At 45.9% G+C, this 66,680-nt stretch overlaps 3 protein-coding genes, 1 non-coding gene and 1 pseudogene across 4 annotated transcripts; 4 read left to right on the forward strand and 1 right to left on the reverse strand.

Annotated features, from left to right (window-relative positions):
* The first annotated feature begins 100 nt into the window (after positions 1 to 100).
* Positions 101 to 418, forward strand: LOC149276622 (Nuclear RNase P). Its single transcript, XR_016279340.1, has one exon.
* Positions 419 to 1,595: 1,177 nt separating this feature from the next.
* Positions 1,596 to 1,893, forward strand: LOC149276623 (Nuclear RNase P; annotated as a pseudogene).
* Positions 1,894 to 25,022: 23,129 nt separating this feature from the next.
* On the forward strand, positions 25,023 to 32,073 carry LOC149276624 (ubiquitin-associated protein 1-like). The gene is made up of 6 exons (XM_089503404.1): positions 25,023 to 25,056; positions 25,852 to 25,976; positions 26,377 to 27,216; positions 30,467 to 30,667; positions 31,325 to 31,426; positions 31,933 to 32,073. The coding sequence occupies exons 1-6, from the start codon at positions 25,023 to 25,025 to the stop codon at positions 32,071 to 32,073; spliced, it is 1,443 nt and encodes a 480-aa protein (XP_089359530.1).
* A 4,011-nt stretch (positions 32,074 to 36,084) lies between these two features.
* Positions 36,085 to 47,097, reverse strand: LOC149276625 (kinesin-like protein KIF24). The gene is made up of 12 exons (XM_089503406.1): positions 46,529 to 47,097; positions 46,109 to 46,298; positions 43,972 to 44,069; positions 43,355 to 43,570; positions 42,644 to 42,731; positions 42,118 to 42,239; positions 41,840 to 41,945; positions 41,165 to 41,236; positions 40,292 to 40,401; positions 37,413 to 39,692; positions 36,641 to 36,734; positions 36,085 to 36,237 (listed from the first exon to the last, which is right to left on the reverse strand). The coding sequence occupies exons 1-12, from the start codon at positions 47,095 to 47,097 to the stop codon at positions 36,085 to 36,087; spliced, it is 4,098 nt and encodes a 1,365-aa protein (XP_089359532.1).
* A 6,193-nt stretch (positions 47,098 to 53,290) lies between these two features.
* LOC149276626 (bis(5'-nucleosyl)-tetraphosphatase [asymmetrical]-like) lies at positions 53,291 to 56,064 on the forward strand. Its single transcript, XM_089503407.1, has 2 exons — positions 53,291 to 53,423; positions 55,748 to 56,064. The coding sequence occupies exons 1-2, from the start codon at positions 53,291 to 53,293 to the stop codon at positions 56,062 to 56,064; spliced, it is 450 nt and encodes a 149-aa protein (XP_089359533.1).
* The last annotated feature ends 10,616 nt before the right edge of the window (positions 56,065 to 66,680 follow it).

Below are 66,680 nucleotides of genomic sequence, written 5' to 3' on the forward strand. Positions count from 1 at the left end.
TTCGCGAGTGAATTTGAATGTTTATTGGCAGCTTGACCACGGTATGTAAAATACACTTTTGGATGCCTTTGGTAGGGGAGCAGTTGTGTCACCCTATGTTAGAATTCAAGAACATTACTGGGGTTTATATATATATATCCTAGCTGAGTGCTATTGGTTACTCATTGAAATTGACCTTGGGGAAAATCTGAGACAAGAGCTCTTGGCTGCCCTCACAGGGCATTGCTTGATCCAAGCAAGTGACTTCCCATCAACCATCTGGCTGCTCTTAAAGTGCACAAGACATAGTCACCAAATCTGGTGAAGTTGACCATGGATGCTTGGGCTGCAGATTTGAAAGTGGCTCATGGCTAGCAATTTCAAGCCCAATGATTAAGAGGAAGCAGAGTTTCCCAACCCAATTCGGACTACTCTTTCTCCAATAGTTTTATGAGTCATTCCTATTCATTGAAACCAAAAACTGTTTAACTTGTATTAAAACCTATAGTTAAATTTAGAATTATAACACTAAATGAATCTAAACTAGACTTGGGCAGCAGGGGGCTCTTCGTCTTCATGAAAAAAAAAATCTTTATATTCCGCCAATATTCACCCGTTCCTGTCTTCTCTTCGGGCGAATATTCGTGGACATTCTTCGTGTTCGTTTTTTCTTCTTTTTTTCCGGTTAATGGGTTAATACGGGGTTAACGTGTTCTGCAGCAGCTCTGGCGCCAGTAGTTTAAATGTGCGTATGAGCAACTCTATTGGTCGCCAGCAGGGGGCCTCCTGCCGACGACCAATGAGCACACTACCATATATAGCTAATATAGTCTCGGGCAGAATATTATGCTAGTCAACGTAAAACCAACAGAGGGCAGCATTCTGTCCAAAGATCTATTAGCCATAGGTGGTAGTGTGTTCATTTTCATTTATTAATTATTTAAATAAAATATATTCCCATGATCCGCTGGTCTCCCCGCTGCAACAGTTAAATGTCCGCACTCGCGGACATTAATTCTGTCGAGCTTGCAAACTCTTTTTTTCTATTGATTTGGGGGTTTTTTTGTATTAAACTGTTAGACGAAAGGATCATGGGAATATATTTTATTTGAATAAATGCAAATGAGCACACTGCCACATATGGCTAATATATGTTCGGACAGAATGCTGCCCTCTATTGGTTATACATTGAGTAGCATTGTTCCATATGCTTGAAATCCAAAGTTATTATGCTACTTAATGTATCTAACCAACAGAGGGCAGCATTCTGTCCGAACATATATTAGCCATATATGCTAGTGTGCTCATTTGCATTTATTCATATAAAATATATTCCCATGATCCTTTCATCTAACAGTTTAATTAAAAAAAAAACCCCAAATAAATAGAATAAAAGAGTTTGCAAGTTCGACAGAGTTAATGTTCGCGAGTGAATTTGAATGTTTATTGGCAGCTTGACCAAGGTACGTAAAATACACTTTTGGATGCCTTTGGTAGGGGAGCAGTTGTGTCACCCTATGTTAGAATTCAAGAACATTACTGGGGTTTATAAAGATGGTAGGAAGTCTATAACAAACATGGAGAAAAGCTTAAGGTAGGAAGTCTATAATAAGCATGGAGAAGCACTGAGGTTTCTAGCTGTGTGTATTGGTTGCTCATTGAAATTGACCTTGGGGAAAGTCTGAGACAAGAGCTCTTGGCTGCTCTCACAGGGCATTGCTTGATCCAAGCAAGTGAGTTCCCATCAACCATCTGGCTGCTCTTGGAATGCACAAGGCATAGTCACCAAATCTGATGAAGTTGAATATGGATGCTTGGGCTGCAGATTTGAAAGTGCCTCATGGCTAGCAATTTCAAGTCAAATGATTAAGAGGAAGCAGGTAAGAGTTTCCCAATTCAGAGTACTCTTTCTCCAATACTTTTATGAGTCATTCCTATTCATTGAAACCAAAAACTGTTTAACTTGTATTAAAACCTATAGTTGAATTTAGAACACTAAATTAATCTAAACTATTTCTTAGAACCTTTGATTTTTATATTGCATTCTTAATACTTTATTTTTAAAAGGGAAAAAACTATTCTAAACAATAGTCTAAATTCAATATATTCACAGACACTAACCCTCTTTAAAATATGCAATTATGCAAATTTATTTTTGTAAATTTGTTTTTATTAAGTTTTCAAAAAGAGAAACAGAAATATAAGGGAGTCCAGAAGTAGGACAAGAAGGTACAAATAACAAAAAAGTACCCGGCGCAGCAGGTCACGAACCATCAAAATTACAAAGTACAGAAGCACAGGGTAAGCTCCCCGCAAGGAGAGCCAACAGCACCCAAAACAGGACCTCCCAAGAAGGAGAAAGACAAGAGGAGAGACGAGAAAAGAAAAAAGAGAAGGAAAAGGGAAAATGAAAGCCGAGAAGAGAAAGGAAGACAGAGGATCATGAAAAGGAGCATCAGAAGAAAAGAGGGAAAGGCTTGACAAGACTGGGAGTGGAAGAGGAACCAAAGGCAACAAACAAGAACAGGCCAAACAGAAGTGACAAGGGACCAAAAACAATGACCCACACACAAATGACAAAAAAAAAAAAAAAAAGGGGGAGAAAGGGGGAGACACGAAAAAGAGCCTCACACAAAAGGGTAGGCACGAAAAAGAGCCTCACGCTTGGAGCAAGGTGTCACGGAGCTGGCTAGTCCGACCGACTACCTCCGCTGTCTTGTGCTCCCTTAGCCTGGGACACCACACTTTCCCCGGTTCCCCAGTCACTAGCCGAGACTCAGTGTAGGGTAAAACCAAACGAAGACTGATTTATTTTAGACACACAGAGCTGGATATATCCAGCAAAACACACATTAACATAAAACAAGATATTGGGACACAAACCGCCCCTTAATCTGCCTCTCAGAGACAACAGGGGCAGTAACGGGATTAACAATACAATAGGGGGGGAGACTGATTTATATAACATTAAACATCAAAGAATGGTGGTCACTCCCTGGTGGCAGATCCTGGCTGTCTGCTGGAGATAATCCCCTCAGCCAATGATGAGAGGATACTGCTGGGGGTAGCCACAGAAGTCTTTACAAACCCAGGGCCCATAGTCAATAGGGAGGAGGCTGGCAGTCAGGCTTCTCCAGTGGCCCCAGTGATGGAGGCTTCCGTCACAATTCTCCCCCCTTCGAATTGGACTGACATAGGATGAGACCCCAAACGGGTTGACTCCGTAGTCAGTCAGTTTATTTGGCCCATTAATTCCCTCCCAAAATTGATGCTCCTGCTGCTGCTGGGGAGATGGGCCGGCTGCGCCATCTCCCGGGTACCGCTGGGGAGGGATGCCTCCTGCATCCCCTCCCTGGTGCTCCTGTTGCCGTTGAGGAGGGAGTTCCGGTTGATCCGGTCCTGGAGTTAGGTTCTGCTGCTGGGGGGGCGGGTCGGCCGCTGTATCTCCCTGAACTCCTGCAGCTTTGGTAGGTGCTGGGCAGAGGCCAGCGATGCTCTGCCTGGTTGCCAGCACTTCAGCTGGGGTTAGGGAATCTTGTGGGTCGGCCTGCTGGGGAGGGAGGGCCGGTTCCTCTGCTCCCGGACATGTGAGCTGCCGCTGGGAAGATGGACCTGCTGTCACATCTCTCGGTTCCTCCCACTGCCGCTGGGGAGGAAAAACAAGTTCCTCCGCTCCCGGACATGTGAGCTGCCGCTGGGGAGAAGGGCTGGCTGCCACATCTCCCTGGATCCCTGTAGTCATTGCAGATGTGGGGCAGAAGCCAGCAGCGCTCTGCCCTGTTGCCAGCTCTTCAGATGGGACTAAGAGATCTGGGCAGACTGCCCAGCATTCTGAGGCCCCCGGTGTGGAGACTGCAGTGTTATCCACCCCTCTTGGGTTAACATCCTCAGATGTAAAATCAGTTAGATCCACAATCTCTGGATCTGGTTGTGGAGCACAGTCGCACAGCTCCAGTATCGGATCTGGATTAGCTGCCCAGTATCCCTCTGACTCAGGGGTGGAGACCGCAGTCCCATCCACCCCGCCTGGGTCAACACCCTCAGCTGACCACTCAATCACATCCACAAAATCCATACAATCCCTGGACACTGGGGCATTCTGTTGAACGCGGTCAAACAGTTTTTTATACGCCTTCTCCAGTTCCCACTCCTGCGTAATTAAAAAGTCTAAATCACTTTTAAGTCCTAGTGCATCTGGGAGGTCCCACTCCCTGAAATCCCGGATGTCCTCAATCCGCCACTCCGCTGTGCTGCCGAAGTCCGGATCCTCCTGAAGACTATCCCATAATAATCCCAGGCCACCGAAGTCATAGCCCTCTGGAGAACATTATTTCGCAGTTCCCCAATATGCTTGCTCTGTATAACACTGCAGAGCCCTATAGTGATCTTCCAGCTCTACCTCCTGTTGGACCAGCTTGTCCAATTCGGATACCCATTGCTTCTGGGGTTGCTGTCCCAGGAAAGACATCCGTAGTTCCCGCTGGTCTCTAATCTTTTGTTCGGAGCTTGGAAGACACCGACCCCGGCGTATAACAGCCCTCTGCCATACTGACCGTCGAACCACTTGCCTCAGGTTCTGGTATTGTTCTGTAGGCAAAGCAGTGGTGTAGCAGGAGAGGATGACCCGCAGCAGTCCCTGGAATTCGGATACCACATCCATGTCCTTGTCAAGGCGACCGAAGTCTGCCGTCCTGTCGGTCAATCCCGGTAGAAAGTAAGTGTCCCTCAGACTAAGAAGAAATCCCACCGCTGCCACCAATGTCACGGAGCTGGCTAGTCCGACCGACTACCTCCGCTGTCTTGTGCTCCCTTAGCCTGGGACACCACACTTTCCCCGGTTCCCCAGTCACTAGCCGAGACTCAGTGTAGGGTAAAACCAAACGAAGACTGATTTATTTTAGACACACAGAGCTGGATATATCCAGCAAAACACACATTAACATAAAACAAGATATTGGGACACAAACCGCCCCTTAATCTGCCTCTCAGAGACAACAGGGGCAGTAACGGGATTAACAATACAATAGGGGGGGAGACTGATTTATATAACATTAAACATCAAAGAATGGTGGTCACTCCCTGGTGGCAGATCCTGGCTGTCTGCTGGAGATAATCCCCTCAGCCAATGATGAGAGGATACTGCTGGGGGTAGCCACAGAAGTCTTTACAAACCCAGGGCCCATAGTCAATAGGGAGGAGGCTGGCAGTCAGGCTTCTCCAGTGGCCCCAGTGATGGAGGCTTCCGTCACACAAGGAACTTGAGGAAGCCTCCCCCAGAAAGGACAGCCAGTGAAACCAAGTCTGGGAATAACTCACGTAGCGATCCTCCGAATGCGTCGCCAATTCCTCAAGCGAACGGATTTTCTCAACCTGAGCAATCCATTCACCAACAGAGGGTGGTGTGACAGATTTCCAATGGAGAGGGATAAGCGACTTCGCCGCCGTAAGTAAATGGCGAACCAGAGATTTTTTATAGCTAGAGATAGGTTGAGAAGTATGGTGGAGCAAATATGGGCCAGGTGTGACGGAAGCCTCCATCACTGGGGCCACTGGAGAAGCCTGACTGCCAGCCTCCTCCCTATTGACTATGGGCCCTGGGTTTGCAAAGACTTCTGTGGCTACCCCCAGCAGTATCATCTCATCACTGGCTGAGGGGATTATCTCCGGCAGACAGCCTGGATCTGCCACCAGGGAGTGACCACCATTCTTTGATGTTTAATGTTGTATAAATCAGTCTCCCCCCTATTGTATTGTTAATCCCGTTACTGCCCCTGTTGTCTCTGAGAGGCAGATTAAGGGGGCGGTTTGTGTCCCAATATCTTGTTTTATGTTAATGTGTGTTTTGCTGGATATATCCAGCTCTGTGTGTCTAAAATAAATCAGTCTTCGTTTGGTTTTACCCGACACTGAGTCTCGGCTAGTGACTGGGGAACCGGGGAAAGTGTCCCAGGCTAAGGGAGCACAAGACAGCGGAGATAGTCGGTCGGACTAGCCAGCTCCGTGACATTGGTGGCAGTGGTGGGATTTCTTCTTAGTCTGAGGGACACTTACTTTCTACCAGGATTGACCGACAGGACGGCAGACTTCGGTCGCCTTGACAAGGACATGGATGTGGTATCAGAATTCCAGGGGCTGCTGCGGGTCATCCTCTCCCGCTACACCACTGCTTTGCCTACAGAACAATACCAGAACCTGAGGCAAGTGGTTCGACGGTCAGTATGGCAGAGGGCTGTTATACGCCCGGGTCAGTGTCTTCCAAGCTCCGAACAAAAGATTAGAGACCAGCGGGAACTACGGATGTCTTTCCTGGGACAGCAACCCCAGGAGCAATGGGTATCCGAATTGGACAAGATGGTCCAACAGGAGGTGGAGCTGGAAGATCACTATAGGGCTCTGCAGTGGTATACAGAGCAAGCATATTGGGGAACTGCGAAAGATTGTTCTCCAGAGGGCTATGACTTTGGTGGCCTGGGATTATTATGGGATAGTCTTCAGGAGGATCCGGACTTCGGCAGTACAGCAGAGTGGCGGATTGAGGACATCCGGGATTTCGGGGAGTGGGACCTCCCAGATGCGCTAGGACTTAAAGGTGATTTAGACTTTTTAATTACGCAGGAGTGGGAACTGGAAAAGGCGTATAAAAAACTGTTTGACCGCGTTCAACAGAATGCCCCAGTGTCCGGGGATTGTGCGGATTTTGTGGATGTTATTGAGTGGTCACCTGAGGATGTTGACTCAGGCGGGGTGGATGGGACTGCGGTCTCCACCCCTGAGTCAGAGGGATACTGGGCAGCTAATCCAGATCCGATACTGGAGCTGTGCGACTGTGCTCCACAACCAGATCCAGAGATTGTGGATCTAACTGATTTTACATCTGAGGATGTTAACCCAAGAGGGGTGGATAACACTGCGGTCTCCACACCGGGGGCCTCAGAATGCTGGGCAGTCTGCCCAGATCTCTTAGTCCCAGCTGAAGAACTGGCAACAGGGCAGAGCGCTGCTGGCTACTGCCCCACACCTGCAATGACTACAGGGATCCAGGGAGATGTGGCCGGCAACAGAGGGTGGTGTGACAGATTTCCAATGGAGAGGGATAAGCGACTTCGCCGCCGTAAGTAAATGGCGAACCAGAGATTTTTTATAGCTAGAGATAGGTTGAGAAGTATGGTGGAGCAAATATGGGCCAGGTAAGAATGGAGGTGGGTTATCTGTAAGGCGCGTGATGATCCTGTGGAGCTGTGACCAAAACGGGACGATAATGGGACAATCCCACCAGAGATGAAGCAGCGTACCAGGGGCCGTCCCGCACCTCCAGCACACATCCGACACATCCGGGAAAGCCTTATGAAGGAGAACTGGAGTCATATACCATTGAGTAAGCAATTTATATGAGGTTTCTTGAGCTTTGGTAGCACGCGAGCTTTTGTGCGTGAGAACAAAAATCTTGTCCCACTCTGCTTGAGTCCAAGAGGTGTTCAACTCTCGCTCCCAGAACCCCTGGAATCGCAATGGTGCATTCCCTTGTTTCCGGATCAGCAACAGGTACAAAATGGAGATGCCGTGGGCAGGAAGGGCAGCGCGGCTACACAGGTGTTCAAAGTCAGTAAGATCTCTCACGAGAGCATGTTTCCGACGAAAGCGGCAAGTAGTGGAAGCGATCTACAGCCGACAGGGTGCGGTCCCCGAGAATGGATTCCAGAGACTTGAGCTGGGTTCCAGATAAAAAGTGAGATAAAGGAGTAGAGTCAGCAGAGGAAGACCCCAGGAAGGAGCCCCCCCTGTCCGGGAGGGAAATCCGGGTTGCATTGAATGGGTGTCTTAGGAGACGGATAGGTAGTAAGATCTCGGGACCGGTGAAGGGAATGGATAGTCCAAAGCGTAGCAGCAATCAGAGGGTGAGCCCGAGCAACCGTTCTGGCATATTATAGTGGCAGCCAGGGAAGACGGCACACCTGTTGGCCTACTAAACAGGTCTCAATGTCCACCCATAATTTATGCGGGGGTCGGTGTGACCACTCGAGGACTCGCAGCAAGTGACAGGCATGGTAGTACGTGTGTGGACAAGGCAGACCAGTGCCTCCAGCCGACTTGGGGAGAATCAAAGTCGAGAACTTCGTCCTAGGGCGTCTGTTGGACCAGATAAACTGTAAAAACATAGATTTCAGTGAGGCGAAGAAGGCCAGTGGGAGCCGAATCGGAATGGTCTGAAAGAGGTAAAGTATCCTAGGCAGCACATTCATCTTCAACGCATTGATTCTACCAAACCAAGATAGGTATTGTGGCGACCAGCGACGGAGATCCGCCCGTAAAGTGGACAGAAGCGGGAGAAAGTTGGCAGAGTACAGGAGGGACAGATCCCTGGTGAGCCAAATTCCTAAATACTTGAGTCTATCGACACACCACTTGAAAGGAAAACTGGATTCCAGCTGTAAGGCCTGCGACCGTGGTAAAGTCAAGTTCATAATCTCCGATTTGGAGGCGTTGATTTTAAAATTCGAAAGCTCGCCATAAATTTGAAATTCTCGAAGGATATTCGGGAGAGACACAGTCGGGTTAGAAATAATAAACAAAAGGTCAAGCACTTTATGATGAGTGTTGCCAATTTCCAAACCCATAATATCCGGATGATGTCGGATAGCCTCCAAGACAGCTCAAGCGCTAGTATGAAAAGCAGGGGAGACAGCGGACAACCCTGTCTGGGGCCGTTAGAGATGGGGAAGGACTCCGTCAGGACACCGTTGATCCTAAGCCTGGCAGAAGGACGAGTGTACAGGGACTGCACCCAGCGACGCATATTAGGGCCGAAGTTCAGCTGCTCTAGAACTGCAAACAGGAAGTTCCAGTCCAATCTGTCAAACGCCTTTTCAGCGTCGGTTGACAAGACGACAGCCTTCTTCCCCATAGTAGACGCAGCGTGAATGAGACTGAGAGCGCGGAATGTGCTGTCCCTGGACTCCCTCCCCATCACAAAACCGGTCTGGTCCGGGTGAACCAACTGGGGGACAAGGGTTTTCAATCTGGTAGCCAGAATTTTGGAGAACAGCTTGAGGTCCGTATTAAGCAAGGAGATAGGCCGGAAACTGCTGCACAGTTCCGGATCTTTTCCTTCTTTGGGAATCAGGGAAATGGTGGCCATCAAAGAGTCAGCATGAAAATCGTGACGATCAACCAAGGCATTTAACAAGGACACCAGGTGGGGGCCGAGGATGTCGAAGAATTTCTTGTAATAGAGTAATGGAAAGCCATCAGGACCTGGACACCTGCCAGCTTTAGACGACTTGAGCGCCATTTCTAGCTCGAGTAGAGAAATAGGGGCCTCCAAACTTTCCGCAACCTGAGGAGTAAGTTTCCTGGATAAGTGCTTAGCAAGATACTCCGAGATTAACGCCAACCTCCGGGATTGGGGACCACAGCTACCCTCCGAAGAGAGATTATACAGCTGAGAGTAATACGTAACAAATGCATCCATCATGGTATGAGGCAGTCTATGGAGGACGCCCGTCTGAGATCAAACGTGAGGGATGTAACACAATTTACGCCGCTGGCGGAGAGCCCTAGCTAGATATTTTCCAGGCTTGTCCCCGTGTTCGTAATATAACGCCTTCAACTTGAGAAAGGACTGACGGGCCTGAGAAACGAGGATAGATGACAACTCCCTCCTATACTCGAGCAATTGCTGAAGATCTGCAGCAGAGGCAAGGTCTTTGTGACGGCGCTCCAGCTCCGCGATTTTGGTGTACAGCGCGCTTATCTTCGCTGAGTTGGCTTTTTTTCCGCTGAGTTCCGAGAGCAATAAAACGGCCGCGGATCATGCATTTGTGGGCTTCCCACACCGTCAGTGGCGAAATGACCGGGGACAAATTGTCATTGAAATAGTCACGACACCACAGAGGCATCTGCCAGCAGAGATTCGTTGAGACGCCATGAAGCAATGGACGGGCGGGTCAAATTCGACGAGAGGGATAGGACGAGAGGAGCATGATCCGACCACGTGAGAGAGCCATATCGGGCAGCAACCAGGCGGGTGAGGTGATAGTGAGATATGAACAAATAGTCTATGCAAGCATATACTCCCGTAGGCGAAGAGTAAAAGCTAAAGTCCTTGTCACATGGGTGTAACGCCCTCCAACAATCGACCAACTGAAAGTCCCGGAGAAGCAATTTGATCTTGTGAAGAACATGCGAGGAGGTTCTGGAACGGCCCACCGACGTGTCCAATCTGGGATCAAGCGCCACATTAAAATCGCCCCCAAGGATTAAGGTACCCTCCTGGAAGGGGCGCAACAAACGTAACATTCTCGAAAGGGCCCTGTGCTGTTGTCGATTGGGTAAGTAAACATTGGCAAACGTGTAAAGAGCACCTGCTATAGTACCCTTAACAAAAATGTATCTATCTTCTGGGTCAGATAAGTGCGCCGTCTCCTCGAACGGAGTATGCTTATCAAATAGGATAGCGGTACCCTTGGACTTCCCGGCAGGGTTGTTACTAAAGTAGCCGCGAGGGTAAGCAGCATTGAGTAAGTTAGGGTGCGCAGCAGCAAGAAAGTGAGTTTCCTGCAGAAAGGCCACAGAGGCCTTGTGAAACTTTAAATCACGTATGAGACATGACCGCTTTTCAGGGACATTCAGCCCTTTCACATTATAGGACAAAACAATGAGGTGTTTAGGAGAAAGGGAATGAGGAATGACAGGGGACAACATAGTACGAAGGAGGAACTAAAAAAAGGGAGGGGGAAGAGAAAAGAAAAAAAAAAAGAAAAAATAAATAAATAAAAATAAAAACAAAACACAAGCACACACACACCACACAAAGAACACAGAAAAACAAGTGGCACCACCACCTTTGGGACGAGTATTAGGCGGGAGACCAAGAACCTCAACAAAAGAGGAACCCGAAAGGCCGCCAATAACCAAAAACGTCCACGGCAGGGGGTAAGTAGCAGCCGCCAAGAGAGAAAACAACCAAGTAGGAGATATCAGAAGCAAGAGAAGAGACGGTATGTAGAAGAAGAAAAAGGAAAAAACATCAGAGAGGAGACCGTCCCCCCCCGATCATGAAACACAGGCAAATAGAAACAGAAACCCATGAAGCCATGAAATACAAATGGCAATGACGGGCGTTAGAGAACAGGAAACCAAGAACCTAGAAGAACATCAGACCCCGAAACCCACTGCGGCACCCAGAGCGGACAAAGGAGAGGCCTGCGTCACCTCACGTTACAAACACATCTTTATGCATAATGCAACCAGAAATGTATATAGCACTCGTCTAATAATAATAATAAATAAAAGAATAAATAAAAAAAAAAAAAATTAAATAAAATTAAATAAATAAAAGTCCTAGCGAACAAATGTAGTGTCACCATAATGTGAATTTGCACTGGCAAAAAAAGTATTCAAATGTGACACTCCGCGACCGTATGCATTAACCCAAATGATGGCTGGAGCGCCCCTGTAAGGAGCAAGAATGTTTCTATGTTTACGACTGTAAAATCTAAAAAAAAAAAAAACCCCAAAAAACCAAAAAAAAATAAACCAACGTGTGCCTAATTGTAGAACTTTGGGGTTTAGGGTTTTAGAACTGTCTTGGAAAAAAGACCACAGACCACAGACTGTTGAGCTGAACCATATCTTGTGCTGATGAAGACATCCTCGTTAAAACTAGAAGGAAAAAAATAAATAAAATAAAAATAAAAAAAAATAGTGTGCTCTGACTTTGTGTGTATGCCTTACTGACGACCAACGTGCAGATATCTAGATTAATTTATCTGCTGTCTGTAAACCCAGATACCATAGAGGGGTTATAGTGATGACAGTGTGGAGAGATGACCCGGTACCCAAAAGGTTAGATAACTAGATCTGTGATAAGTGTGAATTTTGCAGACATACGGTAGCTGCTGGATATAAGGGTTTCAACATCAGACATTTCCCCATGGTATGTATCAGGCCAGCACTGGCCATCTGGCACATGCCGACAGCACCCTGTACTCACCCGGGCTACAGTGTGTGGCTACTGAATGAATTAAGTGAGCATAAAAACATTTAAAAAAAAACAATTAAAAAAAAGTGGCCGTGCATATCAAGCCGACAGCAAAAGCTACAGTCTGGTAGCCGCTGGCCTTAAAGTCCTTGGGAACAAATGTACTGTGAGCGGTGGATTCAAGATCCCCTGAAGCACAGCAACCGGCTTAGGCAACGAGGCACAGGAACACAAAACAGGCCCGCAGATATCTGAGCATGGGGTGAAAAAGGAGTCATAGGTGCAGGAACTGTTCCTCACTTTCATGAACCCCGCCAGGATTCTCTCCGCCACCAGGCTTCATCCGTCCAGGGACGACCCGAGCAGTGTGGGGGCGCCCCGATGGGACCCGACCCTGGCTCCCTCGACGTGAGGGCCCATTCGCGGGAACGTGCTCGAGGTAAGGATCCGTCAGGCTCCAATCAGGGACAGCAATCTCGGGAAGATTCAGCGCCTCCAGGAAGGCCGGCAGCTCATGGTAGAACCGCAAGATCTCGAGGGAACCACCAACTTGTACCCGGAGACAAAAGGGAAACCCCCAACTATAGCGCAAACCACGGCGTTGCAGTTCAGCTGTGAGAGGGCGCAGACATCTACGGGTATGCAGGGTGATATCAGATAGGTCTTGGTAAAAGGATACCTCCTGACCTTCAAAGGACCAGGAACCAGCTTCCCTAGCTCTCCGCATAATATGCTCCTTGAGCCGAAAGCTCACCACACGGCATAGGAGATCCCTCGGGGGAGCAGGAGCAGGAGCAGGACGTCTAGGCAGCAGGACCCTGTGGGCGCGATCCATCTCGACAAGGGCGTCCTCTGGTCGGCCGAGCAGCGAGTTAAAGATGCGGGTGAGTAAAGCAAAGACATCTTCCGAGTCGGCAGCGGTGGACTCCGGAACTCCCCGAACCCTCACATTATGCCACCGTCCACGGTTGTCGACATCCTCCAAACGACGACGGAGCTCCGCCAGAGATCTCGTGTGTTGAGCGGTAAGTGAAGACACGTGCGAAAGCGTCTGGGCCTGCTGAGTGAAGTTACGCTCTTGCGCTGAGACACGTTTCTCTAGGTCCGACAGGTCGGATCGCAGCGTAGCAATTTCATCCCGCACGGTCTGCTTCAGCTCCGTAAGTGCTGAAATCCGCTTTCCACGGAGCAGAGGAAAACAGGCGAAGGACCGCGTCCTGGTCCCGTCGGTCGGCCCCGGCAGATGAGAGTCCACACAGGCCACATCACCGGCGCCCTCAGAGCTCGAGGGTGAGGAAGCACCAGAGGCCTCAGGCCCCAGCGAGGCCAACTCCCGAGGGGTCTGGAAGTATTCCCTCAGCGACGAGGAAACCCGTTTCCCAGAGGTAGTCGGGGTCTTGGGGTCGCGTTCACCGCGTTTGTTCTTGCCCATGATGGATCGGGTATTCTGCAAGCACAAAATATAACGGGAGGGAGACAGAGGTCTCACTTCAAGCTGCCATCTTCCAGAGCGGCCGGCCACGCCCCCAATTATGCAAATTTAAGCCATCTAACCTTACCATTCCATTTTTTAACCTTTTAAAATGGAATGAAAACAAAACAAGTATACGCATTTGTATGTTTATTGGTAGCTTGATCAAGGTATATAAAATACACTTTTGGTTGTCTTTGGTAGGGGAGCAGTTGTGTCACCCTATGTTAGAATTCAAGAACATTACTGGGTTTATATAGATGGTAGGAAGGCTACAACAGCATGGTGAAAAGCTTAGTGGTTAGTTTATTGATCTTTGGTAGGGTCACCCTATGTTATTATTCAAGAAAACACCTTGGATTTATATAGATGATATGCCACTGTGGCATGGAGGAACATTTAATGCTTAGGTTGCCAGCTGAGTTAATTGGTTACTCATTGAATTTTGTCTTGGGGACCATGTACTAAGATGTAATTGCACGAATACAAACTTACTTACTCGTACTAACACACACTTCGTCTCTCACCACTTACACATACATCCTAGTAGACATACATACTCTCACTCAATCATACCGTGCTGCGCCTCACTGGCAGCTTTTTCTCTCATTGAATTCCTGCATTTCATTTCCTGTCAAAAATTGGTGACCCTGGCACCCTTTTAAATATAGAAGCAAAAAATATGAATGTATAAACATCTGGACCTGTTTTTCACAAACTATAGTCAATATTTGAATCTAATTGTGGGTATTGTATGACGACACTTACCTCTTCTGAAGCTTGCTCCCGGATATAATGAGTTGCTTTCCATATCTTGTAGACTTAAAACATTAAAAGGAATATTTGATACCCTAGCCACTTTTTATAGAGGAAAGACACAAGAAACACTGCACGGTTAAATGTATAACATTTGCAATCTCTGTAGATTTATGGATAACTCTAATATAGTTAGTTCCACTTTAAATGAAAAAAAAAACAGTTTTAAAGAGTATGCTAACTGTACAACAGAGTGTGTTATATATGTTATCAGGTAAATTTTAGTTTATTTTACACAGGTTGGACAAACCGACAGGTTAAATGCAGGATACATGAACATATTATATTTGATAGGATGATGCCAGCAAATATTTCCAAAACTGTAACTCTGGTAACGTAAAACATCTTATCCATCAGGGTCCGGTGGGGGGGTATATGATGGATATTTGCTCTCAGCACAAAAAAGACGGAGACGGAGTATGATTTCACTTGTTTTTTCTAACATAGCTGCAAACTACATTATAGATACTTCTTATTATAGCTTTCTATACTTGCTTTCCCAGAGATTATTAACGATTGGGTTTCCTTCTTACATAGGGGGGTGGTAGAAGCATTATTAAACACTCATCTACAGACACCAGAGAAGCCAGATGGCTTGTTTTTCCCTCAGAAATCTCATGGTGCTGCGGCATCCACAAGGGATTCTGGGAAGGCACATGCAAATAAGGTTAACAATTATCACCATACATGGGAACTCTCTGGGTTTGACCCGGAGATTGCCGGTTGAGCGCTGCTCCTCCGGTTCTCCGGGTCAAGACCCGAATCATCCGGTCACGAGAGCAGGGTCTTGACACGCCCTGCTGCCCACCCATTTATTTCCTTGAAATGGGGGTGTTTTCCTCTGCTGTCAGCAGGACCACCCGCCAACATCAGTGTGCAGTCCTGGCAGTGCCCCATAAGGGAAGGCTGCGGGTACCCGGAGCCAAGAAGTTTGCCTCTATATCTACTTTATACATGGATCCCTTGAAAGTAATTGCCTGCTGTACAGGACAGCCTTTAGACAAAACTCAGGTATGAGGTGCAGTACCCAGATCACCATTCATAGACAGCTGTTTCATCCTTAATAGAACTCATCAGCATGAGGTTGTGATACCGGCTTAATACTTGAGGCTTGGGGTAATCAAGAAATACCAATTACATAAGTTATGGTGGGTAAAGGTGATGGAAACCCTTCCACTAAAATTAAGGGGGTAGTAGAACTATTATTAATCACTCATCTACAGCCACAACCACAAGGGATTCTGGGTAGGCGTATGCAAATAAGGTTAACAATTATCACCTTTTGCCTCCATATCCACTTTATACATGGATCCCTTGAAAGTAATTGCCCGCTGTACAGGAAATGGAAAGGTTTTCCATCACCTTACCCACCATAACTTATGTAATGGTATGTATGTATATATATATATAATACTTCTATTCTCTATTTTAGTGTAATATATTTGTAACCATTTATAATGTTTGTGATTTATGTAGCATTTATGTATTTTGATGCACGTTTCTAGTTTATGAAGCGTTAAATACCATTTGCTGTTGCTTTTTTAGTCTATGAAGAGTTAAATATGCTACGTATTCTTTTAACCTGGTTATAAACCACCGTGAATTATAATTGTTTTTGGTAGCATATTACAACTTTCTACATGTTTGTTCCCAGAGTCTATTAACTATTGGGTCTCCTTCTTATATAGGGTGTATATATATATAATTTTTTTTGTATTTTTTTTTAAACCATTGATTCTCTTCTATTCTCTATTTTAATGTGATTAATTTAGTTAACCCTATGCTGCTGTTTTTCTAGTCTGTGAAGAGTTAAATACCCTACTTACTCATATACCGATCAGATATAACAATATGACCACCTGCCTAAAATCGCGAAACTCGTTAAGCTTCTATCAACTCAATGTTTTTCTTTCCCACGATGTTCTTGTGAGCATTACGTTTTCTAGTAGTAGCCAAATTATCCTGTTTTATATCCTCCCAGTTAGCTGGCTTGCTAAACCATTCCTGTTTCAGTCCACTATACCACCATGAGAAGTAGTTTGCCATTAATCAGGGGTTATAATCTCTCATACTGGGAACGATGCGTTATTAAAATAGTTAAAAACGTCAATAAAGTTTGGTATCATTTTTGGTCGTGGGGGAGAGGGGAAAAGATAGACAATCCAGGACTGAATAGCAAGCCTTACAAAACTCATTGCGAAAACTAGAGCCCAGAATGTTTCAGTTCACGTAGTTTTGTGGTAGTGATGTACTTAAGTTGGCCTTTCGACTAGGCCTGACCCAGGGAAGGGCAACAGCCACCCCTTGGACCTACATCTACATACCTCCCATCTTCTACCCAACCACCCCCACCAAATCTGGACGGCGGGGAGCGGAGCTTGGGAGGTAATGTGTCACTCAAACTGCCAGAGCTATTGAAACCCACTGAGACAGCAAAGTGGCAAAGTCGGGACTGTCCAACGCACTTGTGAGGTATGCATCCGTGGCATTGGAGTGCTAGCATATGACATTAGCCCGATTGTCCCCGAAGGACTAGAGAGAAGAGACCTGGGAGGGCCCCTGCTGGCTGATCACACAGACTGCGGTCAGCAATGCACGCCTATTATTATTATTGTTTTGTATAGCGCCATCATATTTAGTGATGGGAAGTTCGGATCATTAAAGTGAATCGGATCATTTCGATTCGTTCACTGAAATGATCCGATTCATGATCCGGATCTTCGGATCACTCAGTGTGTCTGCACGGAGTTACTGTTTTCCAGTAACTCCGTGCAGGCACACTAACGATTGGCCCCGCCCCTTTCATTATGAATCCTCCCCCCTGCCTCCAGTGATGTCAATGAAGGCAGAGAGTCGTTCAAAGATTCGGATCTTACAGGGATCCGAATCTTACAGTGATCCGGATCACTGTAAGATCCGGATCATTGTAAGATCCGGATCATTGTAAGATCCGGATCATTGTAAGATCCGGATCTTTGAACGACTCTCTGCCTTCATTGGCATTGTAATCATTCAGAGAATGTCACCATACTGTTATAAATAATACATTCATAATCACTGCCCCCAGGATTTACATTCCCCTTTACCTGCAACTGCACCTTAAGCTAACTTTATTAAATTAATTAAATTAACCCTCACCATTAAATTAACCCTAAACACCCCATCAACCATGACTGCCCTAAAATTAACCCTTAACACCCCATCAACCATGACTGCCCCTAAAATTAACCCTTAACACCCTATTAACCATAACTGCCCCCAAATTAACCCTAAACACCCCATTAAGCATAACTGCCCCTAAATTAACCCTAAACACCCCGTTAAGCATAACTGCCCCCAAATTAACCCTAAACACCCCATTAAGCATAACTGCCCCTAAATTAACTCTAAACACCCCATTAAGCATAAATGCCCCTAAATTAACACTAAAAACCCCATTAAGCATAACTGCCCCCAAATTAACCCTAAACACCTCATTAAGCATAACTGCCCCTAAATTAACACTAAAGACCCCATTAAGCATAACTGCCCCTAAATTATCCTTAAACACCCCATTAAGCATAACTGCCCCTAAATTAACACTAAAGACCCCATTAAGCATAACTGCCCCTAAATTATCCTTAAACACCCCATTAAGCATAACTGCCCCCAAATTAACACTAAAGACCCCATCAACCATACCAATTTATTAGGTAATTTATCTGGAGTACATGCAATTAATTTAGGGGCAGTTATGGTTAATGGAGTATTTAGGGTTAATTTCAGGGGCCGTTGTGGTTAATGGGGTCTTTAGGGTTAATTTCAGGGGCCGTTATGGTTAATGGGATCTTTACGGTTAATTTCAGGGGCAGTTATGGTTGATGGGGTATAAGGGTTAATTTTATGCTGATGATTGAGGGTTAATTTAATTAATTTAATAAAGTTAACTGTAGGTGCAGTTATAGGTAAAGGGGGGCAAACTCAGGGGAATCTAAATCCTGGGGGCAGTGTGAACATTATTAATGTATTTATTTATAAAAGTATGGTATCAGTGATTTTCTCTGAATGATTCGAATCTCTGTAAGATTCGGATCCTTGTAAGATCCGGATCCCTGTAAGATTCGAATCATTCGACTCTTCGGTTCATTCGACTCTTCGGTTCATTCGACTCTTCGGTTCATTCGACTCTTCGGTTCATTCGACTCTTCGGTTCATTCGACTCTTCGGTTCATTCGACTCTTTGAACGAATCTCTGACTCTATGAGTCATCGTTCCTGTGAGAATTAATGAGCTGTAACCTGACCCCAGAGTGCTCTGCAGATGACTCACAGCTCTAGGATCAGGTTACAGCTGCATGATGATTCACAGACTGAACCGCTACAAACGAATCGTTCAGTCTAGTGAACCGACTCATCCGGATCACTAAAAAGAACCGGATCAAATGAACGATTCGTTCATGATCCGGACATCACTAATCATATTCCACAGCGCTGTACAACAGGCAAACAGGACATAACATGTAGTATATCACATAACAAGTCGACTTACAGAAACAAGCAGCAACGAGGGCCCTGCGCACAGGAGCTTACAATCTAGAGGCTACGCGGCCCCGTATTTAACTCAAATAGAAACGTGTTTTCTTTCCATGTTATTTCTCTTTTAAGGTAATCTTATCAATATATTAACCCACGGAATAAAATAAATATAAAATATAAGAAACTTTATCTATTTAAAATGAGAATGTACCTCGGCACTCAGAGAGGTAACTCAGTAAGGCTGAGGGTCGGGTGCAGCACCTCAGGTAACTAAGGTGACCCAGGATGATAAGGCTGTACAATTATTGCTTTACGGACTGTGGTTCTGGTTCGAAAATGACTCTAATTCCAGAACCTTCCATCAGACACAGCGGTCTCCGAGAATGCTAGATACAGAATGTCAGCTGTCTACGAGAGGTAAAAGGTCTCCAATGACAACTGTTTTGCGCAGATGTTGCCATTTTGCTGGTGACATTAGCCGCTTTTGTCTCCAACAAAATGGCTCCTACATGACGACTTTATTTCTGGTTGTGCCTCACGTTTAGGACGCTGCGTCTAAAGTCCCGTGACCTGGGTGCGTGGTGACGTCAATGGCTCACGACCAGAGGAGGAGGAAGTAGGAAGTGTCCAAAGATGGCTTCGCGCACTGAGGCAGGGGCCCGAGAGCTTTTCCAGTAGGAGCGGGCGGATTTACCGTGGCAGTAGGGGGCAAACGGACACAGGGTAAGTGAGGGGCGGGTAATTCGCCGGGTCTCGGTTGGTGTTTGCCCTCATGAGGTATTACTACTGGCATGTTCTACTCCTGGGCCAGGTCGGTGGCCAACGAGAATTATTCAGCGTGTTGGGGCTAAGTGCGCTCACTCAGCTGGCAAGGGTTAATAGTTTCAGCTTTAGGGGTAACTAGAGGGTTCCTGTCACTCAGATGAGGAAGCCTGAGCAGCGTCACTCAGCTAGTGGGGGGTAAGTACTGTCACTCAGCTTTAGGAGTTACTAGAGTGTTTATGGAGTGCCAGTCAGCTGGTGGGGTGAGGTAAGAACTGACTCTCAGCTTTGGGAGTTACTAGAAGGTTTGTGGAGTGCCACTCACCTGGGGCTTGGGCCTAAGTACTTTCCCTCAGCTTTGGGAGATACCAGAGGGTTTATGGAGTGCCACTCAGCTAGTGGGGTGGGCTAAGCTTTAGGGGTTTCTTTATGCGGTGTTGATCGGCATGTAGTGCCACTCAGCTGGTAGGAGGAACGTAAGGGGTTAAAGGATCGTCACACCGATGGTAGGGTTGGCAGTGAGTATTAGTCATAGCGTGGAGGAATCGAGGTTGAGTAACACTCAGCTGGTGAGCAGGGTGGGGATATCCTTTAGCTAGTATGTAGTGGTGGCAGAGTGGGGGTCACTCAGCTAGTGGGCAGGGGGGTTGGTGATGGGCTGGCGTTCCTCTGGTGGGCACATTGGGGTCAGGGTAACTCCATGTACACAGTTGTTCTTTACCTTTGGGCAGGTTTCATTGACTCCGTATCTGGGGTGGCAGGGCCGGCCCAAGGCAAAATGCCGCCTGGGGCGAATTTTAAAATGCCGCCCCCCCCCTTATCTACACTTCCTCTCCCTCCGTCCCTGCCGCCCCCCCCATTATCTACCCCCCCCTGTACTTACCCCCCCCCCCTGTACTTACCCCCCCCCCCCCTGTACTTACCCCCCCCCCCCCTGTACTTACCCCCCCCCCCCCTGTACTTACCTTTCAGCAGTCCTGCGGCGAGTCTCCCTGTTCGGTCTCGGTGCCGGCTTGTAATGCTGAGCGCCGGAAATCTTCCGGCACTCAGCATTACAAGCCGGCACCGAGACCGAACAGGGAGACTCGCCGCAGAGGAGAGGGGCGCCGAGCGGGTACAGACAGCCTGGTAAGCGAAAACCACTCGCCGCCCCTTCAAAAGTGCCGCCTGGAGCGGTTGCCCCACTTGGCTCCATTGTCGGGCCGGCCCTGTGGGGTGGGCTGATAAGGGGTGGCAAGAGGGTAGTTGCTGCCCTTACCTGGAGGGTTTTTTTTGGCCGTAACCATAAACATTTCTGTGTCTGTAACCAAGGTATTTACACCCTGATTGGATCACTATTGGTGTACATAGTGCACGGTTATTGGGCTGGGCTTGACCCCTCATCAAAATGCTGCCAACCTACCCTTGCTCTGTATCTTATGACTTTTAGGAGGGGGCTGCTTGATGAGACCACATGGGTCTCTTGGATAACCTTTATCTTTTACAGTATTGTCTTACCGTAACCTAACAGCGAGTGACCTCCGTCCGGCTAAGTCACCTGACGTTAGGCATTGCCCCGGGATTTGGAATTCTTCTGCCCATACGATGTGATTAGAGAGCAAGGGGTTAGAGGTCAAACACCGACATTCTATTTGCGGTTCATGCTGACCGTTCGGAAAGGCTGGGTCTTATTAACTTGATGATGGGATTTAGTGTAACTTCTCCGATTGATAGTTGTTAGTTTAATGTTCCGCTCGTGGTGACGGCGCGGTGACCACTTCCAGTCTTTCGTTTATCTGCCCCTTTTTTTCCCCAATTACGTCACCCTCCGTGTTCTTGTAACGCCGAGGTCCCAGACCACCAAGGTTTGTATCCCGTTGTGCAGCGCTGCGGAATATGACGGCCCTATATAAAGTAAGAATTGTTTCCATGTCGCCTCCCAAGCAATCCTTAACTCTATCATGCCTGGATTTTTTTGTGTGTGTTCATAGAGGCGGCACAATTGCCAATTTTTATTCCCTGCGCTGCCGATCTGTATCATTGGAAATGTGTCCGGCTGATATTATGTATAATAAATATAATATATATAATATAACTGTATAACAAATATAATATATAATATAAATATCATATGTAATATAACGGGATAACAAATATATAATATATATATAAAATATATCATGTATAATATAGTAAATATATATAATATAAACACACTGCGGGGCTTCCGGAGGCGGAGGACAGGCACGTGACAGAAGGAACAACGCGTTCCTTTAAACAAACGTCTTAAAAGCCCTTAGCGTGTTTACACAATATGGACACGTTTAATAATCATGTCCTCACCGGCAGCCGTTTCTTTCTAAGCCAAGTCCGGCGGGTTCGTACGTTTTATTTCTGTTTTTTTTTTTTTTTTTTTTCTGGCTGGGAACTAAAAAGCAAAGTTTTAAAGTGATCTTTTCTCTCAAATTAAATGAATTTCCTCCTTTTCGGCTGTATCTGTAGATTCATCAGGATTCCTATAAAAACATAGAACTTGAGCCTCATCCGATCCACCGCCCCTTTCTCACCCGCTGTAACGACTCAAACCTTAATCAGTCGTTGGTCTCGTCTTAGATTCAGGAGCCGTATGTCTATCCCGCGCATGTTTAATACCCTCACTGTATTACCCTCTACCACTTCTGCTGGGAGGCTGTTCCACTTATCTACCACCCTCTCCATAATGTAAAACTTCCTTCCATTCCATCTAAACCTCTTGCCCTTTAGTTTTATATCATGACCTCTTGTTCTAACAAGATATTGGGTCCCTAATTGTGTCTCCAACACTCTAGATGGGGTCTGACCAGAGATCTGTAAAGCGGCCGAACCCCCTCCCCCTTCCCGCCACTAATACGCTTGCTTTTTCTGATGCTTTATTACATTGTCTGCTTACCTTTCAGTCATCGGAAGTAAGGACTCATAAGTCTCTCTCTGACAGCGCAGCCTCGGCTCCTTTCACATTTCTTTTTTCTAGAGCTAGAAGTTTAAAGTCCCCGGTTTAATGTTTTGCTCTAACTGTGTATTTTGCTGTTTTGGGGGTTTTTTTGCTAGCTTTTTGTGGTCATTACATATTTAGAATCTCCATATGAATTATTAACGTTATAGCAGGAGGCCTGTCGGCTTAACTCGAGGGCCACAAATCAGAAGATTATTCCGGATTCACTCATTCGTTGTCATCAAGTCGCTTCCCAAGCAGGCGAATCGTCATCCTTCGAGTATTCAGAACATTATTTATCTGGATTTTCGTCTTCCTATATTTGCCCTATGAGCCAGACCACAATACCACGCTGGATTTTCAGCGCACTGTTGTGGTGAAAGCGATGAAGTGGATCGCGGGGTCAATGCATGTTTTTTTCTTAATAGTCCTTTTTTTACTTTTAGAATGACTGCTACGTTTGTCGTTTTTCCGAATTCTTTCTTTCGAGGTAATAATAATAATAGAAATACGACTTTCATCTTCCTATGGGACTTTATGGCGGATTAAAGGAAATCTGCACGAGGGGCTCTGGCTCTTTGCTTTTTTTGTCGGATGTCGAGGGAGGAAAATATAACCCTGAATAACAAACATTAACTAGAACTGGCCATGCGCAAGAGAGGGAGGCAGATAAACGGAGAACTGCCCTGCCCTGGTGCAATTACCGAGAAATGTTTCCCCCCGAAGCGGTGTTTGGATCCGGAGGAATGCAGGGTTTGCGCTTTAATACAGTAAGGGGATTTAAACTTGCATGTGATCGGGATATATGGAACAGCCTCCCAGCAGAAGTGGTAGAGGGTAATACAGCGAGGGGATTAAACACGCATGGGATAGACATACGGCTCCTGAATCTAAGACGAGACCAACGACTGATTAAGGTTTGAGTCGTTACAGCAGGAGAAACGGGCGACTAGACGGGGGCCGGATGGGGCCGATCTGCCGGGTACAGACACAGGGACTGGTGTGTTGGGACGCTGGCAGTTCTCCCTCTGAGATATTCGACGTAGACTCGCCTTCACTGAGCTCCTTTCCTCCCAGTGTTTGCAAAGCAATAATTGAATTATTACGCATCACTCCGCATCATAACCCATATTTAATAATGATGAATAACCCCGTCCTTTACATCAGACACGCGTTTTATTTGATGTAATATAAGTGATTTAATGATTCTTCCCGGACTTGGGGACTCTTGTGCAATGATCCATTTTATCAGTCTGTACATTGCATTACTTTTATTTATAGCGCCAGCAGATTCTGTAGCGCTGTTACTAATAGACAGTAAAATAATTTAAAATCACACACAATAACAAACTGGAACGAATGTGATCTTTGGGAATATAAAACATTAGGCTGTATAAAAGAGCATTTTTGGTGCAAACTGGAGAAAGTGGGGCAGTCACCATAGCAACCAGTGGGATGCCGATTCACGCGCACTTAACCCCTAATGTCACCTTATGCAGTATTTCGTTTGATCGGTTTTGCTTCATTTTGTGTTCTCTCCCTTTCCTGTGTTGGGGTCTTTATACCCCCCACCCGACCTTCATATAACTTCATATTTAAACTCAACACTTAAAGGCTTTTTATTTTCCGACACGTAACTTATTCCCGACCCGGAGAAACGGCAGAGCAGCCGATGGTAACGTTGCTCCCGTTCGGCTCTCTTAAAGAAGATCATAGTGGCCGACATCGCGCCCGAGCGACTGAACCGGGGGTTTCATGTTTAAAAAGCAATTCTGTTGCAACGTGATGGTGGTGATGCAGTTGCTATAGCAACCGGTTCCTGCTTATTGCCTCGCTTCGATTGGATTTTATTTTGCTTTTTATAGATCGCTTTTTATTTTTTGTATTTTTTTTGTAATTGTTGAGACGATCTCGCCTGGAAATCTCTGTCCGATTCATACAATATTCGCTTATAAATCGAAAAAAAGCCGTGAAACGATGGCAGGATTGCTCCATGTTTACCGAAATGCCCCCTATGCTGAACACATAGGCTCAGTTGCTTTTATTTAAGGTAAATAAGGTAATATTTAAGGTGAAATATTAACTTTTTTCCCCTTTTTTTTTTTTTGTTTGTTTGAAGCAAGTCTTCTACTAAAGCTTTGACCCGTGAATGGTCGGTAATGGTTTTCAGTAGTTTATTTGGGGGGGTACAATGTTTAGTAGCACTAAATCTCTTGCTATTAATAATGTCGGGGGGGCCTCTCTGTTTCCGCATAGGGTAGCCATACTGGCCATTTTTTCCTTCCGGGACACGTCTAATTTTTACTTGATGCCGCATATAAAGGGTATCTGTTCATATGTTTGTTGTATTTGTAGTTGGTTCCCCACATACCGCAGGGGCAGAAATATCAGGGGGGGGTGGCAGTGGAAAAATTCACTGATATGGCAACCTTAGCCACGACTACCTACATTTTTCCTGCCGTAAGAGGTATCCGTATCCCCCCTGCTTATAACATTGTATCAGAACTTTTGATAATATTTCCGTCTCTTCTGTTTTATTTCAGACTCTAAATGGCTTCTAGGAAGTCTGCGTCGGATTTACAGGGTGAGTTTTCTTGTTATCTTCCGATTACGTTGTGCGTTCCGTGGTTTCCCGTTGATCTGCTCTCATGCTTTGTTTAGTACGAGTGATGAGGGGTTTTGTTCTTTATTCTTTTTAGCAAATAGCTCGTTGGGTGGAGGGGGACTCGGGGGGGGGGGCAAAGACCGTCTCTGGCCTCTGGGGGCTGTTTTAAAGGGACTCATAGAAGTCAAAAAACCCTGGTGTGCAAAAAACTAAAATAAAAAAAATAATCGCTAGACGGGAATCCAGTCATCTTTCTCATACCAGATGCCAAAAGCAAGTCATTTACCGTGCATGCACTGTTGGTTATACACAGCGAACACTCTTATGAGTTTTGAGGCTGTCATGCACAGCGTACACGGCCCCCGCTGGAGATACTTTGAATGAATAACTAAACTAAATATTTAAATCCACCCCAGCTAGCGTCTCGCCCGTTGCTGCCATCATGCCGGGACTGTATAGACCAAGGGGTGTCCAACCTGTGGCCCTCCAGCAGCTACATCTCCCGTAATGTAGGGCCGCGGGTTGGACACCCTTGGTATAGAGGCCGCTGTTTATGTATCTTAGTGACATACGGACCAGGAGAGTTTATCTTGGCTGGTTCCCAACGCCACGAATCAAGCCTTCAGCCGTACATTACGTGGCTGCACTTTAAGGAGCGAAATACTTCAGCTACACAATGTATAGAGAAAAGAAAAAATCTAATCCTAAAGAAATTCCCATTCAACGCGATCGTTTCACGTTTTCCTCTTATGACTGACTTGATGTTCTTTGCAGGGCCTTCCAGTTACCTAGAGGACGTCCCGTTCAAGATTGGCGACAAGTTCAGAGTGCCGGATAAGGTTGGGTTACCCGTTGGGTTCTGTGTGCCTGACATCGCCCAGCTCATAGGAGAAGCTCACGTAGGTGCTCCGCTATAAACATTGTCGCCATGTCATGTATATCGCCGTAGAATGTGCAATATATTTTTACTGGGAGAAATTCTAAGAATTATTTCCCAGTAGAACAGACTAAACCCAGTACGGCGGGTGCCTTTATAACGCTCCTTTGCCTCTGCGACGAATACATGAGCTTTATGTTACTTTATATTATTACTTTGGTGCAAGAAGCAAGTAATCCGGAGCCTTCCAACACTACACTGACATTTACTGGCTGCGGGGGGCGAATATGTCTCGTAAACCACGCGGTAAATGTACGGGGGACCCTCCGTTTATGGCAATAGAATGTAATAATACCCTAGCATCTTAACAAAGCGATAGCGAAACGTCGGGCACTGATCCCCCTGCTTGTTTCTTTTTGCAGTATGATTTTTCATTGGAGAAGAAAGCTATCCAGTGGGCTGAGGAAATCAGGAAGATCAAAGCTATCCAGAAGGCAGCCGAGCTGAAAGCCGAAGCCGCGCGCGCCCAAGCCGATGCCAGCCCAGCGGACAGCCGCACCAGCGATGAAAACCTTGGCGTTCCGCCTCCCATCAACCCTATTCTGGCCAGCTTGCAGCACAACAATATTCTGACTCCCACCCCAGCCAACAGCAGTGCCACAAACATGAAGGTGATGAGTCCGCCTCATGTCAACGCCGACTTCAACCCTGCGGACTTCGAGTGTGAACAGGATCCATTTAACAACGTAGAGCTAAAAACCCTTAATGACAGAGAAGAGTTAAAAAGCATTCTTGACATCCATGTTCATCCTGCAGCGAACCCGGACCCCTCTGCGATTGGAAACGTGCAGAGCTCTGCTTCGTCGGGCAACGGAGAGGACCTCTCCACCTCCACGAAAGAAGAAGCCTTGGACTTCAAGCTTCTGCGCAAACCCAACGGCTTCATCACTTTGCCACAGTTAGAAAACTGTGAACTAGTACCCCCGTCTTCCAAAGTGTCCCTTGCACCCATCACCTCGGTGAGCAATATCAAATCGCTCTCCTTTCCTAAATTGGACTCTGATGATGGAGATCAGAAAATGTCCCTGTTTGCTAGCACTTTTCTTAGTACATCTTGTCTACCCAATGGCACTTTCATGGATTCTTTAAGATCCTCCTCTAAGCCGAGCCCCAGTGAGCTGAACGGACACCACGCTAACGGCACCGGCACCGGCCACCGTGTCCTGCGGTCACCTCAAACGGAAGTCATCGGAACCTGTAAGGTAAGGAACCGGCAGGATTAACAAAGCGACTCTCACCTTTTATTTTTACTACTGGTATCGGATTAACACGTAAAAAAAAACATCTTTAAACCTTTTTTTGCAGAATATATTGTTTTCAGGCAACTACATACTGTTTTTTTGTATGAGTTGGGGGGTTATATTACTGTATACAGTGCTGGGGGTTATATTACTGTATGCAGCGTTGGGGGTTATATTACTGTATACAGCGCTGGGGGGTTATATTACTGTATACAGTGCTGGGGGTTATATTACTGTATACAGCGCTGGGGGTTATATTACTGTATGCAGCGCTGGGGGGTTATATTACTGTATACAGCGCGGGGGGCTTATATTACTGTATACAGCGCGGGGGGCTATATTATTGTATACAGCGCGGGGGGCTTATATTACTGTATACAGCGCGGGGGGCTTATATTACTGTATACAGCGCGGGGGGCTTATATTACTGTATACAGCGCGGGGGGCTTATATTACTGTATACAGCGCGGGGGGTTATATTACTGTATGCAGCGCTGGGGGATATAATACTGTATGCAGCGCTGGGGGGTTATATTACTGTATGCAGCGCTGGGGGGTTATATTACTGTATACAGCGCTGGGGGGTTATATTACTGTATGCAGCGCTGGGGGGTTATATTACTGTATGCAGCGCTGGGGGTTATATTACTGTATACAGCCCTGGGGGGGTATATATATTACTGTATACAACGCTGGGGGGTTATATTACTGTATGCAGCGCTGGGGGTTATATTACTGTATGCAGCGCTGGGGGGTTATATTACTGTATACAGCGCTGGGGGGGTATATTACTGTATACAGCACTGGGGGTTATATTACTGTATACAGCGCTGGGGGGTTATATTACTGTATACAGCGCTGGGGGGTTATATTACTGTATACAGCGCTGGGGGTTATATTACTGTATACAGCGCTGGGGGGTTATATTACTGTATACAGCGCTGGGGGTTATATTACTGTATGCAGCGCTGGGGGGTTATATTACTGTATGCAGCGCTGGGGGGTTATATTACTGTATGCAGCGCTGGGGGGTTATATTACTGTATGCAGCGCTGGGGGGTTATATTACTGTATACAGCGCTGGGGGTTATATTACTGTATACAGCGCTGGGGGTTATATTACTGTATACAGCGCTGGGGGTTATATTACTGTATACAGCGCTGTGGGTTATATTACTGTATACAGCGCTGTGGGTTATATTACTGTATACAGCGCTGTGGGGGGTTATATTACTGTATACAGCGCTGGGGGGTTATATTACTGTATACAGCGCTGGGGGGTTATATTACTGTATACAGCGCTGGGGGGTTATATTACTGTATACAGCGCTGGGGGGTTATATTACTGTATACAGCGCTGGGGGGTTATATTACTGTATACAGCGCTGGGGGGTTATATTACTGTATACAGCGCTGGGGGGTTATATTACTGTATGCAGCGCTGGGGGGTTATATTACTGTATGCAGCGCTGGGGGTTATATTACTGTATACAGCGCTGGGGGTTATATTACTGTATACAGCGCTGGGGGTTATATTACTGTATACAGCGCTGGGGGTTATATTACTGTATACAGCGCTGGGGGTTATATTATTGTATACAGCGCTGGGGGGTTATATTATTGTATACAGCGCTGGGGGGTTATATTACTGTATACAGCGCTGGGGGTTATATTACTGTATACAGCGCTGTGGGTTATATTACTGTATACAGCGCTGTGGGGGGTTATATTACTGTATACAGCGCTGGGGGGGTTATATTACTGTATACAGCGCTGGGGGGGTTATATTACTGTATACAGCGCTGGGGGGTTATATTACTGTATACAGCGCTGGGGGGTTATATTACTGTATACAGCGCTGGGGGGTTATATTACTGTATACAGCGCTGGGGGGGTTATATTACTGTATACAGTGCGGGGGGTTATATTACTGTATACAGCGCTGGGGGGTTATATTACTGTATACAGCGCTGGGGGGTTATATTACTGTATACAGCGCTGGGGGTTATATTACTGTATACAGCGCTGGGGGTTATATTACTGTATACAGCGCTGGGGGGTTATATTACTGTATACAGCGCTGGGGGGTTATATTACTGTATACAGCGCTGGGGGGGTTATATTACTGTATACAGCGCTGGGGGTTATATTACTGTATACAGCGCTGGGGGGTTATATTACTGTATACAGCGCGGGGGGTTATATTACTGTATACAGCGCTGGGGGTTATATTATTGTATACAGCGCTGGGGGGTTATATTACTGTATACAGTGCGGGGGGTTATATTACTGTATACAGCGCTGGGGGGTTATATTACTGTATACAGCGCTGGGACATCCCTTTTAAATATTGCAAACCACTATATACCTAGTTAAATATTTGTTCTCTGCATCTGGGAAATGTATTTGGCTTTTTTTTTTTTTTTTTTTTTATTAAGCATATTTTGTTGCACTTTTTGTGTCACTTTGTTGTCGTGACTTTGTGACTTGCCTAAATGTATAGTAGGTATTGTATAACGGTCGGATGCAGAAGTCTTTCTGTTTAGTGAGAGCTTCTAGTCTGATCACTAAATCCCAACCATTACAGATCACAGGATTGGGCTCAACATTCCATTTTCTGCAGTAAAAAAAGTTAAACAAAAACCCCCCCGCTTGGCGGATGCATTTTATTTCCATCACAAATACATGGAATTACGTACGTTTTTGTATTTTTTTGTGTTGCGAGTCGGGAGAATGCGCCCCAGCAGCCACCTTAACTACCTGTTCTTAGCAGCTGGATGATTATTCCTCCCCGTTATGTTAAGTGTGTTTCCCACCCCGGAGACCAGGACTTATTTGCTATTTTAACCAAGAGAGGGGGGGCTATAATATTGCTTGGTATTTCTTTTGAAAGTTAGGCACGTCTGACGCCGATGTATAGTCAGTTTTTTTTTTTTATATTGTTTACAATTTTATATATATATATATTTTTAAATATCTTAACTTTTTATTTGGGGCAGAAAATATGTATATTTTGTATTTGCAGTGGGAGGGGTAAGAGGTGATCTTCTTTTTATCTTTTATTTTTGAAGTTTCTCTGCCTGGGTAACCCTTTGGGGTCTTTAGACACCCCTTATGACATAATAGTGAGCTCATTGGGTTCCATTTTTTTTTTTTTATTTGGGTTTTCTTCTGATCTCACCACATTGCCAAACTTATTTTTCTTTGACAGACTGCCGATCAACCCGTTCCAGTGCCCAAAGTGCCCAACAAAGTCGCCTTTGTTAAGCAGCTGAGCGTGCCCGGCTACGAGGAGCTTCTGCAAGCGCTCTCCAGCAGCGAGAGGGAGTGCGCTGAAACCATAGTCAGCATGGGATACTCGTACCAGCACGTCATGAGAGCCATGCAGAAACAGGGGCAGAACGTGGAGCAGGTGAGGCTGCGCATGTCCGAGCCCGCGTGCATCTGTGTGCGCGTCGCTCTTCCTCGTTTTTAAGCGGAATATAAGGGAGATTCTACGCTTTTTTTCTCTTTTTATACAAAGTACACATTGTAGAAAAATTATATATATATATCTTTTATTCTTAAAAATGATGTAATTTTCATACTTCAAACGGTTTATTGTTTATGGAATCAGCTACATTTAATATGCATTCATTGCAGGCTTCTCTGATTCTAAACAATGACTGTTAAGCACAATTTACATCCGGATTTCCAAGGAAAAGTTAATATTTTTTATTATGAATAAATGTATTTCAGTCTGTGAGTCAGTCACTGCTCTGGTCCGGTTGGGCTGCAGTAAGTCGCCGGGAGCTTGTGGGTCCCAGACAGATGTCTGGTTGTGTATATTGGCTGACATTGGTGACTCCGTCTGCACCTTAAACGTGCACGTCCGGGGTATTTAACTCCCAGGGGTGCGGCGCATGCTGCAGCTAAATCCTAAACTGTAGCTCATTAGGCTGGGGGGGGCGGGGGGCATCTGCGTTTCCCATCGACCCACCTCATCTGTTATTTTAGGGGCCAGAAAGTGGTTTATAATCCTCTCTTTCTGACGCCTCGTGTGTGGTAACGCGGTTTTTCTCTTTTCGAGGTGCTCGAGTACCTGTTCGTTCATTCCCAGCTCTGCGAGAAAGGCTTCGACCCTCTCCTGGTGGAAGAAGCTCTGGAAATGAACCAGTGCTCAGAGGAGAAGGTGAGACCCGCCGCCAGTAAACCTCTTTCCGGGGGGGCTCTGACGGAGAAACGCTGGACTCTATGTACCCCAAAGCCATTCTGGGCCCAAGTAATAAAATGTAGAACTTTGCATTGGTTTCCGCGGTGATAGCTCCACATTCATTATCGTGTCCAGTGTTGCTCTTTATGCCCTAAATCTCTGAACCACATTAATAATTATTTACATTATAATTATTATAAATTATTTTATTTATAAAGCACCAACAATCACCGCAGCTCTTCTTATAGTCCCTACATTCAACGGGAATTTACGGATTCCGATACCGACAAACCGATATGTATTGGCTAACGAGGGCTGCCGATAGGCTGGAGAGAAGCTAATCCCTACATTGTACAGCGCTATGCCGTTTGATGGCGCTATATAAAACAATAAATCATAATACGTGGTTAATGTAATTATTCTTCGTGAGTGCCGCGGTGCCTGCATCCGATTAACGCTTTGTTTCCCCATTTTTATTCTTGCAGACGGTTGAATTTCTCCAGCTGATGAGTAAATTCAAAGAAATGGGATTTGAGCAAAAAGACATTAAAGAAGTTTTGTTACTACATAATAATGACCAGGACAAAGCCCTGGAAGATCTAATGGCTCGCGCCGGGGCCAGCTGAATCCTCCTTCCGCCTCATTCAAGATTTGGAGATAAAGAACGCTTTATTTTTTATTTTGGGTTGGAAAATCGCATATCAAGCTTTACCTTCCGGAGCAACGAAGTCTTCAAGAGCAAACCTTCCGGTTATCCTCTACTCCTTCGCACACATCGCTGGCTGTGAAAATATACAAAAAGTGTCCTTTCCCCCCCCCCCATTTAACAGATTATATGAAAGGATGGGAATTTATTTTCCTTGGACGTGGAAAGGAGTCGAGTGATGCTGCTCCCCCCCCCGGCTCTTATTTTGGGGTACAGACTGTTGTACTTCAGATAAGATGATTATAGTGCAATGAATTTATTATTTTTTTCCTTTTTATCTTAGATATTTAGTGCTACACTGGTCATTAAGTTACTCTCAAAGCATAGAGTATAGAACTAACCGGTTCTCTCGATTCCGTCTTACGCATCATCACGCTCTCGGACGCGGCTGGGATCAGCACTGGATTCATAGTTGAACGTTTAAAATATTTCTAAGTTATTTGTTGAACAAAAAAGCTTTATATGTGCGTCGAAATCTGCCTCCCCCTTAAAACGTATTCACTTTACACGCCGAGCTGTTATTTCGGTGAATTGGATTTCTTCAAGCACTTTGAGTTGACCTTTACTGGGTTATTTCTCACTATTCTATGTTCCTTTTTTGAAATTTCTAGCTAGTATTACAAATACGTTTTGATAGTCAAAGTGTATTACGCTGTACATTGTCACAGGACGCAAGAAAACCTGTAAATCGGAGTCTGGATGAATCTAATATTTTGATTCTGCCTAAAGAAGGTACTAATAAAACTTTAAAAAGGTACGTAAGTGGTCGGTTTATTTTACACACAGGTGAGCTGTGTAGAGTTATGACATCGGTCGGGTTATGACATCGTATTCCAGCTCAGCAGTCTTGCAGCCGATGGGACAAGGAGCATGTGGAGGTCTGTACTGGTGAACACGCCAACCTCGGCTCTTTCACGTGTCACTCAGACCGTTAAATCCCCTTTAACCACTGACCACCGGAAACACGGTGCCGCTGAATATGAAAACGCCTTGTGCTCGTTTTCTTGTTGCCCTGCTGGGTATTTAGCATATTTTATGATGCAATTACATCAGGCCTGGTGTTTCAATTTTAGTAATTTGGACGTGTGAAGCAGGTTTTATATAATATATATATATATATATATATATATATATAATTATAAATCCTATATAATCAAACCTTTATAAATTGCCACTATTCCCGTATTAAACTTTGAGGCCTTTGGTGAGTGTGAGATAATACGTTTCCAGTAAATATACCGTAATTATTGCACCAGTTGCAGGGGTGAAAATCATTGTTTCTTTTATTAAATATGCATAAAATTTATTTTGAACAGTAAACTTTTTCCAAAGTAGAAAACAATAAATAATGATTTCAAACACGGCCCAAACGAGTTGCAGAACAAACCTTTTCCCTCCTTCAATACTGCTTATTTCTAGGACTTCGGTAATTAAAACTATAATGGAATCTTAAAATGATCGTTGTGCCAAGGATGCTTCGAGTTAAAGTCCTTGTTTATTTGGATATATTTTTCTGTGAATATTTGGGGACTTTATGCTCCGTCTGTCACAACTGCCTCTTATATTTGGGTTTTAGTGTCACGGGGCCCGAATAAACCCGTTACACACTTGCTGATGGGTGATGCGGGCAGATGGTATCTGGTGGCGAGGAGCACAAACGCTTATGAGACAAGCGGTACTCGGATCCAAGCCGCGGAGCACAAACACGATGCAAACGGTACTCGGATCCAAGCCGCGGAGCACAAACGCTAACGATGCAAACGGTACTCGGATCCAAGCCGCGGAGCACAAACACGATGCAAACGGTACTCGGATCCAAGCCGCGAAGCACAAACACGATGCAAACGGTACTCGGATCCAAGCCGCGGAGCACAAACGCTAACGATGCAAACGGTACTCGGATCCAAGCCGCAGAGCACAAACACGATGCAAACGGTACTCGGATCCAAGCCGCGAAGCACAAACACGATGCAAACGGTACTCGGATCCAAGCCGCGAAGCACAAACACGATGCAAACGGTACTCGGATCCAAGCCGCGAAGCACAAACACGATGCAAACGGTACTCGGATCCAAGCCGCGAAGCACAAACACGATGCAAACGGTACTCGGATCCAAGCCGCGAAGCACAAACACTAACGATGCAAACGGTACTCAGATCCAAGCTGCGAAGCACAAACACGATGCAAACGGTACTCAGAGCCAAGCCGCGGAGCACAAACACGATGCAAACGGTACTCGGATCCAAGCCGCGGAGCACAAACGCGATGCAAACGGTACTCAGATCCAAGCCGCGGAGCACAAACACGATGCAAACGGTACTCGGATCCAAGCCGTGGAGCACAAACACTAACGATGCAAACGGTACTCGGATCCAAGCCGCGGAGCACAAACACTAACGATGCAAACGGTACTCAGAGCCAAGCCGCGGAGCACAAACACGATGCAAACGGTACTCGGATCCAAGCCGCGGAGCACAAACGCGATGCAAACGGTACTCAGATCCAAGCCGCGGAGCACAAACACAATGTAAACGGTACTCGGGGAGATTCCACTTCCTGGTCCACTCAGATCCGAGGCACTGAGCACAAACCCTTTTACAAGTGATACTCACAACCAAGACTAGAAGCTCAAACCCTTACAAGGCAAATAGTACTCGGCCCCTCGCCGCTGACCACAAACACCTGCATGACTCCATTACCGTGTTTTCAAAGCTTGTTTTTTCTGTTAATATCAGCGACTTCTCCAAAGGTAGATGCGCATGTTTGGATTATAAAGCCTGCAGCAAGGCGACACTTTATCAGCTTTTAGGGTGTCCAACCCTTCTCTGCACGGATACATTACTTATAAACGTATACCAGGATTCAGATTTTATACAAAGTAACAAACATTCCTCTTTCCTTTGTTAATACATCATTAATCGAGTGTTTAGCGGTTCCTCATGGCAGAGCATCGAGCTTCGGGTCGTTGGCTCTTCTAGTACCCAAGGAGTAACTGGATAACCTTTTCCACGGGGTGTTAAGGATAATAACCCGATGGACTCGTACAGGCAGAGCTCCAGCACGTCGTTGGGTGCTTCATCCTTTAAAGCTGTCGCTAGAATGAAGACGGATAAACTACCTCTTGCTTTAGGAAACAAATCTTTGCCTGGAATAAAATATCTGTATTTTACGCTGAACGGACTCAGGGTTCTGTCTTTATTTCCAAAAAAAAAAAAGAGAATCCCATTCTCAATAACACCAAGTCAGAGCGTAAAGGGTGGCTTCCTAACCAAGTGTCCAAGTGAAGAATTCATCGCAGCCTTCGTCACCGTATTAAACAATATATGATGTCATCATATTAAACAATATTTAATGTGTAATAAATAAAAAAATTAGGTTCCAAAATTCCTGGTGAGGTCCACGAGAAATACGGATCTGAGACGGGTGAGCACCAAAGTAAGGAAGTCTGATCCCTGAATTGTATCATCATTCCTCCGTGTATATAAATTATTCATTTAGTTAGTCTTTAAAAAGGTGCCAACCCCACCCCCCCCGCTACCGAATAAAAAAAACGTTAAAAATTGCATATAACATAAGAGACGACATCCCTATTGTCAGCGGATTTCTTGTTAAATGTCCGGATTGTCAGCGAACGCTCTCTTGTACCTGTAGTCATTTGACACGCAAAGCCTGACAATTGGTTAAGAGGCTTGGTTTCCACAGCAGTAGAAAAAAAAAACTTTATATTTGTATAAAATTTTTAAAGACGAAACAATTTGCTGTCTTCCTTGCTTAACGTCAGGGTGAGGCGTGTAAGATGACCTCTCACCGTTTCACCAAGATGTCCCTAACGATGTAAAGGTGCGCTTTGTTTCGATATAGTCGTTTGTTCTGCCGTCGCGAATTCATGAGCCGAACCTTGATTTCCGAGGCTGTTATTTGAAATATCGCCTACAGCGGCTGTTGGGGCGTTCCCGCCCGGTCGGTGCTAGCTCCGCTCCGGGGACAGGCCATGAAGAGCTGCAGTTGCGCACGCATGCCATGGATACACTTCCATTTCAGCACCAGGAGCTCGTCGAGTTTGGCGACATATTCCTTAAAGTCCTGTAAGGGAAGACGATCAGAACCCGAGCTGGTAATTCACGTAGAGCCTCAGAAACTGCTATGTCAGGGGCGTCCAACCTGCGGCCCTCCAGCTGCTGCAGGACTACATCTCCCATCCTCCTCAGCCAGCCCCTTAGCTGAATGGGAGATGTAGTCCTGCAGCAGCTGGAGGGCCGCAGGTTAAACACCCCTGTGCTATGTATTTAAAACAATATATACAGAATTCCAACACGTAGCCTTATACGTTATTTTAAACCCCCCCCCCCCCATGTGCTTTTACCGTAGTTTTTTGCAATCAGCCCAATATACCTGCCGGTTCCTACGGTTACTTTTGCCCCTGCGGTTTTCCGCCCCACTTCCCACAGCCTTAGGAGGAAAGCCCGTGTGCGTTGTGTTCACTTACTGAATTTGTGACTTGGCTCAAGAGCAGCTCCTCTCTGGAACACAAGGCCGCCACGTCATCCAGCTGTTCCCGATGCGCCCGGACCACGAGTTCCCTAAAACACATTGAAGACGCTGATATCGCCCGTAAAACGAGCCCCGCGGCCTTCATGGCCGTTCGCATTACTACTTTCCTAGAAAATCCTGTACCGTGCGGTTGTTGTTTGATCAGCAGAATCTCTTGGCTCTTACAAAAGCTGCCAGAGCCAAACAGCTTCCACGAAAGGAGGTAAGTAACTTACCGGGGAGGAATAAACATGCAAATCCCGAGAACAAGAAGTGAAGGTGGGTTTCTATTACATCTATATTGCTTTCTGTAAACACCGTAACACACGCTTAGTAACTGTGACAGATTCGCTCTCACGTCTACTGCTTGCGACAACCCAGTTTAGACTATTATTATTATTAGATATTCTTTCTAAAATCAGAGCGAAGGAAAACATCGCATTGCGGGTTCTATGCAATGATATTGTTGGCGTCACGTGTAAGATTTTTGTTCGGACGCCAGAACAAACTGCGCGAGTCTTTAAGATATTAATACGATCCAGAAACTATTAATACAAGTAACTTTAGAACATTATTAAGGTGCTGATTATATATTAAACTCGCTCAGCTCTGTTCTAATCAAAAACGTAGTAAAAAAAAAACTAAAACTGAGTGTTTCAGGCCTCCGGTGACCAAATGAAACCCCTTGGGGACCACCCAGACCAGACTGGCATTTTATCGATACATACTGGGCTTTATCCAGGGGTCTCGCGGGTGGGTTCGGCGCATCTGCAGGCTGCGCATGGCTATTCTCGGCTGGTGTGTTTCTAGGGCTCCTGGTGATGGACGCACAGTATGGGTTCCGTTCTTCTCGCGCCCCTCGCCGCGTACATTTCATGAATGTGGATTTGAGGTCCTCCAGGTCACTTTCTCTAAAGTCCAGGTTAAAGGGGACTTTTGCAGATTTCCTCTCTAAATCTCCGGAGTGGCAATCGGACGGAGGAAGACCCCCTGGCCCAGTGGGGCTGCTGGATTCGGGATTTGAGTTTGTGACGGATCTAAGGGTGTTTTCTGGAGAAACATCAGACGCCCGTTTCCTGTCTCCAGAATCCTCCTGACATCTGCTTTTGCATTTCTCGTTGCGTTCCGGAGTATTTTCAGGAGCCTTCATTTTGACTTGGCTCTCCTCGGTATCGGCGTCATAGTGCAGAACGCCCGGGGGTTCGCCGTGTCTAGCACAGTCCAGAGAAGAGTCTCCGCTGAGGGTGTCACTCGATCGAGATACTGGCGAGAGTCTGAGATTTGCCTCCAGAGTCGATATTTTGTCTCGGAATTCCTGTCCTAGACTTGACTGTGAAGAGCCACCACTGCGACTCTCCGAGGCACCGCACACCTGGCGGGACTTGTCCAGATCTACCGATTCATCTTGCTGAAGCACCTGCTGGACAAAATCAAATATGTTCTTTCCAACAGATTTGTCATCGGCGCTGCTATTGGCAGGATCCAGATCAGCCCCCCCAGTCCATGCTTTGTCGGAACCCAAATTCTTAGAAACATCCCCAGATCTCTCAGAAGACCCCATAGTCCCGAAACCCCGCATGAGTTCCACCGACCAATTACCCTGCAGAAGAGACGCTGTCAGCGGGGGCATCGGTCCCGAGCTGGACTCGAGTAACGCGCTTTGATGGTCATAATGCTCATCGTTTCTTTCAGACGCGTCTTCTACATTTTCCCCTGTTTCTTCTGTACCCTTAATAGAAATAGATTGATCGCTTTCCTGATGTAAGGAGGACAGATCGCTAGGAAGAACACTCCTGCTTTGTATGAGGTTGTGTGCCCATGGCTGATTGGTTGGTTTCTTTAACCGACCTGTTAGGTCCTCCTGAGACAAATAAGGCTTTTCGGGTATATTACTGATCGTTGATGAATTACGGACACTGAAGGAATCTTCCCCGGAGCTCCAAAAGCACGGCTGCTCGTTGTCAACGCGTTCAGCCTGATGTTTTAAACTTGCAGAGCTGTTTCCACAGGTCCAGCCACAGACCCGGGTGAACTCTTGGGACAAATTAAAGGTTGAGTCTCCTGGTTCGTCTTTTGGTTTTGTCGTCTCCGCTCCTGGAGGCCTTTGGTGTAGAAAAAATGAAAGCCTCTCGCGTGCGGTCTCCTCTTTCCTGCCTTTCTTACGAGTGGAGCTGTATGAAAAGGAGTCTTCGCTGAAGTCGCTGTCATCGAGGTCTTCGAGGAGCGCTCCTTCACTCTGCTGGTGGGGGTTGGGGCTTCTGCTGGCATCCAGACGAACCTGCCGCGATTTATATCGATCCAAGACTTTTTCCAGGGGTTGATACCGCAGGTTCTGCTGGTGAATCGGCGGATGTTGAAACTGTTGGTGGAAAGATCTCAGATGCTGCTCTCTGTCGGTTTGCTGTGGATATTTGGTACCCCAACACCCCGAATCTGTTTCTGGGTCTTTGTAAAGCGCACTTTCATCCTCATAGGAAGGTATTTGAGAGTTCTGGCCTCTGAAGGACACCCCAGTGCTCGGGACGGCTGGCTTCTGCACTGGGTGTACTGCCTGGATTCTCTGCTGGCTCCGAGAAGGATTACCGGTCACCTCTGACCCTTTTAACTCACTCCTTATCTCTGTTTTACTCTCAATAGAATTTTTATTGTTCGTTTGGTTTTCGCTTTTCTTTTTCCCAGCGTTTCCCGGCCTGACAGCACCTTTAACCGGAGTAACGTGATTCAGCCAAGCTTGGCTGGGGTTTTCTTTCCAACCGTTGGCCTTGTTCTGGGTCTTTGGGGTGGACGAGAGCGGGACATTGGTGGGATGGAAGACAGAGGGACATTGCTTGGCCTTTACTTTGTTTGAGGTTGACGTGGTCTGCGATCCCAGCTTCACTTTCTTCGGGGAGACCTTTTCTCCAAGCATTGAAGATGAATTCTGCACGCGCTTCGGGGACGGGCACGCGGCTCTGGTGCGGCTGCCACAAGACGCAGCACATTTTAGCCCCTTTCTCAACTCTTTAACCCTACAAATAAGAACATTGCGTGAGGTGAGCAGAAAAAAAAACATACTTCCGAACCAAGGTAAAAAAAACAAAAACAAATCAAGGTTGTGGGTAATTATGTAAAACGTGGTGGATGAGACAAGGTTATCTATCCATGGATTTTGGGGCATGTACTAAGGGGGCAGCAAGCTTGGGGCACCGGAGTGTTATTATTACAGGTGATAATAATCTTATGGAAAACGATTGAACCCGAGGATCTACCGTTCATTCTTCATTTCAGAAATCAAATTAAATGTGATCACAAAAGTAATTCAGCCTTTAACCTATTATGGTTTTCACGAGCAGTCTGTTTTAGAATGTCTGAATCACTCCAGGAACTAATAAACTCAACAATCCAATGAATGCAACCCTGTCATCCAATAAAGAGTGACGTTCTGAGTTAAAACTTTCATCGTTCTCGCTCAGAGCATTTTAAATGTAACTGCTGATGGCGTCACCGATCCCGTTCCTGGCAGAAAACATTATTTGGTAACGGGGTGACGTGGCTGCTGCCTGCAACATTATTTTGGTAGAACCGGATACTTTAATTGCCGATGTTTTACTCTTACTTCCTCACTCACCTGTCTGCGTAGCGCAAGGTGTTGAGTGTGTGCTCAGTAGCCACGTGGCTCGGAGATACATTAGCAATCATGCATGTTTTGGAGTTCCCAATAAACGAGTCCTTTAATACCTATAGAGAAAGAAATCCGGCATCAGACACGTGGGGCAGGTTCCACAAGGTGACTCCTAATGTAATAAAGATGCTATACTCAATTTCACCGGGGGGACTAGCAATTCGGCCAACATGACTCGGATGTGACCTGAACATTGCTGGCGCAACAATGATGTGACCCCCTGATTGTTAGCAAAAATCCCAAGTGCCTCTGCTCTAACCCAATCCTCTAATGACATTTAACTAAAGCTAACGTTCCTCTATCTTATTGAAGCAAGAACTTCACTCTTTGCAACCAACGGAGAAAAAATGGCCATACTTTTCAAGCTCCGTGGCTTTTCTCTCTCTTAGCCAACACTGCAGTAGCATGACATCATAAACCACACTTTACAGTCCTGTGGAATATGATGGCGCGATATAAATCAATAAATAATAATGATAATAATAAACCCGACTCTAACAAGCTTCTGTGTTAAAGAAAACACACCTTTCATAATCAATGACAGAGGAGGAGTGGACGTGGATTACTCCAACACACTGGGTCTCTAAAGATCTCCATGTTTTATCCTCCCATGTGCAATCCTATTAGCAATATTCCTTTATCTTGCTTATGGAGCTTCAAAAAGACCAGGTGTTCATTCCTTTGATTTATAATAGCGGGAGGGTATTTTGGCCACATATCATTACTTGGCTTCCATAGCACCCTCGAACAGGGGAGGGAGCTGACAGCGTACACAGCGGGTACAGGCATTCGTCACGCATGGGCAGGTGGTACCATTACCTGAGTGAGCTTGCTTTGCCGAAAAGGTGTATGAGCCTGCTCCTGATCCAGCGCCCGGATACATTCTTTCAGCTGGAATACATGAAAAATATGCCCTAATTGTTTATCGCCTTAAATGAAATCATTGCAATACAACAACTAATAAATCAATATGAGGGTTTGATGGAGCCCTATAATAGGGACAAAATGTAAAGTAAGCTTTCAGGCTCTCAGAGGCGTCTTCTCGATTCCATCTGAACGAGTAAAGTAAAACTTCTCCTGCAGCATCACATCAGCTGCTGTATACAACAGAAAGTGAACACCGAACTAACCTCGTTTTGCCTCAATCTGTTACAAGTTGAATTTATTTGCTGTCAGTCATGTGATATTTTGGGTGACTTTCCTGGCTCAAACCCCACACTTTATGGCAATGCTAATAAAGTCCTTTCCCATACACTTTCATTAGTCAGAGTATCCGACTGTGTGATTAAGACTGGGTCATTCTATTGTTTCCCGCAGGCAGTATGATAAGGAGTTGGGCTGTTAGTCTAATAGATTGGGCTCAGATAAGAGAGCAAAAACCAGAACTGTTTTACAAAAAGAAAATATTTGGAAAGCTAATTTTTTTATACGATTTGTAATAAAAAAATCTGTTTGGAGCTCCCCTGCCAAGTGCCGGACGAACTGGAAACTCACAGCAAGCAGACTCTGGTTAATCTCAGCTCCTTCCATCTTGGTCTGTTTATCAGACTCTCTGGAATCAGAGGCTCTCTCGCTGCCGGCTAAATCAATGAACGAGATTCTGCAACAAAGGGAAAGTTAATGGGTCGGGATTACCTTAAACATCATCGGTTCAATGACCTGCTACAAAGTTACCGCTTTGTGTAACGCGGGCATCGAGGACCTGTCTGGGAAAGAGGTTTCATTCCATTTACATTGCCAGGATAGCACGTAAAGTCATGATGAATTCTCACCGTCCCAGTTTCCGATTTCCGGCGTCTTTCATCTGGATCTGGATGACAGCGTGAGAGCGCGAAGAATCCGAATTCACACCTGTAGCCCCCGTACTTCGCTCCTTGCTACCCTTCAGGATCATCTACGCTCCACAGGAGAAATGGGAAGGATCCGTCAGATACCCCGAACCCAACAGACGGCTTCATTTAAATCACCGAGCCAAAAAACAGCCAAGTATGATATATACAAAGTGCCTCCGGTACAAAACGTGAAAAGCAGTCTAATCCCAATAGTAACAATGGGACTTAATGACGTGACGGCTATAAAACATTCTATCAGAAGAAATTGATGCTTAAAGCAGAGTGATATACAGAAAATGAAACCCAATTCATTTCTAGTACAGAATAATCCCTCTGATGTATTATACATTAGAAACATGTTTATTGTGTAATGTAAGGATCGGATGGGACAGGCCGTTCTCCGTTGCTTGACTCCGAGGGTGACCTACGGATCCATGTTGCTGATCGGGGCTTGTCGGTCACTTACCTCCAGCAGTAAATCCACGTTTCTGACTTGTACTTCACGCAGTCCCACAATCTGCACCACATGCTTGCCATCTTCTCTTGCAAACAGCCTAAATAATGGACACAAAAAATGGCAAAATTAACTGTAATAAATGCAAAGATTTATTGGATAAAATCTTAGTAAAGTCAGCGATGGAATCATTTATATTTAAGATAGACAGCGGATGAATCCAGCCCAAACACCAGCCATATGATGGACGCCCTGCAACCTGCATACAATAAAACGTATTTCCCTTGTAGGAGAGAACCAGACACCCTTCGTTATCGTCACACGTATTATGGATCAGGTTTTAACGGAATCTGGCAGCCGCCATTCACTTCTGTTACAGACTAAATCCGGCCTTCGACAAACCAAGCAAGTTTAAATTCAGATCGCTGCGCAGGCTGACCACGGGAGCTTGCGTGTTCCTCGACACTTTCTACGTTGGGCGAGTCTACACTCTCCAACCGCTTCTATTCTTATTCTATATTAGGAGCTTTCTTCACGGAGCTGGTTTGTGGTTTTAAGGTACAGAACGATTCGGGAACGACTGATCAGATAGCTCAAGCTTGTAAAAAAATTCAACTAAATTTTTTACTTGCGCAGACGAAAGCGAACGAGTGAATCTCAGCCATTCACGGTTTGTCCAGCCGGTCGAGGCGGGTACTGCATGTCGGAGATGGGGTATATTACCTTTTTCTCCCGTTCAGCAGATCGTAAAGCTGCCCGCAGTAAATCTCATAGAAACTGATCCAAACACAGCGTTCGCTCCTGGCGCGGCTGCTGTCCAGATGCTCGAAGATGTCTTCTGCAGCCAGAGCGTACAGTCCCGGGCTCTTCGGAGTACCGATCATGGTGAACGTTTTCCCAGCCCCGGTCTGGCCGTACGCAAAACACGTAGCGTTTCCTCTGCGGGGGGGGGGGGACGGGGACAAAAGCCAGTGAATAAAAAGCAACACAACATCGGTAATAAAGCTATTGAGAGGCTGACCCCCAACCCTACCAAATTTCAGCAAACGGATCCACAATAGCTTTTACATTCCCACATTCCCTCGTGATGGGATCCCTCTACGCATTTGAATGCGAAAAACAGCAATTAAAAGGTTACGTCATAAGCATATAACGGCTGGAGGGTCCCTTTCATGTTTAACCCACTAACCAAATCCTAAAATTCTTCTTTGCTTTAAGAAAGTAAAAAAAAAAACCCAAGAAGCCACCAAGTAATTGACAGGAAAAAATATCATGATTAAAATCCTCCAAATAACGCATGTCCTCCGTGTGAAGAAGACGCTGGAGATTTTTCTTCCTACCCATTTAGCACATGCTGGATCAGGGGATGCGCGGTCTTCAGATACACGTCCTGATTGCCGAGCTTCTCGCTGAACACCTCATCGAAGTAAAACACGTGCTGAAAAACAAAACGGTTCCATTGTTAATGTGAATAAACAACTTAAAAGTGCGGAAAAGGAACAAATTTGTGCCAAAAGTCTGCCCTTTTTCTGTATATTGCAAAAATGAATCACAGTCTGAAAGAACAGCCTCTCTGATTAACAAACCGTGTGAAGGATTATTGCACGCGGTGACGGTAAGAGATCTTATACGTTTTAATACTGAAGATGTCGGACGCAGACGAATCACTGCCGAGGGGTCTGCAGTCCCGTTCAGGGCCCTTTCTACACTATTTTGAACCGGCACGGGGAGACAGGAGCCTACTGGGGTCATGTGACTCTGCAGTGAAACTGAGCATGGATGTGTAAGTGGGGTGAGATGGAGTGTGTGTTACTAAGTATGAGTAAGTGTGTGTCATTTGTGTAAGCGTGTTTACATTTGTTATATGTTGGAAGGGGGAGCAAGGGGCAAAGAAGGCACAGACCAGTTGTTTGGGGGCTAGCTGTTGAAGTTGGGGCTCTGGGGGCAATTTTTGCACCAGCCCCCCCCCATGGTTTCTAGTTGCACCCCTGATCCCTCATACACGACCGCATATTCAGACACTTATTATATCACAAAGAGCTTGCAGATTCCAGAGGCTGTTACAACAGGGAAGAATACAAAATTACCGATAACTTTAAAACCGACGGTATCAAAAATAACCAATAACAGGAACACGAGTTAAGACACCTCGGTTTGCGAGGAAAGGGTTCATTGCGCTTACTAGCAGAGCACGGCTACACGGACAGCATTCACGTCCCTGCCATTAGTGGGGTGATCACGGCTCGAATACCGCAGTGCTTCAAACAAACATCAAACTCAGAAATAAAACCTAAAAAGTACTATTGTAAAAGCAGATTCCCCTCTGACACCTCTGTCTTATGGATTTATACGGTTTAATCCTTCAGTGCATAGAGACAGTAAAGCGCTGCGCATGTTCATCGGACCTCCTAAAAGATCTCCCTTTATTGCAATAAAACTAAAAAAAGCTGCCTCGTCCGAGGGGTATTCGTGTAACTTTAGTGAACTTTTACAGTAAACACTGAAGCACAAAACATTCATCTATATCAACGATTGCCAGAAAATTACATATTTTACACGACCAATGAAAAGTTTGGGGTCACTCAGCTGTGTTCATAGAAAACAGGAATATTGGCCATTGGAACAGAGGAGTGATGGGAGTGATAAAGGGCCGTCGGAACACAGGAGTGATGGGAGTGATAAAGGGCCATTGGAACACAGGAGTGATGGGAGTGATAAAGGGCCGTCGGAACACAGGAGTGATGGGAGTGATAAAGGGCCATCGGAACACAGGAGTGATAAAGGGCCATTGGAACACAGGAGTGATGGGAGTGATAAAGGGCCATTGGAACAGAGGAGTGATGGGAGTGATAAAGGGCCGTCGGAACACAGGAGTGATGGGAGTGATAAAGGGCCATTGGAACACAGGAGTGATGGGAGTGATAAAGGGCCATTGGAACACAGGAGTGATGGGAGTGATAAAGGGCCATTGGAACACAGGAGTGATGGGAGTGATAAAGGGCCATTGGAACACAGGAGTGATGGGAGTGATAAAGGGCCGTCGGAACACAGGAGTGATGGGAGTAATAAAGGGCCATTGGAACACAGGAGTGATGGGAGTGATAAAGGGCCATTGGAACACAGGAGTGATGGGAGTGATAAAGGGCCATTGGAACACAGGAGTGATGGGAGTGATAAAGGGCCTCTGTGCGTCTATAAGGGATTCCACTAAAAATCAGTTGCAATAGTCATTTACAACATTAACCCCGTCTGCGCTGGATTTCTGATCCATTTCATGTTATTTTAATGGACAAAACTTCCTTGTTTTTGCAAGAAAAGCCAAACTGACCCCAAATTAACTTTGACACTATCCAGCCTAATAAAAAGACATAAAGATGGAATATATTTACTGTGATTGGCTGTTTTTTTTCCCTTTTCTAAAGCAAATACACATTGTTTTCAGCTGGACGTGGAGGAGCCTGCAGACATATCCTTTACCTGGAGAACATATTCTTTTAGGTTAACAGCTTCTTTTCTTTCATAAATGGATATGGTTTCATTATTCTCCACCGTAACCACATTCACCTCTCCCCGTCTCTCTTCCCTTAGCCCGAGAGGGCGCTTGCGGACGCACACTCGGATTTTCTCGGTTTGTGTCCAAGGACTCTCTTTCTCAGATGCGCCAGACCTGCCGGAACACACGCGTGTTATGCGACATACTATTCAACCACACGTGCCTGCATGTTTGTACTTTTTGTGAGGTTATCCCCCACACTGAGATTAGGCGAGAGGTTTTGTCTCGTGGACTTTAATATTACATTAAACCTATTGGGTCCTTCTAGCCAGACAAGCTCCCCTGGGTGGGTAAAGCCGCGTAGGTGCGGTGGGGCGAATCGGGTTGCACACCTCCGTCATTACCTTAAACACGTCTGTGGAACCCCGTAGTTGTACCCGGACACATGGGTGACCCTGTGAACAACGGGGACCTCGCTGTCACCGATGCCGGCGGCCGGGCCCTTGCCAGCTTTAGGAGTCTTTGCGGCGTAGGAAGAATCGTCATGTAATTCTGTCGGAGGGACTTTCCTGGCGTGATGAGGTTCCGCCGGCGGGTCCGTTGGTCCCGGCGGGTTCGGACAGCAGGCGTGGGACAAGCTGCAGAATTGAGGCGGTGAAAACGCGCCTCTGTCCATCTCGAGGGAAGAATCAAACTGCAGCTGCCGTCGGGTGGCGGAGCGGCTCGCTGCGGGCTGCAGGTACACGCAGCCGGGCTGCAGAGGAGTCCGGTCTTCTTCGGACACACTTTGGATGATTTTAATAAGCTGGAAGAGGCGCTTGCGGTCCTCCATGTTGTGAACCCCCAGCGTGGAGTAATCCTTCATTGTTATCTTCTCCAGCTCCTCAATCCTTTGCAGTCCCACAGCCATGAAATGCGGGTAGTATTTCTCCAGATCCGCCTCGCACAGACACTCGAACAGGCAGGACGCCATCTTCCCGCAATCGAGAGCTCACTTTGCCGAAGGAGAAGAAGAAGAAAAATTAAGGTAAAAAATACAATAATAATGAAAAATATCAGCTATTGACAGTAGAATAGAACAGGTGATCGGTGCTAAGGAATAGCTACAGCGCCTTCACATAGGTCTTTTAGCACGTTAGGCACATAGGTCTTTTAGCACGTTAGGCAGATATTAATGTCAATATTTGTTTAATTATTATAATAATACTGGTAAAATAATAAAAATTAAGAAATCATAAAAATGAATATTTTCTTGAAAAGTTTATTTTGGTTTAATTGATTAAAAGTTTGTAAAGTTAAATATCCTGAAAGCCGGATGATCATGTTTTTTGGGGGATTTTTAATAATACTTTTTATTAATTATCGATGAGACGGTTACAGCATTTGGTTCCTGGTGACTCCTGCTTTGTTCTGATCTTTGTGGAACGATCTCTGGTTCGTAAGAAAGATTAACCCTTCGGTCCCAGAGAACCGAATATATATATATATATATATATCTGCGTGTATATAAATTATTATATAACTTAGTCCACGTGTATTAAAAGCAAGTCTGAACGGCACTCGAGCCGGAATCCCATATCTGTTCGTGGAATTATCACCAACCTACAGAGAAAGACATGCATTGATCTTAAGAGAACGGCAGCGGTCTTTGCGCCGGGATGCGCTCGCATGGACGCGACCCGGCAGGGGGGATTACTTACACGCGTGATGTGCCACGACACGCAGAGAGGACACATTGCTGCTTGTAGAAACGGGATTTTAATACAGACGCCGGGACAGGAGCTGAAACGGGGCAATAAAAGGCGCTGAGCGCCAGGACTGGGTTAGTCCGATTTTAAGACAGGGCATGGCGTCGTGGCTCACGGATTTACTGATCTGCACTTCCATGGACTTGTTTTATTGGGAAACATTAAAGGAGGTGAAGGAGGTTTACACCGGACCACAGCCAGCGAAGCAACACCCGTCCGTCCCATAAACCCATTTATTACAAGAGCCCCGGTCACCCAAAGCACAGCATAAAAAACACAACGCACGCGAGCAAATGTACGGATCAACAGCAACAACGAGGGCTTCTATTTACAACATCCCCGTCTCACTAAGTCATTCTGCATCTGTGTCTAAAAGTGACGGGAGGGGATTCATAAAGGAAGGGCCCCGGAACCTGGAAAGTGTATAACAAACGCATGCCGTCGGCTGCCTTAGTGAACGCCATCTCCTTCTTTCGCTGTTCTTATTATAGCAGCGGGTGCGTAGCGCACACTCCCTCGCAGCTGATACCGGCAGCTGCCCCGACAGCAGCTGTACGGACCCCGAGTGGCCGCCGGCGCACGCCACTCCCCTCTACCGGTCTCAGCTATTTTAATAAGACCCCCTGATGGCTATCGTGTTACAGCCGGGGAGAGCCTGACATTCTCCGAGGTCAATGACACGGCGCTCCAGACATCCCGTGTAACGATAACGAGCTCCTCCTACACACCCCAGATCTGGCCTGACCATAAATTATTGATTGGTTGATAGGTAAGACTCGGCACGCGCTGCTACTTTGCTGATCGGTTATCGATGAAGGTTAAGGAGACGGACCAGTCCAGGCGATAAAACATCTACCCAACCAAGTCATGCCAACCAAGCTTCTACTCCATAAACACGACACCTCCGACAAAACGAGGCAGCGCTGTACCTGATCAAGGTGTTCTAGAACCGCTCCTGCACTCGGGTCACGCCACACGTCACACGCCACACGCCAGCGGTCTAATCTGCCACCTAATCTGAGAAGGGATAGGATGGGGGGCAGAGGGAAATGGCAGAAGAGGTAAGACGGGATAGAGAAGGACATCGAGCGAGGCAGGTAAACCTTTAACATAAGAGTCCATCCTCTCGCGTCCCTTTAACCCGTTACTTTTCTATATATATAGAGAGAGTCCGTCTTTCATCCGATGCCAACACCTCTCTGCATCATTACCTTCTCTACGAGACAGACAATGTAATTGGCCCCGTCTTCCCAGGGGACACGTCCTGACCGGGTATCTACACGTCACTGTGCGTGTTCACATGTTACCGGGGGGCATACATGTCACTGTGCGTGTTCACATTTGACTGGGGGACATACACGTCACTGTGCGTGTTCACATGTTACCCGGGGGGCATACACGTCACTGTGCGTGTTCTCATGTTAACCAGGGGGGCATACACGTCACTGTGCATGTTCACATGTTAACCAGGGGGGCATACATGTCACTGTGCGTGTTCACATTTGACTGGGGGACATACACGTCACTGTGCGTGTTCACATGTTACCCGGGGGCATACACGTCACTGTGCGTGTTCACATGTTACCCGGGGGGCATACACGTCACTGTGCGTGTTCACATGTTAACCAGGGGGCATACACGTCACTGTGCGTGTTCACATGTTAACCAGGGGGGCATACACGTCACTGTGCGTGTTCACATGTTACCCGGGGGGCATACACGTCACTGTGCGTGTTCACGTGTTCCTGGGGGGTTTCTCTCGTTGTGGGGTTCAGGGTGGACTTTACCCAGGCTGGGGGGTGTTTGGATGCAGACATGGGGAAGGATGGGTTATACCCAAAGGCCTCAATGTCAAGGTAACAGAGATGGATGCAAACTTTTAGGTGTCCATCCTTACCACATTTACTAAATCTCTCTAGATTGTCAGCACACAAGCCAGCCAGCTCCTCTTTTAGTAAATAAGCCCCTAGAGAGCGTTCAATTAACCCTATATCCAACATTTAAGGGCATTAATTATTACTAGAGTGGCTCGTAAATCTAACATTTTACTGGCAATATTGGAGATTATGTATAAAAAGCGATCCTGGGGCGGCGTGAGCCACGGCCGATGCAATCAACGAGATAAGACCCCTTAAAAAATGCATCAGAATAACTTTTTATACATAACCCCCCAAAATAACGTGCAGATACACACAGGGGCAAAATACAGTAACCACACGGGGTTAATCCTTACACCAAGTTAACCGGCTTCTTCCAGGAGACGCTCACTGGGGTTAACCCTTCATAAGATATACAGTATATATATATATATATATATACACACACATATATATAACAGGCAAACATTTCTGTTCATTTAAGCTTTCTTTTGGATACATTTTTTTATCTTTCGCGTAACTTGATAGAATGTTACAAGTGAAATGGTATTTTCAATTAATATACAGTTTAATACAATGTACAGCGCTTTGGAATATGGTGGCGCTGCATATATCGATACATAATAATTATATATATATATATATATATATATATATATAACGCTTTGTGACATACATTAGCCCAGCCTGGCCAGAGATACACACACTGTATATACCACTGTACAGCGCTACAGAATGTGATGGCGCCATAAAATCAGTCATTCAGAATAATAACAGCACTTACCACGGAATATCACCCACGTCAGCCGGGGGGCTCCTCTCAGCTCCTGTATCACAGCAACCCACTTCCCTCAGGAAACCCCCCACTGCCCTCAGGTGACCCCCTCACTATCCCTACACCCCAAAAAAACAACCCCCTTTATCTTGCCACCCCAGAACGCCTGTCTGATCCTTATACGTTTGCCTCGTCGTTCATGTTTTTCTGCCCCCGGTGCCCGCGCGCTGACACCAACAGTCACCCTGCGGTCTGGGCAGTAGCAGCTGGGGCGGTCTCCATGGCAACGCCGCGCCGCCAGTTTAAACACAGGAAGCGAGGATCGCGCGCCGCCTCGCGCCTGCACCCAACAGCAGCGAATCAGCGCACTCAGTGGGCGAGACTTGCTTCACCAATAGGTCGCACGTGAAGGATTGGTCCTCGCGGGCGCCTGTAGCTCTGTTCGTGTCAGGCCGGCCGGTGTGCGCTTCCGGGGAAGGGTGAGCACCATGACAGCTGCAGAGAGCTTGCTGAAATATTTATATTAACCCTCGGGCTACCGGGGGTCGATTTAAACCTTTACCCCAGCGCTTATTGAATAAATGCCCTCTCCGTTAGCAGCCAAAGGGTTAAAGTGGCGTCCTGAGCTGTAATTGTGATCATGAACAATTAATGAGATTACAGCCGTACGGGGGGGGGGGGGGTGTGTGTGTGTTGTCTGTCACACTGATTATATGAACAAATGTAAAGGGATTGGTGACATCACATTCTAAATACACAGACATTAGTATGAAGTCGGCCCCCCTTTGCAGATATAACGGCTTCCGTTGTTCTGGGAAGAATTTCCACAAGATTTTGGGGAGTTTCTGTGGGATTTTTGCCCGTTCATCCAGTAGAGCGTCTGTGAGGTCCGGCGCTGATGTTGGACGAGTTGCCTGGCTCTCCGTTCCGGTTCATCCCAAAGGTGTTTGATGGGGTCAGGGCTCTGTGCGGCCGCTCAAGTTCTTCCTTCCCAAACTCATCCTGCCATGTCCTTATGGAGCTTGCTTTGTGTGTCGGGGGACAGTCACGCTGGGAATAGAAAAGGGTTTCCTCAAAACTGTCCCCACAAAGCTGGAAGCCGAGCGTCGTCCGTAATGGTGCTGAAACGTTAAGATTTCCCTGATTTCTGTGATTGAGGTGCGTCCCAATACTTTTGTCCGTATAGTGGTGCACAAAGCAAGCTCCGTAAAGACGTGTATGGATGAGTTGGGAAGGAAGAACTTGAGCGGCCGCACAGAGCCCTGACCTCAACCCCATCGCACAACTTTGGGATGAACCGGAACGGAGATTGCGAGCCGGGCGTCTCGTCCAACATCAGCGCCTGACCTCACAGACGCTCTACTGGAAGAACGGGCAAAAATCCCACAGAAACTCCCCAAAATCCTGTGGAAATCCTTCCCAGAAGAGCGGAAGCCGTTATATCTGCAAAGGGGGGCCGACTTCATATTAATGTTGCTGTATTTAAAATGTGATGTCATCAAAGTCCCTGTTGGTGTAATGGTTAGGTGTCCCGATACTTTTGTCCATATATATATATATATATATGAGACACAATCCAGTAACTGTTTGTGTGCTGTGGTCGTAATTCATGGATTTTTGTTCTTTTTATGTGTCCTTGGGTGACCCCAAAGCAGTAGCCATAATGTGGATACATATTGAGCTAAAACCTGAGATTCGCCCAAGCGGCAGACGCACCGCGGGACAGGCTCTCGAGTGGCTGTCTCTTCTTGGCTGAGCGTCTCAGATCTGTTTTGTATGATATTTAGAATCCTTTCCCTCTTGATTTTCGCCCCCTTACTGAGTCTGAAAGGTCTTGCTGCCAGAAAGCAAGTCTGTTAATGGCGGAACTCACTGGTATTTTTTGTTTGTATGTATTTAGGTGTTTTATTCACTATATTCTTAGAATCGATAGAATGTCTCTGTTTAATCACCCAGTGGGACCATTCAGATAAGGTCTGTGGGGGGAAATGGACTTCATTAGCTTTGCTGTAAATGCCCAGCTCAGTGCTGTTTGAATTGTAACCATAATATCGCAAGTTTTACTCGTTTATTGGAACAAGAAGAGATCAGGCCCAGTTCTCGGGGGGGTACTGCATGATCACACTGCATTTAACCCTTTATTTAAATCAATCATTTTGTGCAGCGGTCCTGCGGAGGGTATCTTGATGTCTGGGGAGACTTTCTAACAAAGACCACAAAAAGATCATAGGAATCCGTGGGACCCGCGTTAAAACAGCCATATGCAATACATGTCTTTATATAGCGCCAGCAGATTCCGTAGCGATGTTACATTACATTTATTTATATAGCTGCCGGCATATTCCGTAGCGCTGTTACATTACATTTATTTATATAGCGCCGGCATATTCCGTAGCGCTGTTACATTACATTTATTTATATAGCGCCGGCTGATTCTGTAGCGCTGTTACAATGACTAAATAAAATCGGCAATTACTCAGAGATTTTAATTTAATTAATTTAATGATCTCATGGGCATCCCTATTGGCGGGTTACAGCACCTCTGTTAAAGTGGAACAGCACCTTTAACCCCTTTGGTGCCTGCCGTTGAAGAATGTTGCATTAACGTGCACTCCTGCTGTGAGGTCATTTAAATCAGTGGTGGAGTTCTAATTTTTGGTTATAGTTTTAAAATAGCTCTTTTTTTATAATAAAAAAAAAATAAAAATAAAAAAAAAGGAAATATATATGTAAAACCATTTCTTTGTAATTTCAGGCTCTGGTAGAATGGCCGTCAGAGCATGCGGTCTGATCATCTTCAGGAGGATTAAATCCGGAATCCCAGCTGCTGCCGTGGATGATATTGAGTTTCTGCTTCTACAGACCTCGTACGGCGCTCACCACTGGACCCCTCCTAAAGGTGACCTTGACCTCGGAAAAGCTTATTGTCACAGATGTTCGGACATGCGCGGCTCCCATCGGCCACTGGTTAGACCATTAAGGGTCATTCCAGGTCCTGTAGTGTAATTTAGGTTAAAAAACCCAATTAAGCTATTTAGGGGGAAACATTTCCTTATTGACTCCAAAATGCAATCAGATTTCCCCTGGGATCGAGAAGCTGTAAAATATTACGGTTTATTCTGTCATTTATAGCCCGGAATGTTCTACTTTTACCCTTTTTGGAGGCATCCGGTGTGCGGGGCTTTTTTTTTGTCTCTTCCATTTCCCTTATTAATTTAGTAGCCCTCCTTTGCTGCCAACCGTTGGAGGAGAAAGTATTCTTCCAAAAATAATGGACACGTCGTAAAAAATGTAAACTTTTTTATCACACAGTAAATTATAGAAAAAGTCTTTGATATCTCGCTGTCTGTTTCAAAGCAAACCAGCCCTGACAACGGAGTGTGCTGGGTACGTGTCCTCGATTAAACAGGTTATCCGCCCCTAGAGAGTATAGTACATGCGCCACCGATCTGCCGCCGAGCGAATTATCCATCGGCCGTTCCCATACGTCCCTCCGCGGTGTCCTTATTACAAAGAATGCGCCTCTTGCTGTGGATTTCACCGTATTTCCCCTTCGCTCTTTCCCGAGATTATTTAAAGAGCCTCCAACGCAGAATGATTAAAATCTGAAATTCAATCCCGGGCCCCGTGAATAAATACCCCCCGCAGCTGTTACACTCGCATATATTAAGCATTTCTCCCATTGGTATTTTGGGTAAGAATTCCTGACACGTCTTGCTAGTTTTTGTGGTTGAAAAGGGATGGAAAGACCCAACTTTCTGGCTCCGTATCGATTACACGCGCTGGAGCACGAGTGTTTCTATCTCTCCAGACACTAATATGCCTTCTGGAGCTTCGTATGCTCACTTCCTCTGCATCATTCTTCACAATGACCCCAAAATGTAAAACATCTAAGCGCTGGCACGAGGGTGGGGGGCAAATGATCGAAGACATGGGGCACGAGGCTTGTTTGCCTTTTATTTCTGGGCTGGTATATTATTATTATTATTATCTTTTATTTATATAGCGCCAACAGTTTACGCAGCGCTTAATACAATCCATATATTCAAGGGGTCTGACAAGATGAGACTAAGACAAAAACGATACATTAGATGGAGAGGCTCGTCTCGCAAGCTTACAATCTAGAGGGAATGGGGTGACAAACATAAGGCGCAGAGAATGGGTGAGAGGTAGTGTGGGGGGGTATCAGTGATGGGTGAGAGGTAGCGTGGGGGGTATCAGTGACGGGGTGAGAGGTAGTGTGGGGGGGTATCAGTGACGGGTGAGAGGTAGTGTGGGGGGGTATCAGTGACGGGTGAGAGGTAGTGTGGGGGGGTATCAGTGACGGGTGAGAGGTAGCGTGGGGGGTATCAGTGACGGGTGAGAGGTAGTGTGGGGGGGTATCAGTGATGGGTGAGAGGTAGCGTGGGGGGTATCAGTGATGGGTGAGAGGTAGTGTGGGGGGGTATCAGTGATGGGTGAGAGGTAGTGTGGGGGGTATCATTGACGGGTGAGAGGTAGCGGAGGTAGCGTGGGGGGGTATCAGTGACGGGTGAGAGGTAGCGTGGGGGGGTATCAGTGATGGGTGAGAGGTAGTGTGGGGGGGTATCAGTGACGGGGGAGAGGTAGTGTGGGGGGGTATCAGTGATGGGTGAAAGGTAGTGTGGGGGGTATCAGTGACGGGGAAGTTATGGGGGGCTTCTCTGAAGAAGTGGGTTTTGAGATGTTTGTTGAATGTTGGGAGGGAGGGTGAACGCTGAAGGTTCGGGGGGAGATTCCACAGATATGGGGGCAGCTCGAGTGAAATCTTGTAGACGTGAAAAGGAAGAGGTGATGATTGAGGAGGAGAGCCTTAAGAACGTAGGGATCGAGTAGGAGAGTATTGCTTATGAGGGCAGAAATGTATTGGGGGTAGCAGTGTTATGGGGGGCCTTATGTTAGTACCAGGATTTTAAATAGACTAAGTCACATTGGGATAAAGACAGCAAATATAAATGCATGCCTCTATAATCTTTAAATTATGTTCGTGCCGGAAGCTGTTACATAGGAAGCGCTGCGTGAATTGTTGGCGCTATATAAATAAAAGATAATAATCGGGCAGCAGAAAGCCGGCGATGTCAGAGTCCAGGCTGCAAGAAGGGCAGGACGTACCGGTACGCCCATAGGGAATTCTTGGGATGCGTTTTTTGGTACGTCCATAGGAGACTGAAGGGGTTAAGAGCTGACATGCTTTTGTATTTTTAGGCCACGTGGACCCAGGGGAAGATGATCTGACCACAGCGCTGCGCGAGACGGAGGAAGAGGCTGGTCTTCACCCCAACCACTTCCGGCTGGTGGACGGCTTCCGGAAAGAGCTGAAGTATAACGTCAACCAGAAGCCCAAAACCGTAGTCTACTGGCTGGCGGAGCTGAACGACTCGAACGCGGAAGTGAAGCTGTCCGACGAGCACCAAGACTTCCGCTGGCTGGGCCTCGGGGAAGCCTGTCAGTATGCCGGGTATGAAGACATGCAGCACACGCTAAAAGAGGCTCACGTGTTCCTAACGGGCCGCTCTGGGTAACGACATCATAACAAGTGAATTCCGAGCAAATTCCCGCTAACAATGTGTCCGCTAAAAAACAAACTGTTCTTCATTAGAATTTTCAGGGTAAATTACAAATAAATAGTTTTTTATTCATTCTGCCCCTCGTTTCAGATTCCGCCGTCTCTCAGTAAAGATGGCGTTCCTGCAAATGCATCACATATGAGTTAAAGCGGCACAGAAATCCATCCCTTGTGTTCTTACTGAGTTTTTCTTTTTTTTTGTAAATATTGAATCTTTAATGCAAATTCCACTCCGCTTCTCATGAAGACGGCATCCGAAGCAGGAAGTTGTAAGCCGCTTACTGTTCTCTCCCTGCGTCAGGCCAAGCAGGAAGTTGGAAGCCGCTTCCTGTTCTCTGCCTGCGTCAGGCCAAGCAGGATGTTGTAAGCCGCTTCCTGTTCTCTCCCCGCATTGTTTTAGCGGACGGCGCATGAGCCTCTAGCGCTAGAGATTGTTTCCAGCCGCGCAGGTTCCTCCGTAACGCTATTATCACAGATATCTCAGGGCGAGGAGGATATTTAAACCATGCGATGGGACAGCAAGACGGCGGCTCCCCCATCTCCAGAAGCACATAGATGTTCTGGAGAGAGTTCATTGAAGGTAACTAAAATAGTGAATGATCTGCTAGATTAAAATTCTCAGAAAAGACTAATCAGGTTTTGGGGGTGAGGGGTGGATATTGATAGAAATAGACGGATTTAACCTGGGGGGGGCACCTTTCCTGCAGCTCCGCTTCTTCTCTTGCATCTTCTCGTTCTTCTGTCTTCGTCTGCTTCTTTTCTGTCTTCAGTGTCTCCATGAACTGTCCTCCCAGGGCGCTGCTATAAAAGGGCGGAGCCTCTGGGAACACCCGCTCCACCGATTGGAGAAACTACTGGGCAGAGGCTGTCCCGTGACTCCACTTTTTAGCGAAGTGCGCCGGGAGGCCTGGTTTACGGAGAAGCGGATGAAGAAAGAAGAACAAGAAGATGCAAGAGGAAAAGAAACCGTGACATGGAAGCAGTGGTCGCAGCCGGTAGGGAGACAATGAGAGAGTGAGTGGGAGTATTGGTGAGAGTGAGTGGGAGTGTTTTCTCATCAGCACTATAATAAAACAACGTTATTCGAGGGACAGCTGTACAGTAAGATAAATATCCGTCAGCAAATTCATTATCAAATTTTCATGCAAAATGTTTGCGTAGACACGATTCAGAGTGACTGCAAACACCATTAACAACACAGAGAAAATAAATGCCTGCTTACTTTATCATCAGTCAGTCTTTTATACCCAATTCTATGTATGCAAAATACATGAAAGTCTGCAAAATTAGATAATACGCTAGGAGATCCAAGAAATCACCGCCACTGGAGGGCAGAAGAGACTGGATCTCCAGTTGCTCCCCCTGCTGGTGGGATCAGTGCAGGGTTGATGGGGGGCCGGAAGTGACAAATAAAAATCATCAACAAATCAGTAAAAATTAAGAATACAGTGAGCTCAGTGATGTCATGGTGACATCATTGGCATACATAAGATGAATGAGTGATACCTAAAGGGATCTCCATCCATACTGTGCTAAAAACAGGCAAAAAAAATAATAAAAGAATAACTAAATAAATAAAGAATTTAAAGAAAACACGTTGCATCCCATTGCCGCAGCGCTATACGAATCTGGATTAAACCCACAGACAAAATAGCTCCCGGACGTATGGTGCTAAAAAGCTTTGGTAAGGAAAGGGTTAATATTTTTGTTGACAGTGCAAGGCTGCCACCTAGCGGATTAATTTTTTTTTCAGTAACGATTACCTTTTAAGCCAAAAGTATTTTTTTTGTTTCTTTTAAGAGCCGAACTCATCTTAGATAATAATATATAAATATTTGTGTATTTAATAACATAGATGATTATAATTGGTTTAATAACATGTTCATTTTACCTTTCTATATGTCGCTTTCATTATATATATATATATATATGTACTGTGTGTATATAGAAATATATATATGGTATATACTGTATATATATATATACCGTATTGGCTCGGATATAGGCCGCACCCGCATATAGGCCGCACCCTAAAAGTTAGGTGCTTTTTTTAATGAAAAAGTTTTCTGCCCCCCCCCCCAAGATATACTGCCACTCTGTCCCGAAAATGTACCCCCCCGAGATATGCTGCCACTCTATCCCCCCCGACATATGCTGCCACTTGCAGGGCCGGCGGGGGACATCTACACATAACACTTCCCTTGCCGGCACCCCCCCCGTGGGAAGTGCTGGCAGGGGAGGCTGTCTGAGTGTATCGGGGAGTAGGATGCGGGTCCCCTGCACCGCTGCGGGGGATCTGTATCCTAACCCCGCTGCCTGCCCGGCGCCTGGAACTGCATGTCCCGGGCATCGGGCGCTAGACCCCGAATATAGGCCGCACCCCCACTTTAAAGACTTAAAGTGGGGGGAAAAAGTGCGGCCTATATTTGAGCCAATACGGTATATATATATGTATACTGTATATAGTATAATATAGGATATGTGAATGTTTTTTAATTTTTTGTTATTTTTCGCTGTGCGGTTTTCTGCATGAAATTGGTAAAGTTTAACATTTTCCTGGATCCCGTCCAAGGCACAATAAATACCAGGACTTCCCGTGAGCGCTTTGGTCTCTGCTGGATGATTGGGGTTGTCCGGCTAAGGAGCGTTTTTACGGGAATCCTAAATAATAGTTTCAGGCATTTCCTCCGTGGAGTTTTACCGTTAGGTGGAATCTGTGGGTCCTATGTGAGTTTGTGGCATTGGAAAGAAGCCAGGGGGGACCATTGGGCGTATTCACTAAGTCCAGCTCATAAAGATCCAGGGGATTGACTGCAACCCGATTCTTTTGCTGACGGAACCTACATCACATTTATTTATATAGCGCCGGCAGATGCCGTAGCGCTGTCAGTTAAAAATAAATTATCTGTCCTCTATCCACGTCGAAACCCTCTGCAGCACCTGGTGACGGTAATACCGACTCAAGACATCAACAGGACCTAGAATTCTAGAAGGAGACACAAAGTGACCAAATAGACATAAATTCACCCAAACCTTGACCCAGGTGAGAGCTTGACCTCTCATGACCCCAGTAGAAAGATATAATGTTACTGAACCAAACCACTAAGATTTTTCCTGTACCGGCTCTGTTTTGGCTTTTTTTTTTTTTTTTATAAAGCAGGTGATGCTTTAGCTTAATGACCCTTAAAGGGACAGAAACCCCATTATTATTCCCACGTATACAGACATAATGATTTCACTTACCGTAAAGTTTCACATAAGAACTCACGTGATCATAACTGCGTTTATACGGATGCTGCCTCGATCCGTACGGAAGCTGCATGCTGCATTCTTATATTCTGCAATACGTGGCTTCGTATAAGGGGGGGTCTGATGCCAGCCGAGGATAGCACCCCCTGTTTGCTCCACGGTCTGGCTGGATGGCAGCCTGTTCAGAGCGAACCGGAAAGTGTCACCAACAACATGACACAACTGACTACACAACTAAGCCCCAACCAGAAGCTCGAGAACGGCGATCGCTTCAATATCCATACATTGGGTTTAGATTCTTCTTCTAATGCATGAAACATAATACTTTATAATAAAATAATAATTATATATATATATATTAATCACAATAATAATATTTAATATATATATATATTATTAAAATAATAATAATAGACACTGACACATACTATAAAACAGACATTTTAATTTGATCTATGAAACACAAAGATAGAGGAACAATCTGAATCCCAAAAGCTGGGTAAAGAAAAATGTGTCTTCAAAACTCTTACATTATGAAAAAAATTTTAATATAAGATAAAGAGCACATAAAAAAACATTTCTGAAATACCCCTGGGGTACCTCCAGGCTGGGCATGGTGGGCACTTTGTTGCCCCTTCCCCACGAAGGATTCTGTTTAAAGTAAAGATCAATCCTGGTGCAAAAATGGTAAGAAAGTGAAGTTAGTGACCCAGAGATACTTTCTTGGTTGCTATGGCAAAAGCACTACTTGTGCTAATTTGCACCAGAATTGCACTTTGTACCTGAAAAAAAGTATTCTGCAAAAGGGTTTTCTAACCATCAATCTAAAACTTAAACTTGGATCAGTGAACACAACTTGCCATTGGAACACAGGAGTGATGGGAGTGATAAAGGGCCATTGGAACACAGGAGTGATGGGAGTGATAAAGGGCCATTGGAACACAGGAGTGATGGGAGTGATAAAGGGCCATTGGAACACAGGAGTGATGGGAGTGATAAAGGGCCATTGGAACACAGGAGTGATGGGAGTGATAAAGGGCCGTTGGAACACAGGAGTGATGGGAGTGATAAAGGGCCGTTGGAGCACAGGAGTGATGGGAGTGATAAAGGGCCGTTGGAACACAGGAGTGATGGGAGTGATAAAGGGCCATTGGAACACAGGAGTGATGGGAGTGATAAAGGGCCATTGGAACACAGGAGTGATGGGAGTGATAAAGGGCCGTTGGAACACAGGAGTGATGGGAGTGATAAAGGGCCGTTGGAACACAGGAGTGATGGGAGTGATAAAGGGCCATTGGAACACAGGAGGGATGGGAGTGATAAAGGGCCATTGGAACACAGGAGTGATGGGAGTGATAAAGGGCCGTTGGAACACAGGAGTGATGGGAGTGATAAAGGGCCATTGGAACACAGGAGTGATGGGAGTGATAAAGGGCCATTGGAACACAGGAGTGATGGGAGTGATAAAGGGCCATTGGAACACAGGAGTGATGGGAGTGATAAAGGGCCATTGGAACATAGGAGTGATGGGAGTGATAAAGGGCCATTGGAACACAGGAGTGAAGATAAGAGATTCCATTAAAAATCAGCAGTTTCCAGCTTTAGTAGTCATTTACAACATTAACCCCGTCTGTGTTGGATTTCTCACCCATTTCATGTTATTTTAATGGACAAAATAGACTTTTCTTTTAAAAACAAGGAAATTCCTAAGTGACCCCAAACTTCTGAACGGCGGTGTGTATAATCCCAGAGGTAGCCAAATATAAAATGCAGGGACAGCTTTAAAAATGAAATGAAAATATAACATGACTTTTAATATATATATAAAAATTCTACAGGAATCCAATGATAAAGATTTTTTTTTACTTTTTTGTCTTGTTTTTTTTTAAAGGGATTCTATCACAAAGCTGATGTTAAATTTCATTACTTAGCTTTAAGGAGAATTGTGTATTTTGTGTACATAATTTATCAACAGGGTATAAATCCCCCGTCGCCCTGAGATATCTGTGATAATAGCGTTACGGAGGGACCTGCGCGGCTGGAAACAATCTCTAGCACTAGAGGCTCATGCGCCGTCCGCTAAAACAACGCGGGGAAAGAACAGGAAGCAGCTTCCAACTTCCTGCTTGGGCTGACGGGAGAGAACAGGAAGCGGCTTACAACTTCCTGCTTGGGCTGACAGGAGGGAGAAAACAGGAAGCGGCTTACAACTTCCTGCTTGGGCTGAGAGGAGGATTCTGATGCCGTTTGCACTGAGGGATCGTGGGAAACGGAGGGGAATTTCCATTGACCGTGCCTTTGGTGGATGTTAAAATTGGGAAGCATAATGATAAGTCACTGAGATGGTTTTCATGGCTTTATCACAGGTGTGTGAATGTACATAATGATGGTGGATTCAGTCCTTTTCCATCTGCCCACGCTGGTCCCCATATAGCAATCATATTTCCCGTTTAGTATAGAGATTAGTTGACCGGCGTGGCAGGACGTGGCAATGCGTGAAGGAAAAACCAGCGTGTTGCGTGAATGAAGCTGATCACTGATTTCCCCTAAAGCTCAGTTTTGTGGAGGATCAAAGAGTGGAGCGACTGTCCCGTCCTTCCACTCAATCAGAATCTCCCCGTGCCTCAGTGAGGGTGAGTGAGGCTCGGAGGCCGTGCGCGCAGCTTCTTCTCTCTTCTCTGTCAGAGGGCATTGCTCATAAGACGATCCAAGTTTAATAATCGACCTGGGGCGAGAAGGTAGAGCCGAGAGCAGCTTTCTCTTCCTGCAGGGTGACCAAAAAATGGTTATTTTACTAAATGCTCCAAAATAAGTAAAAAAAATAAAATACGATTTTTATAAATGTTCTATTTTTACCGGGGGGATTATACGTCGTTTCTGTAATAAAAGCTACGCGGTCCCTGGACGTGGATGGAAATAGTAATTAGCCTTTTATTTTATTAGGATTCCTTTCGGCATTAGGGGTCCCGCACGGTGTATTTTCCATGACAGACCCCCTGCTTGACAACTCTGCCCCCCCCTCGAAATTTATTATAAAAAAATATATCAAACTGCCGTAGCACATGAGTCTCTGCTTCACTCAATCAGCAAAACTTTGCACTTACTTGTTGAAACGGACACTCATGGCCAGGATGAGCGCTCCAAGCATTAACGCCAATGGACTTAGGATGAGCATGGCTATCATCCAGCCGCGGCCTGCGGGAGGAGAACGTGACGTCACACGGTGGTCCATACGAGGGGTTTAAAGGGACGCCGGCATGGCATTTGTGGGGTGAGTATGAGTGGTCAGTATTTGTTGTAGACAAAAGAAGAGAAGAGTTTGTTGGGAACAGAATATGTGTGAGCGTGAGTGTGAGTGTGTTTCTGGTACCCCAGCTGTGGGAAATCAGTCGTTTGGGCTTTTGTTTCTCTATTCCCATTACCACCCCCCCTGGCAGTAGACTCCCGGTTTAGGTAAATACCAGATTCGCCACTTACCGGACTGCACCCTCTCGTACTTCTCCATCTCAATGGAGTTCCCTTCTGCGCCGACAAACTGTTGGTCGAGGTCACCTGGGAAAAATGTGAGTCCCTGTTACTCCAGTCATTCATGGTCCTGGGTTATCTAACCGGCCCGCTCCTCAGAATACATGTTAAACACGTCTGACTACACATTTCTCTCTGTACGATGCAGCGCGTTCATTATCAGGACCAACCAGTAGGGGGCTCCAGCCGGTCCCACCGGGGTAACAATGCGGTCCCTTTCAGAGACTGACCGGCAATGTTACTGTCGAGTGACGTATTTGTCTTTCCCCGCATCTACTTTTCATTATAGAGATGCATGGGAATGACCAAGGTCCCCTTATCTATTCCTTAACCCCCCCAAAGACCTGAAAGGGGGTATGTAGGACCAGGACAGGGGGCAGGAGTATCTAAGGTCCCTTCTCTGATTCCTGAAACCTCTGGACCAAACCCGGCTAATAGATGGAAGGGCAGCCATCTTGTTTCTTGGATGTGTCTCATCGCCATGTTTGTCGCTCCAACGAAGCATCTCCCTGACTTTCCCTGAAGTCACTCACTGTTGTCTTTCGTACAGACCGGCCCCGGACCATGCGTGGTCGATACATTCTGGCCGTTAAACGGAACGCTGGATACGGTTTTTGTTTCTTCTGTTGTGAGTTTAGCTGGAAGAAGAAAATATGAATAGACTTGGCTACTGACTCATTCTGGCCATGCTGCTTCTACAAAGCCTAGGGGTCCCTGGCACATAACCTGCAAAGGAGCCCCCAATACCTACTTTCACGGATGGGTCCAGTGACCTCCTCCAGCTCCTGCTTTGCTGTTGTCTCATATATTTCGGTAGGTTCAATAACCTCCTTGCAGATTGGGGAGTCCATCAGAGTCCTCCACCTGCCGAACCTATCTCTCTCCTTCGAGACAAAGACCTTCTTGGTGCCCTGCTTGGCAGTCAGGTATAGCTCGTGGCCCCGCAGCGTCAGGTGACCTGCATTATCACAGGTCCAACTTTGATGGTCACTACGGTCACAAGGCTTCATCTTCAAGGAGGAGAAGTCACTGCTGGTCTTCAGTGCGGTGAGACACTCCATGCTCTTGGCGTTGATGATGGACCCCGTTTCTGGGTCCCAGATCCAGTGCTGCTGGAGGGCATGGAGTTTACAGGCTGCCAGCGAGACGCGGCCGGTGTCGTGGGCCGAGTGAATGCACTTCTCCAGGGGAACGTTCTTTATCATGAAGGTCTGCGACTCTATGCCTGCAGAATAAGGTGCAAAAGAGGGGTCAGACCCAGAGTGTCTTCCACCATAAATGAACGGCGACACAACTAGCACCTGAACTCAATTTGCAATAACCTCAGCGCTATATACAGTAATAACCCCCAGCGCTGTATACAGTAATAACCCCCAGCGCTGTATACAGTAATATAACCCCCAGCGCTGTATACAGTAATAACCCCCAGCGCTGTATACAGTAATATAACCCCCAGCGCTGTATACAGTAATATAACCCCCGCACTGTATACAGTAATATAACCCCCCAGCGCTGTATACAGTAATAACCCCCAGCGCTGTATACAGTAATATAACCTCAGCGCTGTATACAGTAATATAACCTCAGCACTGTATACAGTAATATAACCCCAGCGCTGTATACAGTAATAACCCCCAGCGCTGTATACAGTAATATATAACCTCAGCACTGTATATAGTAATATAACCCCCAGCACTGTATACAGTAATATAACCCCCCAGCGCTGTATACAGTAATATAACCCCCAGCACTGTATACAATAATATAACCCCCCAGCGTTGTATACAGTAATATAATCCCCAGCACTGTATACAGTAATATAACCCCCAGCGCTGTATACAGTAATATAACCCCCACCGCTGTATACAGTAATAACTTCCCCCAGCCCTGTATACAGTAATATAGCGACATTTTGTCATGTGATATTTTGGGTGACTTTCCCGGCTCAGACACCACACAGAGCTGATGCTTTATGACGATGCTAAAGAAGTCAGTTCCTTCATATACTTTCATTAGTCAGGGAGTCTGACCGGGTGATTCTATTCTTTCCCCCATGCATTATGATAAGGAGTTGGGGGTCTGTCTAGTAGATTGGGGCTCAGATAACAAAGTGAGAACCCATACAACATTATATTTAGGGGGGGGCAAAAAGTACAAGTGGGGTAAAAAGGTAACCATATGGAATGGAACAATATTTTTTATTAAATGGAATAAAAAAATATTGGAAATTCTACATTCATTCGCAAAATGCCTTATGATTCCTAAACCTTACTTTCAGATTCTGCTTCGTATTTTCCCTATCGCTGTTCTAACTGCTGTTCAGACGAGGGGGGGTTTGGTTTCTGTGCTGTTTGATCCACTCGGTCACACTCAGCAAAAACTGTCAAAAGCAGCATTTTAAGGGTTATTTTGCCTTTTAAATATGGCTCTTGTCTGGCGTGATGGAGCCGCTCCCTGGAACAGTACGGCATTGTATGAGCACAATGTGTAAATTCAGCTTCCATTTCTTTCATCAGAGTTGCGGAAATTCACGGAAATGGGTTAAAAGAAAGAATTGGGGAATATCTAGATTTAAAGGACTTCTGTGCTCATAAACGGCACCGGCTCAAACCCGTAACTAAAATAATAGAGCAGGGAAAGCGGCAGCTCTAGCCCCAATCTACTAGACAAACACCCCGATTCCTTATCATACTGCCTTTGGGGAACAATAGAATACCCCGATCTTAACTACCCAGTTGGACTCTCTGACTAATGAAAGTCTATGGAGGAACGGACTTCATTAGCATCGCCATAAAGCATCGGTTCAGTGTGGTGTTTGAGCATATAGACGGCGGTAAGGCAAATGACACCCTCCAACTGAGGTGGCTATTTAGGTAAGGCAGGTAAGGCCTCCTCATAGCCACTTCCCTAACTGCCCCATCCTCACTTATTTCTACCCCCACCTCCAAAACAGGAGTCCTGATTTGGGAGGTATGCCAGTATAATAACCTCTGGGCTGAGGCTCATGGAGGATTTTTCCGTTTCCCCGACGAGAAGGTATCCCCCAATATTTCAAATAGCCCAATAGGGAGATGTTTCATTTGGGGGGGGTGGCTTTACAAAAAGTTTTCTGAAGTAATACTGCAGTTTTTTGGACATGCACTTTTACTGCAGTTGTACTGCATTTGTACTTCACTGTACTGCAGTATTACTGCACATTTACCAAACTTTTTTTTTATATTGCAAACCTACAGTTGTAATTCAATGTACCGCAGCTTTATTGCATTTGTACTTCCGTACAAAAATAACTGCAGTAAAAGTGCAGTATTGCAGTTTTTTCATGTCCAAAAAACTGCAGTATTACTTCAGAAAAACTGCAGTATTTTTTTTGTAAGGGTTGCGAGAGATGAATATTACGCTAACTTTATTTATAGAGCGCCAGCGAGTTTTGTAGCGCTGTTACCATAAACACAGAAACCTGGAACATGCCGACAGATCGGCCCCCGTCCGGCCGCCATGTAGGCTGCCAATCTTTCCTGCTGTAAAATATTCAACAATTACATTAACATCGATAATACCCAATTTGACAATAATATTAACTCACGCTAAGGCAGGCTGGGGCCGGAAAAGAAGAGGATCCTGCTCCTGCAAGCTTACAATCTATTAGGAGGTTGGGGGTCACTTACTGATTTACCTATTGTGGGGTATTTGTGTAACTGAGCGGGGCATTTAGAAGAACAATGGGTTTTATGAAGCCGTTTCCTGCTGTTTCTCTACAGAGGACCCAATGTGATCTACTGCGGCCGCTCATATCCAGAC

This window comes from Sceloporus occidentalis, unplaced genomic scaffold, assembly GCF_023333645.1.
Source record: "Sceloporus occidentalis isolate IW3139 unplaced genomic scaffold, rSceOcc1.0.p SCAF_232, whole genome shotgun sequence".
NCBI classification, from domain to species: Eukaryota; Metazoa; Chordata; class Lepidosauria; order Squamata; family Phrynosomatidae; genus Sceloporus; species Sceloporus occidentalis.

Coding starts and splice junctions, on each gene's coding strand:
- LOC149276625 (XM_089503406.1), bottom strand. CDS start 47,097: ATGGCGTCCTGCCTGTTCGAGTGTCTGTGCGAGGCGGATCTGGAGAAA. Junction 43,571..43,971: donor ATCCAGCATGTGCTAAATGG/GTAGGAAGAAAA, acceptor CCCCCCCCGCAG/AGGAAACGCTACGTGTTTTG. Junction 42,240..42,643: donor ACGTGGATTTACTGCTGGAG/GTAAGTGACCGA, acceptor TGTGGAGCGTAG/ATGATCCTGAAGGGTAGCAA.
- LOC149276626 (XM_089503407.1), top strand. CDS start 53,291: ATGGCCGTCAGAGCATGCGGTCTGATCATCTTCAGGAGGATTAAATCC. Junction 53,424..55,747: donor CCACTGGACCCCTCCTAAAG/GTGACCTTGACC, acceptor TTGTATTTTTAG/GCCACGTGGACCCAGGGGAA.
- LOC149276624 (XM_089503404.1), top strand. CDS start 25,023: ATGGCTTCTAGGAAGTCTGCGTCGGATTTACAGG. Junction 25,977..26,376: donor AGCTCATAGGAGAAGCTCAC/GTAGGTGCTCCG, acceptor TTCTTTTTGCAG/TATGATTTTTCATTGGAGAA. Junction 31,427..31,932: donor ACCAGTGCTCAGAGGAGAAG/GTGAGACCCGCC, acceptor TTATTCTTGCAG/ACGGTTGAATTTCTCCAGCT.